General features: G+C 36.4%; 1 long non-coding RNA gene across 1 annotated transcript; it reads left to right on the plus strand.

The window, feature by feature from the left end:
* LOC110394685 lies at positions 50,451–58,028 on the plus strand. The gene is made up of 3 exons (XR_002435803.1): positions 50,451–50,572; positions 51,621–51,717; positions 57,549–58,028. It is a non-coding gene; the product is annotated as an uncharacterized LOC110394685 (long non-coding RNA).

Genomic DNA, 72,089 nt, shown 5'->3' on the forward strand with positions numbered 1-72,089 from the left:
AATCCTAAAATTTCATAGTATTTTTTGAAACTCTCAAGATAAGCACTATTCAGAGTTAGTGAAAATGACAAATTGATGCCCTAATATGAGGAGTCTACCTTAGTGGCATTTTTGGACATAATGTTGTTCTGGATCACAATTAAATATGACCAACTCAGTGCTTGCTTGTTTTCAATGGCTTTATGTGGAGTGTTTTATTGTTGGTCTGCTCCAGAGATAGTATAGGGACGGAACTGCATGCGTGGCTAACAGATCTCATAATTCACCTTTCTCACCCTCCCCCATGTAAGAAACCATGTTCAAGAGGTTTTATATCAGTATAGTGATACCTGCATGGTCAATCTTTTATTATGGCACAGGCAAAGCAGCCTCTTTTTAGATTCCATCTCTTTACTTTCTTCTCCAAGGGTACACAAGGATACAGTATCCAAGCATACAGTATCTTCCCACACTTTCATCACCAGGTTGATGTTGTGCAACCCATCCACCACCCCTGCAGGTTAACTACTTAAATAGGCACCAGATAGTCCAAGGATGATTTGTGTTTGCCCAGTATTAGATTTCAGCTGTAAAAATCTCTACTTTCACAGTCATTATGACTTTACTTGGAGGTCCAAATGTACTTTTTGCCTCAGCAAAACAGTTAATTGACATTACAGAGTATATTAAAGATCTCTGAGTTGTGCTTATATATGAGAGGAAATTTATATGAATGTATTAGGCTTGTGTATGATAGAAGGAGAATAATACTAGATTAGAGAATATTCAGAACAATGCAAAAAATACCTGGTTGGAAAATTTATCTCTGATTCTTGATGAGTGATGTGTAGAAGTCCAGTCTGCCCTTAAAACCCTGAAACATCAAATGATTCATAAAATTCAAGCAAATATAAATTTTAGCTTAATTTATTAATACTAGGTGTAAAATAGTTAGGGGAAAAATATTTTATTCACTCTCTTTTTTATATTCCAGGGAGCAGCAAGAGCTCAGTTGGTCCATCAAAGAGGATGGGGCAAGAGTTGAGAATATGTTTAGGACAGGCAGAGAAGTTCCTTCCCCAGCAATGGCACAGCCCAACTGCATCAGAAGCACAGAGTCCATCTGCAGACCTAGGCAAGGTCATGAGTCAAGTCTAGTGTGAGTCCAAGGAGTCCCCTCATGAACTGTGGGAGTCAGGACTGGAGACAAGGCTATCTGCAGCCCGGGTGCAAGGTCTGTCCTGGAAGCCCACAAATCAGGACAGCAGGAGACAGATCTAGGCCAGATCTAGGCTCACGGTCAGCTACAGCATAACTCAGGGCAGGTCTGAGTGTCTAGGAATGAGCCTAAATGAGACTGCCATGCCCATAGACAGAGAAGGTGAGTGAAGGTCCAAATGAGGCCGCTTGGGGTAGATCAAGCCTGTTAGTGCACTCAGGGCCCAACAGTGTAAATCCAAAGTAATCCCATTCACTTCAAAATATAAGCAGTGGAATTTACAATAATCAGTCTCTCTCAGTCAAGCTTTCAACCCCACTACATGTTAAGAAATGGTTTAGACAAATAATGAGTCATTTAATAAATATTTATGTGAGCCCTTATTGTATGAAATAAGTCTTCTTCATGGAGTCTGAATGTGAAAACAACACCAACTAGATGCTTAAAACAGATTAAACAACCAAATTATGTTAATATTAGAATTGGTATAACTTTTTAATTTGTGATATTTGTGCAGCCACATCTTACTCACATTAATCTATATTTCATAAAAATTCAGACACATCACAAAGAGGCATTCATTGATTCATGTTCCAAACTAAAAAATATAAAATATTATTCACTTTGGGTATAAAGGCCTCATTTATACACAGTATTCTCCTGGAGAAGCTGGCAGCCCGTGGCTTGGACAGGTACACTCTTTGCTGGGTAAGGAGCTGGCTGGAGGGCTGGGCCCAGAGAGTGGTGGTGAATGGAGTTAAATCCAGCTGGCAACCAGTCACAAGTGGTGTTCCCCAGGGGTCAGTGCTGGAGCCTGTCCTCTACAATATCTTTATTGATGACCTGGATGAGGGCATTGAGAGCACCCTCAGTAAGTCTGCAGATGACATCAAGCTGGCAGGAAATGTCAACCTGCCTGGGGGTAGCAGGGCCCTGCAGAGAGATCTGGACAGGCTGGATCTCTGGGCTGAAGCCAATGGGATGGGGTTCAACAAGACTAAGTACTGGGTCCTGCACTTTGGCCACAACAACCCCAGGCAACGCTACAGGCTTGGGGCAGAGTGGCTGGGTGGTTGTGTGGAAGAAACGGACCTGGGGGTATCGGTCAATGCTCGGCTGAGCATGAGCCAGCAGTGTGCCCAGGTGGCCAAGAAGGCCAATGGCATCCTGGCTTGTATCAGAAATAGTGATGCCAGTAGGAGTAGGGAAGTCACTGTCCCTCTGTACTCAGCCCTAGTGAGGCCCCACCTCGAGTACTGTGTTCAGTTTTGGGCCCCTCACTGCAAGAGAGACATTGAGGCCCTGGAGCGTGTTCAGAGGAGGGTGACAAAGCTGGTAAGGGGTCTGGAGCACAGGCCTTATGAGGAGCGGCTGAGGGAGCTGGGATTGTTCAGTCTGGAGAAGAGGAGGCTCAGGGGAGACCTCATCACTCTCTATAACTACCTGAAGGGAGGTGGTAGTGAGCTGGGGGTCGGCCTCTTCTCTCTTGTAACTAGTGACAGGACGAGGGGGAATGGCCTCAAGCTGCACCAGGGGAGATTTAGGCTGGACATTAGGAAACACTACTTTTCTGAAAGAGTGTTCAGGTGCTGGAATGGGCTGCCCAGGGAGGTGGTGGAGTCACCGTCCCTGGGGGTGTTCAAGAAACATTTAGATGTTGTGTTGAGGGACATGGTTTAGTGGGGTTATATTGGTGGTAGGTGGATGGTTGGACTGGATGATCTTGTAGGTCTTTTCCAACCTAGCTAATTCTATGATTCTATGATTCTATTTGAGGGGGCCTACCTCTACAGATTGATGCTCAGTGCAATTCTTAATGACAAATGAGGTTTATTAAACTATGCTCTTAGAAGACAGTGAGTTAAGTATTTACTCTAGTGGGTTCTTTTTAAAGTCTGTCTGCTTATTAGCTCACCTTAACTATCCTTATTAGAACAGTCCATTAAATGTTAGTCTTTATACTGTGATTTAAAAAAGTGTTGTATTTTTTGCATGCTTTCCTGATGATTCTGTAATCTACTTCTGACAATATTTTCTTTTTGCTTACCCTTAGTTTGGATTGCTGTGTGCCCCCAACAGAAGCCATACAATTTTGACATGCTGCCAATTTTCAGAAATTTAACAAGCCATTGGTACTACAATAAAACATGAATAAAAGCTGGGAATGATTAAGACTGATTAGTACACATACTGCATAGTGACCCACTCAGCCTGATTATATGGTCTGGGCCTTCTAAAATAGCATCACTTTCTTGACTGATGCCATTGCTAGGCATATTTTGAACTTTGTTTCAATAGATTTTATTCATTGTTTAACGCAATAGAAAAAGTGTATAAGTGTAAAAAGTGTAAAAAGTGTAAAAGTGTAAATATAATTTACACTTTATAATCCCTTACACATAACTACCAAAAACTAATTCAAGCAATATTTTTCAATTAAATGATATTTTCTATTTCTGTGTTACTGAGCACATGTTTTTCAAATTGTATTCAAGATTATTTATACAACTGCAAATAAATATATCCACTAGAGGGCAATAACATTGCTAACCTAACTGAAATGACAATATTCCAGTTGATTGAAATATTTAAGTGAATAAGGAAGGACATAGGAAGTCATGTAAGTGACTGGGTATTTCTACTTACTCTAGGCTGGGAAGAAGGCTCATCAAGAGTTAGGGAACTCCAGAGAGCATTTTTCTTGCCCATATGACTATATTTTCTTCTCTACAAAAAGCAAATTCTTAAAAAAGAAATCTTAACTCTTTTCACCTTAATCTCTTCATAGGTACTTTGTGGACCTTCCTGATTCAGAAACTCCCATTTGACAACTCTGTTGCAGATTTAATTCCAAACAGAGCATTTTGTTATGGATAACAAAATACTGCTAGCCCCTTTGAAAACAGTTTGAACACGTTTAATAGAGGCAAACAGAACTAAATCTGGATAATAAATAGAGATTATACATCATTTAGTCCAACTGCTATTCTGCTCAGTATTGTTACAAAATTACTCCCATAGTGTGCTTTGCTACAAAGGAAAAAATTACCCACTACATTTGTATTCTGGGAACAGCTGCTGAGAAAAGTTAGGAAATATTACTCAGCAAAATTGTGTCATTAGGTACGTCTCTCAGAGGTCCTGGCCTCTCACTCAGAGGAACTGCGTATAGAAAATAAGCATGAAGAAAATAAGACAACATTAATAACATGTACATGTTATGATATTCTTCTGAAAAAAAATCATGTGCAATTATTAGGAAACAAAAGAAATTTGGTTACCTAACATTTAGTTGTAAAGCTAAATTTGCATAGTTATTTGAACAGTTAGAGTAGAAATAAAGGTCTCTCTTTAAATTTAATCCCAATATTAATGATGTTTTTAATGATATCAGAACATATCCCCTCTATCCATCTGAAGCAACAGCTACAATTTTCTAGTTTTCAGTTTCCTGTGTGAATTCCTCCTGGAGCATATATCAATGCTACTTTACCTTCAGGATTAATTCAATGCTACTACTAAACCTTATTTACTCATCATCTTTGACGTCACATCCCAGGCATTTTACCAGAATCTCCTTTGGCATCTGGAACATATTTCCATTTAAACTGATTTACCTATAATTTCATATCTATGTTTATTATTTCCTTAATCCATTTCATACTTTGGATGTAAGTGTATGTGTATATTAGTAGTAGCATTGAATTAATCCTGAAGGTAAAGTAGCATTGATATATGCTCCAGGAGGAATTCACACAGGAAACTGAAAACTAGAAAATTGTAGCTGTTGCTTCAGATGGATAGAGGGGATATGTTCTGCTTGAGCCTTCTCTCTGGCACAACACAAGTGCCCTGCCATGCCATGGATGCTGAATTCTTGATATATTCTGATATATATCTGATATCCAAACTCCTCTCCTTTCCCTTTCCTCCCGAGTGCAGAGGGAATGAGGAATGACCAGTTAAAGCCTGTCCACCACAGTTCCTCTCTGCCTTCTTGTGATATATGTCTGCTCTCTGAGATGTATCACAGACAGCTGACCAAATTGCTTGAGTAAGTGCCTTCTTGATCATTAATAGATCTCCGTGTATGCATATGCCCAGTTGCAGACAGTAGACCAAACCCTTATATGGACTTCCAAAAAAAAAAAAAGAAAAAAAAAAGAGTTATTCAGAGTGGGGGGAGAAAAAACAGGAATTTTTTTGCCAGATCAGACAGGTGGTAGCCTGTGTAATGGCATTATTTCTGACCCAGAAATGTAGCAATCTAGCAATTTTTTATATACCAGTGCAGGAAAGTATGTCAATTTCTGTAACAAGAGCAGTGTTTTGTGTCAATTAGCTCCTTGGGAGATTAGAGGAAAGCTGTTGGGATTGTGGAGTTGGAGCTAGAATGGAACAGAAAATAATTACACTCCTCTGGAGGAAGAGGCTTAAACTGTACATGAAGGTGTTCTGTATGTCATTGAAGTGTAAAGCACAGAGCAGCCACTGTAGTTACACTTTACACTATCTGTCCTGAATTTTTTGTTCAAGAATTCAAAACCCGTTGAGGAAAGAGCAACAGGAATTATGTGACAAAAATGGGCCCTGACCCTTAGTCAGTAGGCATGCACTATTTCAAGATCCAGACTGGGGTTAGCTGAGTTTATTAGTCGGTAATCCAGTAAATCAATACTGTGAGGAAAGCAAATTTCTCAGGCTGTTGAATTCCCAGCATATGATGAAATACGTGCTGAAAACAAACAATAGAATTTGTTTGCGGATAGATCATGTTAAATTACAACAGGAATCTGGAGGTGGTGAGCTGCTGGTTGGAATCCCTCCACAGGAGAAGCTGCCACCTACAAAGGGACTGGAGGCTCTAATCAGTTTTCAAAAGTAACGATCTTGAAAATAGTCTTGGAACATGTTCAGAACCATCAGTGGCCCCAGTATGTGTATATGCAGACTCCTAGAGAGTGGCTAACGCAATGTGAAAATGGCTTGAAGAGTGGAATCATGTTAATTGGCAGAAACGAACAGTTGAGACTAGGAAAGTGGGAGGAAAGTGTAAGGAATACATTTAATGGTGTATGGTTTTTTTTTGTTTGTTTGCTTCTGTTTTATTTTCTAATAGTACTTGAATTGTTAGTTGGCAATAAAAGTTAAGTAAAATTCCTCAAACTGAAAATCTTTTACCTCTGAGAACAGTTGGCAAGAGGGCACAAGGAAGAGAATTTCTAAAGGCTAGCTTTAAAAAGTAAAAGATTGATTACATCTGCTTGCTACCATACCCTTACTTTGTGAAAGTAAGGAAAAGCATAGGTGGATGGATTTTAAGGAACAAGTATGATCAGTTTCTGAGGTGACTGTACAGGAAACCCCTACAGATTTAGGAGACATAAGAAAAATCTATATTTTACATAGGAGATAAGAAGAGTATTAGCTGAGAAAAGAGGTAATACAAAAGAGGATATAAGGATACAAAACTAACCCAGAAAAAAATGGATCAGGATTTAGAAAATATGTGGATGACAGGTTAATTTTCAGATTTCTGAAAGTCGGTCTTAAGGGCAAAAAATGTGATGAGAAAACTTAAGATAGGTTTTACAAGTTCTGACCTATCTGACATTGACTCAGGAAATGAGCAACATATCATAGGAGAATTCAAGTGATTCAGTGGCATCTGGGAATCTGAAAACATAATGGATAACAGTAGGTATGCCTAATGCCCTGAAAAGACATCCAAGAAACTGTTGGCAAGGGCAAACAAACAGAAAAGGATCTTTACCTGCTGGTGTTAGATCCAGCAAAACATCTTCACAGGTAACAAAGCACATTCTGATGAATTAGAAAAGTACTTTTATCTCCTGAAGTCATCTGGACCTAACTAGAGACATGACAGATCATACCACAGTTATGATAATGCCAAGAGCAGTTGGCAGCCTTCTGTAGCAAAGCAGTCAGTGGCCTGAGTTGAGGATGTACAGCTGAACATGGTTGGGTCCAGCCATTAAATCAACCACACAGTACAGTGGCAAAAGTCAGTAATCCATGTTGCCTTGGAAAACAGTGCAATGTTAGGTAAACACAGACTGGGAGAGCAGTAGAAAGAAGACCATGGATAATTGCGTAGAACTGGCAGGAAGAATGTGACCTAGAAAAATGTTCCATCCTACGTGAAATGAGTTTTCCTAATATGACAAGGTTTACATGATCCAACAAAACCTCTTAGGAACAACAAATACTTCCAAATGCAGACATTCTAAGATCAATTAGGTTTTAGCATATATGTTATTGATAGGAATTTTGGAAAGACTGGTTCCTATTATGATACAGAAAAATATTCAAAACTTACATAAAAGGTGTATTTAATGAACTGCACATCAAATCTGTTTTAAACTGATGGCAAGATCTTTCACTATTCCACTACATCTCAGCTATGATTCTTTTTTAATATCTTAACTGTTATAATGTTTATTTTTTTGTGAAAAGAAATGAATTTCTAAAATCCAAAATATGAGTAGTTAAATATAATTTAGTGTAATTTATTTAAACAGTTAATGCATACACACAGGGATGATAAACTGTTTTGTTAAATGCAGAATAAACTGTCATTACTACAGTCTCAGATTTTCCTCTGATTTGATTTTTAGGTGAGAAATACTGCATTTAGCCTGCATAATCCTGTTTTAAGAATACATATGGAATATTCTTCAATATATTAATAGCACACTTTGTCCTAAATAGATTATCTTTGTTGGGTGTTCTAGTTTTAGTCTAGGTTAGATCTAATCAACCGTATAAGTCACGTATGAACTTCTATCTTTGTGAAATTTTAAAAAGTTTATCTTCACAATATCAGGGAAGAATTCACTAATTAATAATGCCTTTAGATTTCAGTTTATACTAAATTTCTGTGGAACTGAAAGCAGATTCTTAATTTTATCTCCACAACACTAGCAACAACAGAAGAACTTCAGTAGTATAAATGGAAATTATAACAGGCATGTGAAAATGTAAAGTCAAACAGTGAGAATGCATTTAGAAGGGCAGTATCTTCTCTAACTTTCTCTCAGTGAGGTTAGAAGAGGGTTGGCAATGTGGCAGTGCTTATTTCACAGTTTATCCTTACTTTTCAGGAAGCCTTACTGAATGGAATACTGTCACCTGAATAAAAAGCGTAATTAATTCATTGTAAACCTGCAGGATGGATGAAAGTAGAGGTGCCAAGTACTTTAGGAATAGACCAAATACATATTTTAGTGTTAAGTATGGGATGTGCTAAATATGAAATATGAAACAATTTTGCAGCATTTTCAAGTGCAATCCCAGAGAATAATAATACTTAGGCTTCAGACCAAATATGCCTTAGCTAGCTGTAAAGTATCTATAGTAAAACAGAGATCACACTTTTTGGCAAATTTGGGCATGAAATATCTTGAGTTTTGTTTTATTTTGCATTGAAAATTCAGTGTTCCTGAAGCTGAACTCTACATATATTGATTATTTTATATTTTAAAAGAATGCAAATATTTTCAAATTTATTATCTATTATTTATTTATTTATTCAATTTATTTTATTTCCAGATATTCATTCAAAAGTTAAATCAATTAATATAAATATGCAGTTTTATTCTATTTGTAGGAAGATATGAGATTAAAATTTGATCCCAAATGCGTTTAGAAATATTTTTTTGAAATAGTTCACAAATGATCATTTAATATAATTTCCACACTTCACATGTAATATTGAAACTGAAGGCAGGAAGATAAACTAATGAGATAGTTCAGAGCAACCCCAAATTTTTGCTTACATCATAATTCAAAATAAGGCAGTCGATGAAGGCAGTTGAACACTGTGGTAGACTTTTTATCACACTGAACTGAAAACTGAACTTCTTCCTAAAAGAAGAATACTCGAATTAATAAATGAATTCAAGGTCATCATGTAAAGATTTTCTATTCCTTTGATATTTGGAAGAGGTAATTATGATGATACTTCTCACCTTAAGTACTCTGAAAGGAATGTTTGCCTAATGACATACCTGTGACATCTCATCACAATGGGAATGAACATACCTCCATCCTAAGGGAGTGCATTTCCTAGTACAACTTTTGGATCGTAATAAAAATTTGAAGTATACAGAAAAGTGTCCTCTAATTTGGGATATGAAATCTTACTTTCTAGAAAACAGTTTTAGATTTCATGAAAAAAAAAGGAAGTTTTATCTTAAATGTATGTAAACTTAGATATGCTCATACATTCACAGATGTAATATAATGTGAAGTAAGGAAGGAAGATTTAACAACTTTGCAGTCTGATTCTACCACCATGTTTTTATTGATTTGAGCTAGCCGTTTCACTGTTTCATTGTAGTGTTGATTTAAAGCCATAAAAATAATACATGACCATTTCCCAAGGGGAAAAAAATAAGTGAAAGTTATCTGCCAGGGTACAAGAGGGTTGGAAAGAAGTTATAATATGTGGTTAGGTTTTTGTAATGCAAATTTTAAAATGTTAGAAATAATTTTAATTGCCCTGATAATTATTGGATTAATCATTAATTCAAGCTGGCAGCAGGTTTTTTCCAGCTTTGCAGAGTGGGTAAACAGCTCATTGTAATGAATATTAGAGCCTCAAGATGCATGTAATACTGAAAAGCTTAAATGTAAAACTGGCAGAACTACAATGACTTCATAATTTAATTCAAAACTGTCTCAATGCAACTAATGTCATTTAAAGACCCCTCACAGAAGACAGGTCTAGCTTACAGAATGGCAGCAATGAAGAGTTTGGTCCCATTTGTACTTTGTCTTCTCTGCTTTCCTTATGTCCAGTTTTAAGGTTAGAGTTTGAGAGTGGTACATGCAGAAATTTGCTGTTTCCATCCTGTAGGGTTTTCACTTCATTAATACAATAGTTAATTGGTCTGATGAATAGCTTGGAATCTAAGTAATTGCTAAATAATTCTAAGTAAATTGATTCCCAGTGACTAGTGTTTTTCTGTTAAATATTGAACTAACCACAGACTGAGTCACAGAAAGAAGTAATGAACTTCTCTGAGGAACAGATAAAAGGCTAGATCTAGTGAGAGATTTAGGTACAAAGAAGTGCTTTGATGGCATCTAAATCATAAATTTTTCAGATTTTCACCTTTCCATGCAGATTCCCCAACTGCCTCAAAAAGAGCTGATACGTCCATAGAACTATACCAGATTGCTCACCCAGATTCTGGTAAGGTGAAGGTTTTTTAGCCAAGAGCCAAGAGATCAAAATACCTGGGAAAGCGTAGCACCATGCATGAATGCACAACTGTATCCTGGGATATCAGAGGATACGCACAAAAAATCCTTACCAGCCACAAGCATCTTGAAAACTTGCACAGTACAGTATTTTTTACAGATTTTTTGACTAATAAATCCACGAACATCTCAGCATTTATCTAAAAATTGAAAAAAAAAGCAATTAAATGAACAATGTTTTTACCTTTAATTATTCTGGGCAGTTCTTACTGGAGTTCCATCCTAACACCCATTAAGGCAATAAAAAAGTCCTTTTACAATGTTTCAACACTAAAAACCATCAATAAACCTTTCAAACCCACAGGAAAAAGATAACAAACAGTCAAAGGACATGAAACAGATAACCAGTGAGGAAGAGTAAACAAGATGTTACTAAAATTCTGTTATTGACTTTTTTTTTTCATTTAATTGTACAGATACTTACACAGGAAAGGATGCTCTTGACAGCATTTGAAAAACATTAGTGAATGTGTTAAATAGGATTTTGTGGCAAGAGATACAAACTAGGGTGGTTTATCTTGGTAATTATTGTTGCTGCGGAAATTCAGACATTTTTCTTTTAATATGCACAAAGGCAGGAAAAAGATAAAAAGTTGGTGAGACTGCATATCAATAGTGACTTAAAAATAAGGAAATTACAAGTATAGTGTGCAGTCTTATCTGTCACTTCCAGTCTTGATAAACTTCTTCCAAAGCTTGTGAGTAAAGGAAGAGTCAGATGTAAGAAAATTTAAGTTTCCTGGCTTATACAAGTTCGTAGAAGAAAGCTGTGTGTTTAAAATAATCAATCTCAGGTATTTCAGTCTGTCTTAAAATATTTTGTGTTTATTCTGTATCTGAGCCTATCCTGGCCCAAGTCTAATTAGCTGGAGAAATAACACTCTTCACCAGCCTCCACTTGGACACTGAGCTGCTGAGTCCTAAACTCTTACAGTGCTTCATGATACCATCTATTCCTTCAGTCCATAAATATGAAAAGGAAATCCAAGTAGAATTCTGGATTGCTGAAGCTGCATAAATGAAAATGGTTTTGAAATGCTTCTGTTCCTAGCTTTGTTCTTCATTTGCTATTGGATAGTTTAAGAAGATAAAAAGAAGATCCGGGGAACTACAGGCCAGTCAGTCTCACCTCTGTGCCTGGAAAGATCATGGAGCAGATCCTCCTGAAGTCTCTACTAAGGCACATCAAAAATAAAGACGAGGTGACTGGCTGTATCCAACATGGCTTAACCAAGGGCAAGTCTTGCCTGACAAACTTGGTGGCCTTTTATGATGGAGTTACAGAGTCAGTGGATAAAGGAAGAGCAACTGACATCATCTAACTGGACTTGTGCAAAGCGTTTCACACTTTCCCACATGACATCCTGGTCTTCAAATTGGAGAAAAATGGATTTGATGGATGGACCACTAGCTGGATAAGGAATTGGCTGGATGGTCACACTCAGAGAGTTGCTGTCAGCGGCTCAGTGTCCAAGTGGAGACTGATGAAGAGTGATGTTCCTCAAGGATCAGTGTTGGGACCGGTGTTATTTAACATCTTTGCAGGCAACATGGACAGTGGGATCAAGTGCACCCTCAGCAAGTTTCCAGGTGACACCAAGCTGAGTGGTGCAGTTGACACACTAGAGGGAAGGGGTGCTATCCAAAGGGACCGGGACAGGCTTAAGAGGTAGGCCCATGCCAGTCTCATGAAGTTCAGCAAGGCCAAGTGCAAGGTCCTGTGCCTGGGTTGGGGCAATCCCAAGCACAGATAGAGGCTGGGCAGAGAATGGCTTGAGAGCAGCCCTGTGGAGAAGAACTTGGGAGTGTCGGTTGATGAAAGATTCAACACGAGCCAACAGTGTGTATTTGCAGCCCAGAAGGCCAATTGTATCCTGGGTTGCATCAAGAGAAGCACGACCGGCAGGTCAAGGGAGGTGATTCTGCCCCTCTACTCTGCTCTTGTAAGACTCCACCTGGAATACTGCATCCAGTTTTGGGGCTCCCAACACAAGAAGGACATGGAGGTGTTGGACTGGGTCCAGAGAAAGGCCACAAAGATGATCAGAGGGCTGGAGCTGGGGCTCTTCAGCCTGGAGAAAAGAAGGTTCCAAGGAGACCTTATAGCGGCCTTCCAGTACCTGAAGGGGGCCTACAGGAAAGCTGGGGAAGGACTTGTTTTTAGGGCAGGTAGCAACAGGATGAGAGGAAATGGCTTTAAACTAGAAGAAGGTAGATTTAAACTAGATATCAGGAAGAAATTCTTTACTGTGAGGGTGGTGAGACACTGGAACAGGTTGCCCAGCCCAGTGGGGCTGTGAATGCCCCTCCCTGGAAGCATTCAAGGCCAGGCCGGTTGGGACTGTGAGCAACCTGGTCTAGAGGGAAGTGTCCCTGCCTATAGCAGGGGGTTGGAACTAGATAATCTTAAGGGTCTCTTCCAACCCAAATCAGTCTATGATTCTATGATTCTCACTCAACAATGTCATTTCAGGATTGCTTATTATAACATGTATGCTGTGAAGAATCGAAGCTCTTAATTCTGTGGTTTAGGTTCTAGTCTAGTAGGTTTAATGTACCAAATCCATATGCTCCTAGGGACTAATCCAGTTCATTTAACTTAGGTAACTGACTTAGAACTTCATCTTAGGTTTCAATGAACTAGTTTATCTCTGGGAAAAAGATGTATTTGTCCGAGGTTAAAAACCTAAATTAGGCAGATATTATCTAATTCATGAAGACTTCAAAGTCACTTACTTCTCTTCACTGACCAGATAGGAGATGTAGGCCTTACCTTTAGAAGACTGCTTTTATATGACTAAATGGAAAGTAAACGTATTATGCCCTACTCTAAGAATACTTTTGGATCTAGCCTGCAAGGTCTGGTCTTTCATTTTGAATTTTCAATTTTGTGCCATTTATTTTTGTCCAGTCCTAAGAGTCATCCTCACATGATATTCTGTATTTGAGAGATGCTTTCTGATTCTGTATCATTAATAAATTTCCTTGTCACATTGACACTAGTGCCAAGTCCCTAATGAAATATCTAAATAACCTCAGTCCTAAAGTTAGCCTTTTAGAGCTCCACGACTAACCTTCCTCTCTGAAGACAAATCTCATTCTGTTCCTTTCTACATTTCATTGGTCGTTTTCTTACCTATCACACAGTTTCTCTACTAGTTCCCATTTTTTACAGTTTAATGAATATCCCATGTGACACTGCATCAATTTCTTTTAGTGAAGAACAGATTAAATCTGCTGCATTTCTCTAAATGGCTTAGGAACAAAAGAAACATGATCCATTATGTTAGATCAGCTCAAAAATTACATCTCAGCAAAGTCTACTGTGGAGAGAGAATAATTTTAAGATATTAATCAAAAAAGAGAAGTAATACTCTCAGAATTCACCCAGAGCCCAAACTGAAAGTCTCCTTATTAAAACAGGTGAAGAGAAATAATAAAAATAAAACACTATCTAGAAAAAATTGCACTAAAAAATAATATTTTAAAATGACAGTTATTATCTGTACTATTTTTAATGATCCTGTGTTTAGGCAGCAATCAGCTGGTGATACTCTGTTCCCCTAGAAACAGCAAATACTAGTTCTACAATGTAACATGATGTTTTATTTCCCTCCATTTTGGTTCTTTCTTTCTGACAACATGATGAATGATATTGGTGTTGAAAGTTATTGGGTCACTAAAGTTAGAGCACAAACTCATTTCTGTGGCAGCACTAAGATATTACTCTTCCCTATTCCTTGAAAATAAAGAGTCTTTTTGAAGTTGCAACTTTTTCTACATGCACCAAAAATGATTTCTGTGGTCTCTTTAAAGAGAAATTACTTTGCAATACGCATCACATCTATGTGTCACATCTGACAACAATAAACCCTGATATGTTTCTTGCAAGGTGTTAACTCCAGTGCCTGAAATACAGCAGTGCTCTGGAGAAAAGGAATAACCTGAAAAATAGAGATGCACTGAGGGCTGTTGATGCTCACTAGCATCAAAATGTCTTATTAGATGAAGTTATGAATATATTATATATACTACTTCCCAGCCAAGACAGACTATATTTTTTCTTCTTTAAACAGAAAAGCATGAAAGATCATTCCAGTGACATGTGATAATAATATCAGGCAGTAAAACCAGAAGTGGACAAGATAAAGGGTAAATTATTATTCACAAAATACAGGATTGCAATTTAGAGTTGATTTCTGAGAATGATTGTTTTAGAAATAGCAGGTGAAATCTTGGCTGTAAGTGAAATCAGTGAAATTTTGCTCTCAATTTGAACGGAGGTGAAATTCCAGTTTCTTGTTCTGTTATGTTTACATATGTCTCAATTTTTTGGTTCTCTTGATTCTTTATATTCAATATGCATTGCAATTTGTTTCGTCTGGATACTTTATATTCAATATGCATTGCAATTTGTTTCATCTTTCAGCTTGGGCCAGGGGAAAAATTGTATATCTGTATTTCCAAACATTTCTCATCTAATTTTTTGATGGATTGCTTATGTATGTAAATTTATTCTTGAATATATGTATTGAATTATATCTGTAGGAAGGATTGGCATGTCTGTGGCAAAGGTGAATAGTTGACTTGAAATTACATAGATTTCACGCAAGTTCATTAGGAAGCAAATATGTCTTACTGTCAGTAATTGTGTGTCTATTTCTAAAGAAAACTGGTATTCTTAACACAATGAAGGATGTCTACGAGGATGCTGAGAGCACACAGCCTGCATGAAGAGGTTGAGTGAGCTTGTTTGAACAGTCAGAGAGAAGATTAAGGGACAATAATGTATTTGAAGTGTAGTTACAATACGTAGTTACAAACATAGTGGAGCAGAAATTTTCTCAGCAGGTGATAAAACAAGAAGTAAAAGGATAATTCAGGTTGAGAGGGATCTCAAGGGGTCTCTAGGCCAAACTGCTACTCAAAGTGTAGTCATCTGTCAGGTTGGACAAGCATTTCATAACCATTCTAATGGTTTAGAATCATAGAATGGTTTGGCCTGGAAGGGACCTTAAAGACCATCTAGTTCCAATAAGCAGGTTCACATTCCACTTGACCAGACATGGATCTGGACTGTTCCATGCATTCATAGCTTCTCTGAGCAACCTGTTCCAGTGCATCACCACTCTCATAGTGAATAATTTCTTTCTAATATCTAATCGACCATTTTTTAATTTAAAACTGTTAGCCCTTGTCCCTTCACTGCACTCTCTGATAATGAGTCCCTGATAAAAATTCTGATAAAGAGAAGACTGCAGGGAGACCCGATAACAGCTTTTCCATATCTAAATGGAGGCTATAAGAAAGAAGGGGGCTTTTTTGGCAGGATCTGTTATGGTAAGACAAGAGGAAATGTCTTCAAACTAAAACAGACTGGATATAAGGAAATTCTTTTTACAGTAAGAATGGTGAGGCACTGGAACAGGCTACCCAGAGAGGTAGTGGATGCCCTGTCCTTGGAGACATTCAAGGTCAGGCTGGGCAGGGCAGCCCAGCAACCTGATCTAGCTGTAGATGTCTCTGTTCATTGCAGGGGAGTTGGACTAGATGATCTTAGAGGATCCCTTCCAACTGAAATGATTCTGTGATTTCTATGACTTCTATGATCTTGGGTGTAAGTCCTCTTTAAATATTGGAAGGCTGTTATAAGGTCTCCTTAGAGCCCTCTCTTCTCTAGGCTAAATGAATCCAACTTTCTCAGTCTTTTTATTTATAGAAGAAGTGTTTCAGCCCTCTGATCATCTTTGTAAACCCTTTGGACCTCCTCTAACAGGCCTATGTCCTTCTTATACTGGAAGTCCCAGAGCTGAACACAATTCTCCAGCTGGGGTCTCAAGAGAACAGAGTAGAGGGGCAATCACCTCCTTCAACCTGCTTACTGCATTTCTTTTCATGCAGCCCAGGATGTGATTGGCGTTTGGGACTGCAAGTGCACATTGCTGGCTTGTGTCAAGCTTTTAATACACCACTAAGTTCTTCTTTGCAGGGATGCTCTCAGTCAACTAATTTACTTATATCAGGAATGGTGTGGTGAGCAGGACCAGGGAAGTAATCCTGCCCCTGTACTCAGCACTGGTGAGGCCTCACCTCGAGTACTGTGTTCAGTTTTGGGCACCTCAATACAGAAAGGACATTGAAGTGCTGGAGCAGGTCCAAAGAAGGGCAACAAGGCTTGTGAAGGGCTTGGAGAATATGCCGAGGAGCAACAAAAGTGTTTAGTCTGGGGAAGAGGAGGCTGAGGGGAGACCTTATTGCTCTCTTCAAATACCTGAAAGGTGATTGCAATGAGAGCAGGGTTGGTCTCTTCTCACTGGTGACAGGTGACAGGACAAGGGGAAATGGTCTCAAGTTGTGCAGGGGAGGTTTACGTTGGATATCAGGAAAAACTTTACAGAAAGGGTTGTTAAGCACTGGAATAGGCTCCCCAGGGAGGTGGTTGAGTCACCATCCCTAAATATGTTTAAAAATCGTATGGATGTGGTGCTCAGGGACATGATTTAGTGGTGGGTTGTTAGAGTTAGGGTAGTATGGTTAGGTTACGGTTGGACTTGATGATCTTGAAGGTCCAACCTGAGCAATTCTATGATTCTGTGATTCTGTTGCCCAGCCTGTATTCATGTTTGGGATTACCCTGACGGAGAATCTTGTCCTTGTTGAACCACACGTTGTGAGCCACAACATGGCTCACCTTTTAAGCCTTTCAAGGTCCCTCTGGATGGCATCTCTTCCCTCCAGCATGTCATCTGCACCACTTAACTTGAGTCATCCACAAACTTGCTGACTCAATCCCACTGTCCATGTTAGCAACAAAGATGTTTAATAGTACAAGTCCCAATATCAACTTCTGAGGAACGTTACTCATCACCAGTTTTCACTTGTACATCAAACTATTGACTGCAACTTCTTGAGTGTGACCATCCAGACAATTTCTTATCCACTGAGTGATCTATCCATCAAATCTTTCTCTCTCCGGTTTGGAGAAGTAATGGGAGACAGTATCAAATGATTTGCACAAGTCCAGGTCTGTTCTGAAAAACCTTCAAGGATGGAAACTGCATAAACTCTCTGGACAACCTATTCACTGCTGATTGCCCTCATTTTATAAAGTTTTCTCCTTATATTAAGTCTGAGACTCTCTTGCTTGGATTTATGTGTGCTGTATTTCATCTACCTTCCACGCAGGACTGCGAAGGAGGCTAACAGCACCTTCTTGATGATGACGTTGGTACTTCTTTACATCCAAGGCAGATCTAAGTACCTTAGAAAAGGTACTGTTGAATTATATCAGACATATCATATATATGGAGCAATTAAGGAAAAAATCATTGAAGTCTGTATTTCCAGAGGAACATTTACTTCTAGTGGTGTTACGAGCACTCAGCATTTTGCAGAATTGTGCTGAAGAAGTTCCACTGAAGAAAACTGTGTTGAACTCTCTTTGTGAGGTGGTGATAAGCAGGATGCTGCTTCTAACAAAACTCTATTCTCCATCTTCTTGAGTTATCATAATGTTCAGTAAGGCCTGGGTACAAATGATTTTTCTTTTTAAAATGTCAGTAAAGGATTTCATATTTAGACACTATTTTTTTTTAGCAGCAGGTAATTGCAAAGCTTTTAGATCCATTCAGATCTGATATTAATGGAGGATTACACTGCTTTTCCTTGAAGAAGTGCTCAATGAAGGCTTGGTTTGTCACATTTTAAACCTGCTCATTACCCCATGTTTTTTGTCATTATCAAGAGACAGGCGGTAAACCAAACAATGAGCAACAGCCCTGCATTAAGAAACACTGGTAGAAGTTGTCACTTCTTTTTATTACCAACCGTGTCTTTACACACAGGTCAGAAAGGACCTGTAAGGGAGCTGTTCTTCTGGCTCATACCCAAAGCATTTTCTCTGACTGTTTCTCACCTGCTGCTGGGTGCCAGACAATGGCAGGTGCTGACCCTGCCATCCCTCAGGAGAGGCCAAAGGGAGACAGATGTAGATGGCTGCCAGTCTCAGCGGGGCTGTGCTGAAAGCTGAGTCATCTATCTCTCTAGACCACAGTCCTAATGAGTGGGTTATCAGGCCAATCCCCACTGCTGTAATAGTTATCTCTAAGCAAAGGATTTCCACAAAATTGACTTAAAACAGCTTTTGAAAGATCTAAGCTTTCTATATCGTCTGCTTACCTGCTATGAGATGAGATGTATAAACACCCTTCAGTCCCTAGGTAAAGACAGATTAGTGGCCCTTGAAATAGAGAAGTATCGTGCAACAGAAAATAAACATTTTCTCATGTGAAATCTGCATTGTGAAAGCAGCCTATAGCTTGTTGTACAAAAATAAACAGATTAGTGCCCCATGCAACTGATGTTTTGTACAGTCTGGGCATTGACATGGCAAGCTTATGAAGTTGGGGCCAGGCCAGTTCTGATTCCAGGAACACAGCAAGAGATTGATTAAAGTGAGCTTTATACCATCTGTGGTCAGGTTATGTTTGGGACAGTTCATATATCTGCAGGAGCAGCAATAAATATGCCAGTACAGACAACAGCTTTTCATGAACTGAGAAAAGAAGTAGGAGACAACCAGAGTGATGATTTCTGCTTATCAGTAAGGATTCCAGGAGAATGAGTGGTTTCCTGTCACCTCTGAGAAAAGATCACCTGCAATGAAAGCTGATACTGGAAGATGCAACTTCAGAGGTGAATTTATGATTTAAACTCAAATTCATTCCAATATTTGTTCAATTAAATTTAGTATAGGCATTTTGGCAGAAATTCAAAGTCTACATTAGTGAGACAGTAACAAAATATATATCTGGTTAGGAATAACTGGCTCTCAACTGCTTTACTCTATTAATGAGATTGAAAGTAAAGGCCAAATTATAGCCAGGGCATAAACAGGCACAATTTAATTCACTTCAGTGGTATGGTACACATTTATGCCAGATATATGTTTTGCCATAAAAGGGTGAGGGAGAGCAAAGTAGACCTTTCTTCTCCACACCTTCAGCTAACACTAAGTAGCTGTCATCCCCACCACAAGAATTACTGACACCATATATACACCATTTCTGATCCATCCACAGCTTAGGCCTTCTGCCAGCTCCTGTGGGTGGCTTGGCAGGGAGCTCCATTAAGATCTGAATTACCAGCATACATAATCACCAATGTCAGTCATTAAACATGAGGCAGTTATGTCAAAGGATAAAGCACAGAATATATTTTGTGATTAATCTCTTGCTTAATGTTTTGTTATTTTAAGCATCTAATTGGACCCAGAAAAGATTTGCTAGTACCTATAAGCATTTTAGCACTGATCTCAGAAAAAACTGGAGAACTACAGGAAACACTTTCCATTTTTAAGGAAAGGCAAGATGTAAGTAGCTGAAAACTGTAAAGCATACGATTTAAACAGAAAAGTAATGCTTTGTTCTCAGATTCATTTGCATTGGAGTCATTCAGATAGAGTGTTGCTACTTTTGCTTTTTTTTTTTTTTTTAATATGTATATATAGGTTTCCACAGTGGCTAATGACTTTAAGTAGTAAGAACATAAGGCATATTTCTGATAGTAGTATATTTTCATGAGTTTCCCAAACATGCACAATGACTACTGAATCTATTCTGGATTAATATTTTCTTTTTAAAGAGTACCAAATCTTTTTGATGCTATTAATTAATGCTATATTTTCAAACTTTTATTAGTGCAAGTATCCTGTGCTGGAGTTTGGTGGGGCAGACCCTCCTGCTTTTCTTTGAATTACAATGTTCTCATTAAACCCTGTAATAATATGGTATTAGGCAGTAATGTTGACAGACTAAGCACCTGTCTTGCACTGCTATGATCATCTTTTGTCACTGTCACTTTAAAACCATTTGATGATAAAGTAAATATAATAATAATAATCTCACTTTTCTTAGAAACACTTTTTTCTTACTTAGCCTTCTGATGGAATATTTTTCAAAGTGTGTAATACTAGAGGCAATCTTTCGATGTAGGCCTACTTCTCAGAAGAATGCTTAGCCTTCATATGGTCAGATATTCAACTATTTGTTACTTAATAATTTTAAGCATTATTCATTTTTTTTAACTTTTTAATGTAATTTTTGATGACCTGAATAGCTCTGCAAATATTAGTTATTCATCTGTTATTTAGGCACTAATATTCACAGTCACAGGTTCCCACTAGCTTTGCTGATGCATTACTTTTCAGGTGAGCTTTTCGTATTGACCAGTCCCTTCTTTTTCTCTGGATTTTGTGGCTGAACTTGTCACCCTTTTTAGGTATAAACAAAGCTGTAAGCCTGATCAAGGATTATGTATCTTTTTTGAAGGCTTAATACCACAAAATCTTCCTGAGAACTCTAGGCAAAAAGAAGTCTAGAAAGCAATTTTTTACAAGTTATGTAGCTCTCATCTTCTTGGTCTTGCACAGATACATGTTTTGCTATTATTTTATTCATTTAGAAGTGTATAACACTTGCATTTTTAAGCATTCAATTTTCCTTTGCCACATCTTAATGCCTTTGCTTTACCTCTTCTGTTTCAGACCCCAAAATTACCATGTCCCTATGAACCCATATTTTGAACTCTGTGTAAAGCAACAGCTCTCCAAGACAAGATAGAAATGCCTACATCTGAAATAAAATCAGGGTAAGAAGCCAAGTTCACAAGAAAGAGCCATTTGTGACTTAACATAAAAGACTGATTCTGTTCTTACCATGGAGACTCCCAAATGCATGTTCAAGCTTTGTTAATCACTTGCCAGTATCTTTATCCAAGATTAGCAGTACTGAAGGGTATTCTGAGTATCTTGGTCATGAGCTCCAGGTGCACAACCGACAATTTCACTCAGTGCACCAAATGTCTTGAAAATATTCTTGGGAAGAATTATGTGCCAAACAGTGGATTTTAGAGTAGTCAGCAGAGTCAATGGGAAGCTGCTAAAGCCCCAGTGCAGCAAAAGTGACTGAAGAGGCAGAGAAACTGCAATTTCTGCCTTTTGAGTTTCCAGTAATTATATTTTTCTTTAAGGGAATGGAACCTTTTAAACATGATGGAAGTTGAAAGCACAGCAAATTTTAAATAGCAGTTAAGTACATACAAAGCATCCCATGGAAGTGGGAGTCATTAGTTTAGTGCTCTTTTCAGCCTAAGGGAGTAAAAAAAACCATCTTCATAGAAGTGGCCATCAGAACTATTCCTCTGTATAGAGTCTTAGGTAAAAGAACTTGGGCAGCGTCACACAGAAGTGTGCATAATATATGCATAACTTTTCAGCAAATGTCTAAATAATTGTCTGATAATATGTGACCTATGAGTTTCTAAAGGGCTTGCAGTCCTGCCAAGTGTGGATTTATTTTCACTGGGGACACAAAGGAATGTGCTTCACATAACAAACAAACAAACAAACAAAAAAACCGCCAGCAAAAAGTCAGTTCTTGCTCAAATGTTTGGTGTGCTCCTGAGACTGTGAGAAATAGCCACCAGATCACTTCCAAACATAGATAAAACAGGTCTTTCCCTCACTTCAGTTTAAGGTAGGGCTGAACTACTTTGTTGCAATTTTCTCAAGTTTAGATCAAGGCACAAAGTTGGTAAGGAAAATCTTAACTCAGTTGCTGAAATTTATGAAAATGAATTTCAAATGGAGATCGAAATATGTGAAAGAATAGCAGCATCTTATTTCTAAATGAGTCTTCTGGGAATTGTGTTTTTACTGTAAATAGATCTTGAAAATGCAGTTACATAAACACGATTGCTTAGTAATATCTAATTACATTACCATGATACACTTCTCACTGAGATTATATGCTGCAGTTAATGCAGTAAAAAAATAATAATATCATTTTATTATTTTATAATAAATAATATCAGAAAAGGATTTGCTGAAGAAATTCCAAAGGCTGAATCATCATTTTTCTTAAAATAATTGCATTGGGAAGAGTTTCAAAATTAGGAGAAGAGCCATTCACTTTACCATGTAAAAAGGATTAAACAGTGGTGGTAGTAGATTGAGATAGTCTTTGGCTCATCCTCAACACAGTTGAGAGGGTGTGAGTACTCACAAAAATCTTAGCTCAGCGGGAATTTTCTACATTAAGTTTTGATGTTGTTCTATTTAATTCCTTCCTTAAGTAACATCTATTGGGGCACATTTTTCCAGTCAGACAGTTGATGGATTTTCGTTCTTTATTATTACATGACCAAATGCTGCTAAAATTCAGAAATGAAAACCTAGACCTTAACTAAATGGGAAAAAAGAGAACATAGGCTGCCTATGTGAAGGAATATGTAAGGGGACAAAAATCTCTTTGGCACCAGACCTGACATGAAATCTCCCTTCACTGGAGTAGCTCATGACATTTAAAGCCATGGGATTGTGCATGGTATTTGTCCATCTTATTGACAACAAATCCAAACCTAGAGGATGTCATTTTACTCTCATGTAGAAGGCATTACCTTTTGTTGATGTAAATAGAACTGGTCAGTTTTATTCCTGAAAGAGAAGAAAAATAGGGCAAATAAATTTTCATTTTTTAATTTCTACCTTTCTGGAATTTGCATGTGAGGAGGCATCATTAAGCATGTATCGTGCAAGAGGCTAATAATAAAAATCCATTATCTATAGACTATTATAATCTTCCATGAAAAAAACGCTTGTTCTTTAAGGCAGCTTTTTTAGATCCCAGATTAGAAGGGGAAGTCCTCTAGTGTCCTATTTATTTATGCCACAGACAGAGACACGCACACCAGTGCACTGTAGTGCCTATGGAAGAAGTCCTAAAAGATTAATCAGGAAGCTGTAATTCCCTGCAGAATACCATATGTGAGTTAGGAGGGAAACTGGATTAAGATGCTCAGAAAACTGTACTTATACTGCTCCCCTGGGGAATAACTAAGATGCTGAATTTATTAGGCTTGAATCTGGAAAGAAATTCTCACAGCTAAAAGAATTATTTTGGGATAAGAGCTCTGGCTGTACTTATGACTTTCTTGTGGTAAACATACAGAAATCAGAGAAGACAAAATGTGCATTTATGCTGGACTGCGTCCCATCTGCAGCTAGCTGCTCATTTTAATTTGGAAATCCTGCTTCTGTTCTATCTCCACTTAATGAAACACATTTTATTTCTAATTTCTAAAAGTCCAATCTCAGAATATTCTAGTACCTTTGGCTCAAAAATGTCTGAAATAAAACTAAGCAATTGGAAAGGAGACGTGGTGGAAATCTTCCATTCTTGTCTTAATTTAGTTGAAAAACTAAATTTAAACTGTGAAGAAGTTCTTATTATGTATTTCAATCCATAAGATTGCTTATTGCTATTCTGATTTTTTTAATGGTGTTTGATCCCAGCTTTAGGCTTTGTTATAACTGTGAAAGTTGGTTAAAAAACAACAAAGTTTGTTAACAAAGATATTTCCAAAAGTGTTTGAAATACATTTCAAATGTGGAAATATATTTTACATAAATAACCATGTCACCACTGAGGCCTAATGAAGTGAGATCCTAAGGTAAAGATCATCATAAGTGATATAGTATCTCCTCTGGACTTAAATGTTCTTAATATACTGCCTTCCTGAAGCTCAAATACTAAAAGATAATCAGTTTAATCAGTTCTATTACTGTAAATGGAAATAGAAAAAGCTTAATTATCCATGTGAAGGATCATTGTTATTTTGAAAACACACACTAAGTGTTGATTGAACTGAAGAATGAAGACTGTAAACAAAATAAAGATAAAAATGAATTTCCCTTTATGCTTCCTTTGATGCAAGGAATGTATAAAATATAGATCAGAGGAGAAAACTATAAAGCCCGTCTGCACTTTTTGTCTAATATTTTTCTGCAGAGTACATTAAACATAACAAAAACAGTTTTTCTTAAGAGATTCATCAATTAGAAGGAAAACAGATTAATTTCATAACTCTTTTTTTAAGGAAAATAATTGTCAGCCAAAATTTGCAAGCTATGTGCCATAGAAACATCTGTAACTACTTCAGAAGAGATTTTGAAATATCCAAAAAAGAATTATATTCCACAACTGATGATTTAGTGAAAAACACAAAGGTCAGAAAATTTAGAAGGATAAAGGCTCTTGGGTCACATTATGTGGGACACTAAAAATCAATTAAACTTTCAGAGTAAAGATTGAGCAATTGAATTAACCTGACGCATCCACTACTTTGCTGGTCATATTCCAAAATTAGTTAATTTGACAAATACGTTGGATTTTCAAAAGGCATATTACCTAATACTGCTTTTACATTTTCCAAAAAAAAAAAAAATGTGTTATATGCAGAATTCACTAATTCTAGTCTATGGCTGACCATCAGGCAGTAAAACATCAGACCAGAAAGACTTATAGGGAGTCAGAAATGTAGATGGCTTGGGTAAATACAGACAACACATTACATCTCTCATATTATTTCAACAGGAAGGCTGTTGCAAAGCTATAAAAATATATATCAGAAAAATGACTGCTGAAGCCTCTTTTCAAATTTCTGCTTTTCCTATAAAACTTTAGCATTACATTAAAATACCATCACCTCACCCATCTGAAAGTATAAAATACTTCATGTGCTAGAGGATAGCAGATGGTCTGGCTAGTTCTAGAAAAAAGGCCAAGGAACTTTGATTTGGGTGTCCCAGCACTGTGTTCAGTGTAAGCTGAAAGAGCAATAAAAGTTCCTTTAGTCAAGTGATGCTTCTTTAAGGGTCACTGAAACTGTTGTGCAATGTAAGCAGCTAGAGTTTGGTAAACTTTTGGAGATCCGTAGATGGAAAATGTTATTTAAGTTTAAAGTATTATATCTATGTATTTATTCATGAGACAAGCTGAGGTGGGATTGGCTTTCTGTCAAAAACTGTCAAACAAAAATAGGATTCCTTCTGGATAGTTGTCTTGAGGATTCCTCCTGCTGCCTCAGAAATTTATGTGGAAAGATTTACAATGATATTACAGTCCTGTGTAGAGTACAGGGCTAGAAATAGGAAGTATTATATTCTGCTAACACCTCTGACCTTAATTATTTTGTGACCTTTGATGTGTTATTCTACCCTACATTCTTTTCATTCCCTATCCTTAGTCAAACTGGACTTCGGCAAATTTGCATGTGCAAAGAGAGTAAAAGGGGACTTAGGTGACCTAATAACCCAGTAGCACATTTTCCAGTGGTGTTCCAAGAACACCTTCATAGCTTTATAGTCTCCTTCAACTCGCATCTAACCTCTTGTCAGTTGTCTCCTAGTGAGATTAATTAAAAAATGAAATCTGATGATTCTGTCGATGCTACTGTAATATTATTGCTGGTTTCAACATTTATGGTATTAAAAATTATAGTAATGTTTTTGAACATATATATAAACACTTCCTAGCTGTGCATTAGTAGTTTCAATCACAAGTTCATTTGAGTGTATGGGGTATAGATATATCAAAACAGCTGTCTTATTTTAGTTAAAGAAAGAAAGGCTATGCAAGGGATGTAATGCATTCTTACAGGTCTCTGGTCTGAACAACGGGGTGACCAAGAACTCAGCAATTCTAAGTGGGTAGTAGGTTAATTCTGTTCTATACATACACAAGTCATAAACATTTTTTGTTCTTGAGAAGAACAGAGAAATAGAGATACAGGAAAACTGCGCAGGTTCTCTTTCAGTAAGCAGTAAGTGCCTGTAAAATTGTCATATTGCAAACAATCAGATTAAAAGATTGACTTGTCCATGAAAAATTCATGCTTTGACTTTTCTTTTAAACATCATACTTTATTGATTTTTAAATGTCACAAACAGGACATATAGTTATTTAGCACAGAAAAAAATAGAAGAAAACAGAAAATTCATATTAAGAAATGATGCTTAGCAGACTTATTTCCTAAGTAATGAAAAATGAAAAAGAAAATAAAAATAACTCAGTGAATATAAATCAGATCAAGGAAGATAATGCAAAATAATTTTTGCACACTTTTTTTTTGAGATTTCTATCAATCATATTTTTTGATTTTATTTCTATTAAAGCCAGTACAAATTAACTTTTCATGCCAAAATATTTTCAGAGGGAACACTAAAGTCACATGTGTGCAAAGTACCTGAAATGTAAATGTATGTTTGCATGTGTGATGATTTGCACAAGAGTTGCTTAGATGTTTATCCAGTCAGCAAATAAGAACACTACGATGTGCCTTTGCCGATCAAGACATCAAACATATGAATGGTAAGAACAACTCATATTCAGTCCATATAAATAACAAGAAACTTCTTTAAGAAGCTATTTTAATTCTGAATGTTGATTAAATCTGAAGGAACTGCAATCTGCTTGCAGATATGCCATAAGAAAAGGATTTAGATAAATTATTCATAACAAGCTATTCACCCATCTATGTTCTAAACAACATCCATCAGTGTTCCTGGAGGTGTTTATATAATAGCAAAAAATGTAAATACAGATAGGAGAGTGGACAGCTATGTATTATGCTTGAGAAAATTAAAGGAATGAGAGCTTGTTTCTTTAACCTATAATTCCCACAAAAAAAAAAAAAAAAAAAAAAAAAGAAGAAGTATTTAGGAAAGCAGCTTTTACAGCGAAATTTCTGTATTTTACTGGCATCATATCACACAGACCACAAATCAGTTGCATTGGTAGCAATTTGGCAACTGGGCCCCAGTTTGACAGTAGTGTCATTACACTTAATATATTTAAAATAGACCAACCAAAAAGTCAAGATGAATGAATGTTTGCTCAAAGGAACTGAAGGAACTCTGATCTACTGAAGCTGCTGTAATATTATTGTACAGGAAACAAATAAACTGTACTAATAGGCTTTTGCATAAGAACAGACATATTTTCTTTAAATATCCAGAAATTAGTAATTTGACAGAAGATATTATAAGACAATAATATGCTCACAATTCTGTAAAAAAATGTAGAAATATAAGTCAAAATGTAAGGAAATGGGAAATAGGACTGAGACCTGTACTGCATGTGTGTGTCTAGGTCTTGAATTCATAGCTGACTGTAGGAGCGGAGAGGAATATGGAGATCTCCAGTGGAAATGATTCAGTGATCAGTGCCTACAATAACAATTTGTGTTTTCTTTTAAAGTAACAAAGCCAAAATTTAAGTCCTAAAATGGCACATGACTACATGCTCAGACACATCTAGCTCTTTTTTCCCCCACACACCAACCTGTGCCTGTGACTGAATAGATGCAGCAACGCAGAAACAAATTCAGTGGCATCTGCTCTCTGCTGTACAATTAGGTCTGGTTTTTAGCCCTTGTTTTCTGAAAAGTGGAGAGCCAATGGTCCAGTATTCTGCATAGAAAAAACATACTGTACCTATGGAAGAAAAGGAAAATATAGAAACAATTTTATGCTGTTATGTTTGCAAAATGATATTTTTACTTGAAAACTTCCAAACTATTTCCAGGAAGTTTTTCTCAAAAATAAGTTGTCCTCTGCCAATACTACGACAGGGACTCTGCTATCAGTTCCACAATATACGTTGGTTGCTCCAAAAATAATGCCTTCTATTTATTTCCATGGAAACTACAACAGAGCACAATAACACAAGTTGATAGAGAAATTCTCAGCCAGAAAAAAATATTTTTCAACATAGTCACCACGATTAGCTATGCATTTTCACCAGTGATGAACAAGAGCCTCCATGTTGTGCTTGTAAAAATCTGCATTACAGCCCAGAACATGGCTTGTCTTTCACATCACTGTCACCACTGTTGAAACGCACCACCCACCACCTCACTGTGTTCACATCCACTGTTTGTTCTTCATGAACACTGAGCAAACTTTGATGAATGTCAATGGGTACAATATTTTCTGCATGGAGGAATTCAGTTACTCACCTTTGCTTTATAAGCACTTCCATGTCAGACACCATTCTGTCAGCCTGCTCCTCTGCTGCCATCTGTGACACGGCAACAACATGTAACAGAATACTGGCAGGAAGGTTCCACCTCTACTGCCGTACCACCACCATCTGCCTCTGGCATCATGGGCCAATGTAATATAAATAGGAGGCATTACTTTTGTAGCAGACTTCACAAATGATTGCATTTCAGTGCTTGAAAATGCTGGACAGAAACAAACCTGAAGCCTAGCTCTGAACTATAGAGAGAAATTCTGACCATTTCAAGACTATCTTTTCTCTGAATTTATGTCACTGTTCTGGTGAGTAATGAACAGGTATGTCCTCAGCAGGGCTTCTATCTTTAAAATGTGCAAAGCCTCAAAGCATTTCATGAAAAATATGATAATCAGGGTTTTGCATACCATGAAAGTACATTCAGAAGTTTTCTGGACAACTGGCTTTCTCTCAAGAGTCTTGCCTGACACAAAGGTATTCTATATCCTTTTCCTTTTACAATTCAAAGACTCTGATATACTTCACAGTCTCTTATGCTTTCAGGCTATAATTAGCTACTACATCCCAAAAAAAAGCTTTATTGTCAAGCATGTCTATTTGTGTTTCATTAATTCAACGCAGCATCCCTGCAAACACAGGCAGGTTTCATTTCCAGTAGAGCATTTTTCATTGTTTAAATATTTGTGAGCAAAATCACCATTTTATTGGTAGAGGAACTCTGTTATTAAAAAAATAATACTAAAAAAAATAATAGATGAATCATATCATAAGTGATGTTCAAGGAGTACTAAACCCAAAGAGACCATCCTTGAGAGATATGGGAACAGAACCAGCCCTTTCTGTGTAACACCAGGAAACAACCATGTACAGCAACAAAATCTCAGAGTGGCTGAAAATTAAAGGGAAAGTACCTGTGCTTCACCATGAAGTTTAATATTTTGGTTTTATTACATTTAGTAAATTATCTTACTAAATTGACAAGGTAGGGCTTTTTGTTTGGTTGGTTGGTTTTTTTGTATAGCATTCTTGTTGTCTTATAATTACTCAAAAGAGTATGGATTCCTGAAACTTGTCAGATAAGTGATATTTTTCTGACTTCAGTGGTTCTAGGAAATCCCTGAAGGAGTGAAAGGTACTTGTATAGACTATTCTGTCAACTGATATACATAGAACATGCATATAATCACATATGGTATGAACTTTGAATTATAGATAAAACTAAGGCCATTACCAAAGCTGTTTAGATATGACTGGATGGGTAACACAAATACAATTACTTAAAAGCATTAAATTTTTGTAGTATAGTATTGGTTAGAAATGTATCATGGGAAACCAATCTGATTTCTAGCTTTTAGAAACACTGAAGATTTTCAAAAAAGATTATATTATCTAAAATGTTTATTACCTATTTTTAAATTAATCAGCAGGAAGTTTATGGCCTTCTAAACAAAACAGACAAAGTACCTTGTCACTGCTACCTGTTCTTAAATTTACTGGGAAGGATTCTGAAAGCTTGTACAAAATCTATCAGTTCCTTCTGCTTTAGATTTTTTGTCAGAGAGAGCTAACTTCACCAGGTGAATGTGTGCTAAACAAATGTATCATGTCTGAATTTCTCAGTGTTCTGTTCCTAAGTCCATTTCATTCTGTCTTGGATAACACTCCTATTTCACCTTTTCCTCTATTTCTTTGCAGAGGAAGAAAAATATCCATCAGTCTATTTGTTTTGAAGTCAAAATATGATCAAGCTTAACTGTATTTTTTTGCTATTAGTTCCAGTGATATTAGTGTCTCTGTTATCATCTGTATTTTGTTCAACAGAGAGAGAAACCTTCACTGTGGACTGCTGAAGATTTCTCCTTTACATAGTCACAGATGTAGACAGAAGTTTATACACAAAGGAGGAGCTCCAGCAGAGAATGCTGTAAAAAAGCAATGTCCGCAACAGAATAAACTTAAATCGCATGATCAAAGAGGCTTCATTCAAATCTGTACTGCAAATCAAGCAATTAAAAAATTCTGGGGGGAAAAAAAAAAAAAAAAGATCTGGAAACTGAGTCATATATGCATGTTGACTTATCTTCCAGGAAATCCTTGCACTGTTTGCTTGTTCAGTAGTCACACTGTAATGTATGGCCCACTAGAGAAGGCTGGGTAGAATCAGGGTAAGAAAAGTCTGTTCTGGAAAAAGATCTTAGTTAATAATAACTATAGACCTTGATTTTCAGGGACTTAAAGGCTTTAGAAGCCAGAATGTACGAAACTGACTTTTCCTGGGGCCTCCAGCCACTTCCAGCTCCTTCCTGAGAGTTACAGGTTTTGGATGTGAGGGTGATCTGGCTGCAACATCTGTCACTCCATTGATTTCCAGGGTTGATTCAGCTGATCTGGCTGGTTAGGTGGATATCCCCTTCCTGCCTCATCGCTGCTCCATGTGCATCCCTCCCAAATCTGCATGCTCAGTCAAAGAGGACGACCTTCCCCAATAGAGATGTACCGTTCATTGGTCAGGGGTATATGGTAGCTGCATTTACCTGCTAGAACCTCCAAACAAGCTCAAGGTTCATCTGTAAGAGAACATAGGGTAGTCAAGCTTCTCAGACTGCAGACACATCCCAGTGAGGTGCTGCATGGGGCAGTCTGTCATTGTAAATGCAACGAAATTCAACAAGACCAAGTGCCAGGTCCTGCACTTTAACCACAACAACCCCAGGCAATGGTACAGGCTTGGACAGACTGGCTGGAAGACTGCATTAAGGAAATGGACCTGGGGGTGTTAGTCAGCACTTGGCTGAACATGAACCAGCAGGTAGTCAAGGAGGCCAATGGCATCCTGACTTGTATCAGAAATAGTGTTGCCAGCAGGAGCAGGGAGGTGATCATCCCTTTGTACTCAGCTCTGGTGAGGATGCACAGGCCCCTCAGTACAAGAAAGAGATTGAGGCCCTGGAGCACGTCCAGAGAAGGGCAACAAAGCTAGTGAGGCATCTGGAGCACAAGTCTTATGAGGAGCGGCTGAGGGAGCTGTGATTGTTCAGTCTGGAGAAGAGGAGGCTCAGGGGAGACTTTATTGCTCTCTACAACTACCTGAAGGGAGGCTGTGGCGAGGCAGGGGTTGACCTCCCGTGTAACTAGCAATAGGACTAGAGGGCCTCATGTTGTGCCAGGGGAGGTTCAGGTTGGATATTAAGAAAAATTTCTTCTCCAAAAGAGTAGTCAGGCTCTAGAATGGGCTGCCCAGGGAGGTGGTGGAGTCACCATCCCTGGAGATGTTCAAGAAACCTTTAGATGTTGTACAGAAGGACATAGTTTAATTGGTGGTAGGTGAACATTTAGACTGGATGATCTTGGAAGCCTTTTCTAATCTTAGTGAATTAGAATCATAGAATATGTCTATGATTCTATGATTCTATGATCTGTCAGAGAAAGTTGCAACTGTGAACAAAATATGCTGAACTTTAATTTATTGCTGTCACCCAACATATGCATGATTTCTTTATAGCAGGCAACTGTCAGGAGTTTGCACAAATACCTAGCTATGTTATCCCACATTGTTTGAATTTCCTAATTCAGTGAATGAGAAGCTATTCATAGCAGTGGTTTCATATAGGCTTCACATCTGCTCTTCTGACATTCATTCTCCCTTTCGTCACAAGGGTCAAGCAATATACTCCTGGAAAACAGGATCCTTGCTCGGAAAGAGAAGTCAGGATATAAAAAAGCTCAATATTCCCAAAATGACTTTCACCTATCCAGCTGCTCTTTGGCCGTCCTGGAAGAAACTCTGGAAGCAACCAGTATTGCTTGTAAATAGTTCTGTAATGCCAGTTCTCGTAAAAAATAGTAGAATGTGTAATATCAGTCTGAATTAATATTAGCTATCTGTAGATATACAATAGATAAACCAGTAACCTGAAGATGCCCAGTAATCTTCTCTGACTTGAGGCTACCTGGCATAGGGTGTGCTAGGAGACTCCTATTAAACTCTTGGAATTCAGAGGAACCTGCTGGAAATATTGCACAGCTTGCACTGAGTCCCAAACTGAAACTCAGTCAGATACAGTTGTAATAATTTAACAGTAAGAAAGTGAAATTTGAGAAACGTTCCTTGTAACAGTTGCATGTATCCTTTATATTACAGCTTGTTCTCCTGACGTCAACCAGGGAAGAATTAGGGAAGATATGGACATCATGAACTAGTTGCTAAACCATCCATAAATGACTGAAGCAAATACTGGCAATGATTTGCAGCTCCTGGAACAACTGAATAACATTGTTGATAAATTATGGAACCTGACAAGAAAACAGAGGGAAAGAGGTAAAAGAAGAGAGAACAGGATAGTATATATGCATATGCAATCCAGCGGTAGCACAAACATAGCTCATCATGAAGGAACACTCTGCTGTGATCTCTTGTGTGACTATCAACTGGAAGTAACATGGAACCAAATTCCTCCAAATGGGAAATATCACCTCCAGAATTGCATTATGGAGATCTCATTTTTCATCATAAATTGATACAGAGATGTACAAGTTGGTATTGCCAGCTTCTAAATCTCTCTTCTGTTCATTGATGCTCTGTCATCAGTTATCATCTGCACTAACTGAGGTGTAACCTCAGTACAAAGCTCCAGGAATGTGAATTCTTCTTCCATTGGCTCTCTGCCCACATTTGTAGCAAGATCTTCCACCATTTGTTATTTTTTCTTCTCAGAAATTGAGATAATTTTTGAGAAAATCCTGGAATGGGAAGACATTCATCACCATACTTAAGGTCACTGTAGCCTACTATAAATTAATTTATTGGTGTGCTTTCTCAGTCTGTATCTGGTCTATGGGAAACATGACAGCTTACTCTCATATGTTAGCATGACCATGGCTGGGCAGAGATCAAGTCTTTTGCAACAGCTACTTTATGTTTGTCTTCTTGGAATGGGCCACAGATAAACATAAACATTTAAATATTCTATTCCACAGTGCAGACACTCAGCTGGAATGATGTATGGTATTGATGCTTCTCTAAAGGAACATGTTTCTCAGTCATTGTCTGGCTTTGAAACCAAAAGAAAACCACATGGGAGGGTTGACATTTCAGACTGTGCACAGTTCCCAGAGGGAGAGTTGAATGCACAGAAGTTTAAGATGCACTGTTGGTTTAAGACTGATGTAAGATTGAGGCTAAGAGGTGTAAGGTCTGAAAATCTCAGCTACTTACTCTTGCTAAGTTGGTATTATCATTTAAAGTATGATAGTGAGACTGAACTCACTTAACTCTACCAGCAGATGACTGAGCAGTGTCAGCATTAACTTCTTAGTGCAACTTGTCTTCTTCCTTTGCTGTTATCTGTTTTGTGTATATTAACATTATCTATTGCTTTATGATTATGCACCATAATATTGCATATTATTGTTATTTTCCCAGTTAAGACCTAATCAAGGGCAGTGTAACTACCCACCGTTGGATTTTTTTTTTTCTGCTTCTTTGTAGGCTTGATATAGGTTTTGTAGGCCTAGAGTGTTTTCCAGCTTTCTGACATTGTCTAATAAAGACATTCCTTCTCCTCTCAGGCTTTATGTCTGTCAGTACTTGGGACTACATACAGAATCACGGAATGGTTGAGGTTGGAAGGAGATGATCTAGTTCAACCTTCCGCTCATTGTCAGGTAGAGCAAGTTGCCCAGGATTGTATTTATCCATGCTAGTGTTTGACCCTCAATGTAACAAAATTGTTTTCTAGCACTGAGATGGAATTTCATGTCCTTTAATTTGTTGCTGTTACTGGGCCCCACTGATAAGAAAATGTCTCCCTCTTCTTCATTGACTCCCATCAGGCATTTATACACATGGAAAAGTTCCCTGACAAACCTTTTTCTTCCCTGTCTGAATCTCTCTATATAAAGAAGTAATTAAGAAGATCTAAAAGTGAAATGAAACACTATTTCCCAATTGAAAGCAAGCCTTTATCTAGAGGGACTGAAATATTACAAAGTTGATTGTGTTGCTTTTTCTTTTTTTTTTTTTTTAATTTAGTTTTATGGCACTAACTGTATCATTTTATTTATTTTTTTTCTGGGACTTTCTTACTCAGATTTTTCATTTGAATTACTGATGCTTATTTCATTTGTTTTGTCAACATTGCATTGCATCTCTAACTTGAGGAGTAAGATTTTACGCCTTCTTTTACAACCTCACCAATGCTCACATCCTGAGTTTTATAAATATCACCTTTAGAAGGAAGATCTGATGTTTTCCTTGTAGAATTTCAATAATGTGGCTACTGTTAGAAATAACTCTTGCAAAGTATAAATAAAAAACTGTTTTCAGTATTTTTATTTCTAAATGCTAATAGCATGGCAGTAGCTCATAAATCCTTAATGATTAGCTTCTAATTATGTGCAAGCATCACAGTGGAATCCAATCAAATACCAAAATTTACAAATTCGTGAATTCATCCATACTTATGCATGACAAGGCATAGTAGAACAGAAATCATATAATAGCTCTAGTATTCCAAAATGTTATTTGGGTGAATTTCTTCCTAACACCCCTCTTCCAGGTATGTGCCTATGATATGTACTCTAATTTCAAACAGTTTTCTTTGGACTTAGATTTTAGACTGGAGATACCTTTAGCTTGTCCAGAGTCTGCAATGTTAGGAGTAATGAATATCTCTTACAATTAGCGTTCACTTCATTTCTACTTGCTGACATGAATTTTGAATTTAAAGTATAGCTGGCATGTGGTTAGCCACATTAATGAGCTTTTACCTAATTTTTCTCCAATGTAACTTGGCATAAATGTTTAAAAAAAACTGTCTTTTTTTCTGGTGGATATTTACAATTGCCTGGAACTTGCAAAGTGTATTTTGGACAGTGTAAGTACTTCAGCTACAAGAGATTATTTGTAAATGCAAGCAGTAAGGATTGGAGAGAAAAGGATAGGATTTCTTTGTTAACTTTGTACTCAGCACGCTTTCTAGGGCTGTGTTTTGCAGGACCTAGAAAACATCAGCTTACTATTGTAAAAACAACTAGCCTTTTTTCTCATCCCTGAAAGAATCTAGCACAAGTTTGTTTTGTGACATAGTTTTATTCTTCGTAATAAAACAAGTTAGACATCAAAACACGCTCATGTCTTCTGTAGAGTTCCATCCCTGAAGACTGTGAGGGTTTTCTTCCTTATGTCTCCTTGAGTCTGATACTCTCTTCTTCATCCCGCTCAGTCTTTGGATCCAATGTGGCAGTTCACCTGCAGATCTCTTTCAAATGAAGCACTTTCTACCTCTGTTATCATTTCCACTTTTCTCACTGGATCCATAAATTGAAAAAGATACACTGTCTCCTGGCACTCAGTCCCTTAAAGAGAAGCAGGCTACCTCAGTAGAAGACATAGTCTCTGCTTAGTGCTCATTGGCACTGCTATAATTAAGACACCAGTGATAGTTATTTTAATTGAATATTGTCATGCTTTTATGATTTTCGGTTATTGGTATTCCACGTCATAACATCATGTAGTGAATGTACCTGGTTCCCAGAAGAGAAGGACTACTACATTCCCCAAGGTACTTTGCTCCTCTGTTACCATTTCCGGCCAGAGGGAAAAGATAAAAACTTTTTCCACCCGTCTCTTGTCCTGGCAGCACCTCGCTCTCCAGCCGTCTTATCGTTGGTAGTAGAGTAAGGCCTACCTTGATTTTGGGACATTCTCTCTCTCTCTGTATTGGATTTATCAGCTTAAATTGTAATTATATTGTATTATAGTATGTCGTTTTGCATTCCGATATCTTATTTAGTAAATTAGTTTGTTTCTCCTCAGATTGTTGTCTCTGTTCTTTGCTCTCAGGGCCATCTCCTTACCCTTTTCCCCTTTTTCCCTTTTCCCAGGGCATGGGACCGTGGGTCCCCCGTCCCATTTGTAACGGAACTGGGCCGAACGCCCGTAAACTGTTGACAAATGTATCTATGACTAATTAAGTGTATTTTCAGAAACTGTTATTAAAGGATCACTACTCATTTTTGAAAATAAGAATTTTTGAGATTTATATCAAATCTTCACAGTATATAATGATGATAAGAAAATCACTGTATTGAACTGAACAATCTTTCTGTTGTAGAATGCAAAATCTGTTAAAAAATAACTCACATTTCTTATTCTCTTCCTTGTCCTTCACCCCTCCCTTAGCATAGACCTGTATCCCACACATGTGCAGCACAGTGACATGAACACATTCCTGCTCCATTATCCAGATGCTGTTGGTCAGGGAACAGAAAAGTCCCTCCTGATAGAACACCTCCTCCTGTCATCTTCTGTGTCACATAACAAGAGGATCTCCTAACACAAGACTCAGCATCATCCCAGGTGATGAGTCTGCTGAGAAATGAAGTGAAAGCTCAGTGTCCGAGTGAAACTGGATAGTGAATTTTTGGAATCATACAATGTATGGCAGTGGGAAAATTGTCAAGTTGATCTGCAGAGGTGGTTTGTTTTCTTCTATTTTCTGTCGCTGACAGTGAACAGTGCTGGATGCTTTCAAGCAATATTCTGTAAATAAAGTAGATATAGGGTAAGGAATAATAAATCTTTCTTATGGAAAGAGTTGTAAAAATATCACCAATATTTCTTTAGAACAAAATATATTTCAACTGAAAAGACTTAATTTTAGTTTAAACCTTTTGAGTAATTCCACTGGTATTGGAGGCCAAGCATTAATCGACTTAAAGTTTTGTCATTTTTGCTAATTCTAGTTATTGTTGTTATTTAATAAACTAGATAAACTGACAAGAATCCTAGCATGCACATCCTAGTGAAAGACAAAAAAATTATAATAATTATCATTTTACAATACTATTATATTGAAACTTTATGGTCATATAAGGTTACACATTTTAAAATATTTTTAAGTTCATTTTTGATGTTACTAAATCCAAACATCTGACTGAGGACAGATAATTTGATAATATATTCTCCAGGTTACAGAAACAAATAGGTACTTACTCATGTTATATATAACTGCACTTGCAAGAAATGTGTTTTCTCATGTACATGATATTGCCTGTGAGATAAATCAGACATTAAGACTAAGAACATATGATGAGACAGGATTGTAATACACCAGGCTTACCTACATTTTTTCCTTGTTTATGCTGTTTGTGGCTTATGTAAATTAGAGCACTTTCATAGACTACTTTTCCTAAACCCACTTTTATTAGAACAGTCTCCTCTTCTATGTTGGGTTAATACATAAATTCAGTATTTAGAAAACCTATTTTGGAAATAGTACCAATGCAGAAGTTTTTGAAGAATTCAGTTTTAAAAAAAAACCTCTCTTTATCCTTTCAACTTATCCAAATATATTTTCTCATGCCTGCTTCTGTCCTAGCTATATCCCTGTGGCTTTTAATCCCTCATACTGCTATTTATCACTGCTTTCCCTACAACCAGGGAAACCTTTTAATGTACAGAAATTTCCAGCAGTGGGATATGAAAACTGAACACTGCAAGCTCATTTTAAGTGTTTTCTCACCTGATTTCTTATTTCCCCAGAGGAAATTATTTTGCAGAATAATCTTTTTTTCCTTGGTTCAAAAACGTTAAGAAATTTGTCGTATATCAAAATGGGATTATTATTATTAATATTATTATTTTACATAGCCAGGAGGGCTGGAAGTCAAATAGTGCTCACAAAGTACGAGATACTCCAAACTAGATTGAGATATGGGATAACGGTTGAAAGACATATTTCCAAAATAGCACATAGAAATCTATTGTTTAAGACACCTACCCCTAATGCACTGTCCATTCTCTCACTGGTTTCTCCTCTGTTTCTGGACTGGGCCCTTCATTATTTCAAATACAGCGGTCAAACTTTACACAGGCAAAATGTACCTCTTCCAGTGGAGCTCTGCCAGTTGACAAATTTATACAGTGTAACTTTCATGAGCTTCCTTATTTTTAAAACTTTTGCTGATTTTTAGGTGTGTTTTCTATAAACAAGAGCCAGCGGCAACCCCTTACATGCTTAGATCACATCTACATTTTTCTCTTGTAATATTTTTTGCCTGCTGGAACAATGTGATACTGCTTTGGCCACACACCTCCAATGGCATTTGTGGAGATAGTTAATATCAGAAAAGATCTCAAAATGAATATATCTTACCTACAAATAAATGAAGGAAGCATTTGAATATTTCCACCACAGTTGCCTTGGTTTGATTTGATGCTCCTAATCTCAAAGTCATGCTGTGTGGTTTAATTTAAAAATACTAAGAAAAGCGGCTAAACTTTTGAAATTATGAAAGACAATTCAATATTTGTGTTTTATTAAATATAGACACTACTTGCACTGGAATAAGTACAGTAATTAAAATAATAATTAAAAAAAGTAAATTGGTGTCCTACTGAAAGTAAGGATAAATTCAAAGTCAGAATCTCTATCCCTGGAGTAAATCAAAGCCCAGCTGGAAAATCATAGAATGATAGAATGGCTTGGGTTGGAAGGGACCCCAAGGATTATCAAGTTCCAACCCACCTGCCACAGGCAGGGCCACCAACCTCCAGATCTGATACCAGATCAGGTTGCCCAGGGCCCCGTCCAGCCTGGTCCTAAACACCTCCAGGTACAGAGGATCCACAGTCTGTTGACATTCCTCTGAATGGCATCCCTTCCTTCTAATTTGTTAACCGCACCACTCAGCTTGGTGTCATTGGCAAACTTGCTGAGGGTGCAGTCGAGCCCATCATCAATGTCATCGATGAAGATTTTGAAGAGCGCCAGTCCCAAGACAGACCCATGGGGGACACTGCTAGTCACTGTCTTCCACCTGGATGTAGTTGCATTCATCACAACCCTTTGTCTACAACCTTCCAACCAATTCCTTATCCACCAAAGCGTCCACCCCTCAAATCCATATCTCTCCAATTTAGAGATAAACATTTCAAAGGCCTTGCACAAGTCCAGGTAGATGACATAAGTCGCCTTCCCTTTGGCCACCAATGTTGTCACTCCATCATAGAAGGCCACCAGATTGTTCAGGCATGACCTTTCTTTGGTAAAGCCATGCTGGCTGTCTTGGATCACCTGCTCATCCCTCATGTGCCTTAACATGTCTTCTAGGAGGATCTGTTCCAAGAACTTCCCAGGCACAGAAGTGAGGCTCACAGGCCTGTAGTTCCCTGGGTCCTCCTTCCTCCCTTTCTTGTAAATGGGAGTGACATTTCCTTTTTTCCAGTTCCTGGGAACTTTGCCCATCAGCTACGACTTTTCAAATATGATGGAGAGTGGCTCAGCAATCACATCAGCCAGCTCCTTGAGGATCCTGGGGTGCATGTCATCCAGCCCCATAGACTTGTATACGTTCAGTCTAATGAGGCAGTCATCATCAGCCCAATCTAAGTTCTCTCTAGGTTGTTACATTCCCATGTAAGAGTATTAACTATCTGTAGGAGCCTTAGAGATTCGTAATGATCTGCACTATGTATTTTGCATATAGTTTTAGAAGTACATATCTAATACGTTTATAATCCAATGAATCCCTCTGACATTCAGGTCTATGAATTTTCTATTCTTCATATTTTAAGATGTCCCTAAAAATCAATTATGTATACACTGTTTTCTGCTAGTAAGATAGGCAATAAATACTTCATAAAATCTTGGCCCCCCAGAAGCTAATGACAAAGTTCCCGTAAGTTATAGTGGGATCAAGGTACTAGTGAGGATATACACAAAACATTGCCTTGTTCTGATTGCTATAAATATGCAAATATCTTGGACAATATTAAAAAAACCTGATATTTTCCATACGGCAGTATTTATTGCAGTATTTGTACTATTTCCTACACTTTGTGAAGGAAATTCCTCAAACACTCCATAAATTTAAGAAATGGTTCTTGTGAATGTCCAGTTCTTACTGGCTCCTAATGTAAGATGAAACCTAGGACATAATACCTCACAGTGCTGTCCTAAAAAATAAATCTATTTATTCCTTGGACATCTTTTGCTTCTGAAAACATATTTAAGTCAAGGTATCACAGCTAGGGTATAATTTCAGGCAATGTTTTCTAGGTCAGTGGCAAAGCAGTCTGTCTTGAGTTTTAAAGAGGTTTTTAGTAAATTTTCTGGAGCTTGCACTTGGTTGAGATTTAAATGAAGCACATTAGAGACTCGAGGAACATGGAATAGGACTGGAGGGAGTGACTGATTAATATCACCCCTGAAAAAGAAGATTCTGTATGGAAAGAGTAGAGAAGAAAATTGGAAGAAATCTTATCCGTAGAAACAACAAAAATGTGATACAATTTATACCCATTTTTAATGACTCATTTTGTCTACACTTAAACTGATAATATGGTTTTGACATGCTTTTTTTGCTCAGGCCAGGCAGTATGCTTGCAAACAATTTATCACAGCACTTCAGAAGTTAGTGTAGGGCAGGACTTGTGAACAATTCAAGTGTTATTGTCCTGTTTGAGGGGATAATATTCTGTACAGTGGTTGTTAGGGTGTATATGGGAGCTGGAGCATATTTAGGATACTTCTTCTTTTGCATCATATTTTCATTTTTATGTCATCTCATGACTTGGGGGCAGCATACAGTTTCTGAATACCTTTCAGCTTAATCAATACTTGAACTTGCTCTATATCTATATAAAGGCTTCCAGTGTGGTGACCTTTTCAGATCACTTCTTTCCCTCTGCATCACTGGGGTCCCTAGCTCTTTGCTTTTTAATGTAGTCAGAGAAGAAGCTAAGCCAAAAAAAGGCACTTTATTCCTAACATGTCTGAGAGACATTTGCTTACTCCAATAACATCATTGCAAATGTCCTTGAACAACCTAAATTCTGGATATTCCTGTAATAGATGAGCAGATTTAAACTATAAGGGGGGGCAGAGAGAATTTCTCCAGTGAGCACCTAGTTTTTATGAAGTGCAGAATACCTATCGAAACTAAAAATGTTAGTGGATGTGTGAAATTCACATTGTGTAGGAGAACAAACTATTGTTTGATAGATAGAGACACAGAGATTATGTTTGTATTTATCAATTTTCTAGTTTTCAAATCTAAAAATATTTTAATGACATCTATTTATTTAATACATATTTCCTATCCTGAAATTAAAGATCACATGTGCCAATTTTATTGGATTCAACAGCAGAGTAGGGATACAGAATTTAACATGGATTAGCTCACAGCAGCTGGCATTATTAATGCCATATTGGTCCTTCTGTAGTGATTCACCGAAGCTCCAATTATTCTTAGTTGAAATGCTCATTCATGATAATTTAGCGATTGCTCAGATTAAGATTACATTTTCTGTACATTTAGCTCCTCTGATTACATGTAATTGTGGGGCTGTTTTCAGTCATTCCAAAGCTCTCAGAACTTTTGCATGACTTTTGGGAAGAGCAAGTGTCGTTGGAGCAAATCAGATTCCATTAGTAATTGGCTGTTTCTGTTCCAAAGCATTCCTCAGAGGAGTAGCATTCTCCTAGAAAGAGTGTTGTTTCAGTCAGTGACCCACCTTTGGCTACTCTTGAGGAAAACAAAAACAAAAATTATACCAACCAAACACCACCACCAAAACAAACAAACAAACAAACAAACAAACAAAAAAAACCAAAACAAACAAACAAAAAAAAATGAAATAGTGGACTGCAGATATTCAATTAATTTGCAAACTATAAAAATAGTATCCAGAGCACAGATTGATGTATTTTGGCAGGGCCATATAGAGAAATACTCTCACTATCCCTGCCTAGGCATGTATATTTTCCAAGTGATTTTCAGTGTCTTCGGTGTGGCAATTGATAATGTACAGTAATATAACATTCAGAAGAAAGATGAATAAGTATTCTTCCATTAACTTCCTTAGTTATTAGAACCTCTATGTGTCCTTTACATTTTTTTGATATGTTGAGACTTTTCTAATCAGTAGAATCTAATCTTCCTATGATGTCTGACATCCCTGTTTGACATGCAGGAAGCCAAAAATCTTCTGAATATGAGGAAGTCTGTGACAGAGCTCTGAGCACTGGAGCTACAGCAAAAAGGAAATTGTCTTACTGTAAGTAAAGCAAATACTGGCCTTTATGAGAGCTATTCTTAATTCGTCTTGATATAAATAAAAGCAAATTCTGTCTTTGTAAGAAAAATGAATTTTGGAAATGTTATTCTGTTTTTGCTGGTGGTTTCTCAGTCTTCAGGAAAGTGGAATTATGATATATATGGACTCACTATTTGATTACCACTTCCTCACTCTGCCTCGGATAGCAAAAACTGAAAAACACAAGGCAACAGCTTAGTCCCTTATGATACAGCCTTTTGAAATGACTTTCAAAAATGTGCACCCCTGCAGACTGGCTTTTAACTTGTATATTTTCTTAAGCACATAATAGTATAGACATCTCAGTGTAAGACTAGCACCATTCATAAGCCGAGGGAATGAAAATTCAGTTTGTTTTTATTAATTCTTGTAGGAGTAGCCTATGTCTGGTATGCATAACCTACATTCACCAGTTTGTATTTAAACACTGAAAAAGAAACACATTCCTTCTTTATTGCTACAGTTGCTTTAAATTAAAATTGTGAAGAAATACAATGTTAGGTAACACAAAACTTCTTTGATTTCTGTTAAAAAAAAAAAAAGCTTTATGAACATGCTGATGTATTTTGTAAACATAATAAATTTTATCTAGCGAATCAGTGGGAAAACATAGCCCCAAGGCTCAACTCTGTGGTGTCTCTCTGAAATGATACTAGTAAAATTATGCTAAAACTATTGAAAAGTAAGGAAAATAGCACTTTAGTGAGTGCTTGCAACATTTTAATACTAATGGAATCTTATTTGCTCCAATGAAAACATTTTGGTACAAGCTTACAGAGCAAACGACACTGCTTTGTCTTTATACAAATTAAAGATAGAGCATTAAAGGTCAGATATAAAATCTTGCCAGATAGTTCTCTCTCCATTAATTTTACTGTGTGTTAAGAGGAAAGGATGTAGCTTGCTTATGACATGGAGAAAGAACGGTTTCTGGTTTCACTGTCAAGAAACTCTAAAGGACCAATGAAGCAAACTGTTGAGGGCAAAGAGGCAAATCCTACAAGATTTGGGCAAATCTTTGAGGACCAAGTGACAAAGAAACAGTATCCCTGGAAGTTCACTGGAGGAAATACCAAGTTCCAGCCTCCACTGAATTTCCATCCTGAGCTTTTCCAGCTGTAGATACAGTGTCTGACAAATGCTGAGGCTCTGTAAGGACAGACTGTGGTGCAGGCTGCTCCCAAGGCTGCTGGTCTCACAAGGAAGTTTATTTGAAAATCTGGAGGAGGAGGCGTCAAAGGCAGTGGGAAACTATTTTTCTAATTTCTCTTATTAGTGAACAGCAATAGTCTCAGTCACCTGTGATAGTGAAGATTTTGTTACTACTTGAATGACTCATAGTTCATGAAGATGAGAGTTAGCCGTGAAATGCGTAGTGCCTTTGAAACAAGCACACGGTCATCTGCAGGGAAAAGATGAGGTCAGTACTCCTGAACCTCTTCTAGCTGGTTTCTGTCAACATATCTTCTGCATTACTTGGTATGAAGCTCAAAAGTTGGTTAGTAAAAACGTCTTAGAAACCTTATTACAATAAAGACTGATCTAGGAGTACAGGTATGTTCATTTCATCTCAATTTTGCAGGAAAAGAAAGATTTCTTCGTGAGTACTTCCTGAGAAAGACAACATTTCCAGCATTTTATTTAGAAATATAAAAGAATATTTAAAAAACAAAAACATATTTTCCAGACTGTTTAGGGAAAGCTGATTTTTTTTTTTTTGTTGTCTTTAAAACTTTAAAAAAGTTTGCTGCTAAGAATTGCTTCTGTCAACCACAGAGAAACCTTGAAGGGGGGTTTTGAATGGTGGCAGCTGAAGGCATTCTGAAATGTGCACTAAATAAGTCAGGGCTGAATAATAGCACTAGTGTTTGTGTTGCTAGAGTTAGGTTATATTTACCTTCCATTAAAAAAAAAACTGTTAGCTATAAAGCAATACTCTGAGCTCAATCTTGCCAGATAAAGTTCAAGCACAAGAAAGTTGCTCTTTTTGTGTTTTTTCTTTTGTTTTTTTCTTTTTGTAGTTTGAAAGATAAGCACTGTTTTGATTTTGCTTTGCCTCAAAGTAATTGTAAAATACATCATAAGATACATTTTATCCTGTTTCAAAATCAACAGATAATACCAACCTGTTTTACTCGTATGAGTAGTCTAGTTCAATAAGACTAAATTTTATACAGAATTTCTTGGCATGACAATGTTTTCTTCAGCTAGGACAATGCTATTGCGTATTTTTGTCTCTCTAAAGCCTTTTAGTCGGTTTGCATTTTATCCCCAATTCACTTTTAACTAGCGTTTGATATCTGAATTAACCAACCATAGGATTTCAGGTATGGTTCCAGAGCAATAAAAGCATGAAAACTGCAATATATAATGTTATATATTTGTGCAAAATTACAAATGGGGTGGGATAAGGAATGTCTATAAATAGTCAAAAGAAAAAATCACCAGGCATCAGAGAAACTATTCATTCTGAAGAAAGTAAGTTTAAAGAGAGGAAAAAAAAAGAAAGAGGAATATGAAGTGACTATGGAAGGGAAAATATCCTGACAAGTACCACTGTTAGGTTATGCAATAGTTTTTAAAGAGAAACAGTTGAAGTCGTTTCACTTGAGACAGAAAATTTCAACTGACAGAAAACTAAAAATTTGAATGTAGAGAACAGTAATGTATTGGTAGAGAGATGGAGAATAATTATCTTGGCTAGGAAAGGAAAAATTTTATTTCCCATTTTCTATGATGTTATGAAAAGATGCCTTTAATATTAGAGCATCTTTCTGTGGAAAAGAATAACAGCAAAAAAAGCTGTCCCCTTTTTCCTGTGAAAAGTATAGGAGCTGGCAGAGCCGTAGGGAACTGGAAAATGTAAAATGGAGAATTGGATAGAGTATTTACAGATACAAAAATAGTAGTCAGATTTGAATCTGCATATATTATAGTGACAGGCACCACTCACAAAAGAGGCACATTGCAGTGCTACATCAGGAAGCAATCCTACTCTTACCACTGAAGAATAATAATCTCAGAACTGCTCTTATATTTCTTAGCCAAACTCCCTCCTGCTAAGAGCACAAGCAGAGAGAAAATGAAAAGAAGTTATGAACAAAATACATGATAAATAAACAAGAGAAAATAGGTTTAGTGGAATAAGAAGAGTATCTTGCATTTTTTTCAATTCAAATTCCTCCCAAAATATAGTGCAGAAAATTACTGGTTGTATGTGTTTCCAGAAGGGTGAAATCTGCAAGAAATTAGAGTAGGAGAACTCTACTATAGGAGGTCTTGTTGAATTGTAACTCAAACAGTTCTCACTCAGGTCTGTGTAGGAGCCATTTGCATGTCATTTTCTTGTCTGTCAAATCTTTTTGAACATCTTTGTAAAGCCCAAAAGGAGTAGAGTATCTGTCTTCTTATGTCACTATAGTCTTCTCTTATTCTACGGAACACTAAAGTCTCTGAGTGCAACAGCATGAGGTGTCAGAGTCACCATCAACAGAGTTATGACTATCAGAGATGATGTTAGGGTAGTGGGAATCTGAAGGCTTGAGTCCCTGGTGTAAGCAGGAGGCAAGAAACCATTCCAAAATTTATGTTAATAATTTCCTTCATACAGTGCTCCAGTGGAAAGCTCCAACTTACTACATTTCTAATGCATATCTAGCCAATGTCATGTATAGCATTAAATTATTGGGATTAGCTGTGTGCTATGTGCTTATATTTTATATTTCATTTGAATAGAGAGATAATAATTTTAAAAGCATTATGCTGGAAAAGCATAATTGTTCTGATATATCAAAATATCTTAACCTAGGTTTGTAAGTGATAAGATTTTTGTGTTACAGGTAAAGAGATCAAGGAAAAAATGGAGTAACTGAAAAGACTATGCACACATCTAAAGTGCTGATGTATGTAAAGTTTCAAAAGCATTTAAGCGTCTCATTTCACTGAGTACCTAATTCAATTAAAAATTTGAGTCAAAAAAAAAAAAAAAGAGTACCTTGCATCCAATCACTTAACCATATATTTTTAGTCACTAGTAGAAATGAGAAAAGCACTCATCAAATTCATTGTATAATCTCGCAGCAAGACACTGGCTTCTCTGAAATCCAGTATAAAACACCCATTGGTTTCTGCTTTATTCATAAGGAGTTCTAACATTTTATTCAGCTGAGCTGAGTCAGTTAATTCAGATTTTTAAATGTTAAGCAAGCATCTTTCAAAGAAAATAGATGGCAGTGCTTACTAAATGACTTGCACAAAGGAGCAGAAGGGCTCTAAGGTTCTAAATGCAGTCAGACTGATTTAGAAAAGCTTGAGGAATAGCTGGTTTCACCTGGCCAGTTTTAGAAAGAGATTTCAGAATATCACTGAAAATCAGGAAGGAAGCCAATGGGACAGAATAAAAGAGATGTCAAGAATGGCAGTTGTGATTGCTGGGCAAGTGTCAAGAGGAAAGATGGAGGCTCACATTGGAACCACTGCGTTTGAAATTGCATTTAATAATAAGTTTATGGTTTGGCTTGTTTAAATTCACATTTGGCTTCAACTTGAAACACAAGCTGTTAGCCGGATTGCAAATGTTTCATGTTAAAAATGGCTGATCCTAAGTTAATTTTAAAACCCAGAATAATCATTTCTGTATTTAAATAAATTAAAAAAAAATCAATTGGAAAGTAAAGAAAAATATAACATTAAAATGAAGAGCAGATTGTAGATATTTCTGTTAACACATGTTCTTTATTTGCTGCTGTCACTGACAGTATTTGCGTCGTAGTTGAGTAATTTGCCTGTTGAAAAATATCTACTGCATCTGCATGTTGGTCACTGCCACAGACTGGATGGTGGAGACCCACTGTAGCCACTGACACAATGTCTCAGTGTCTTCTTGCATGAGAGAAATACACTCTTTTATATTGTTGCAATAGCAGTAATAAATTAATTGTTCTAATGCCAAGCCCAGAGTTTTCAAAAAGTCTCTTAGTCCATGCTTTTATGCACTGAATATTTGCATGAAGAAGAAAATAGAAAGAATCTTTAAAATTACATGAAATAAAAGGTAATAAAGCATTCTGTTGTTATTTCGACCTTCAGGGGGGAAAAGTAGAATGAACATAAATTCCAAATACATTCATCCTACAAAGAAGTGTGAAGATAGAGCGGATTGTATTGCCAATCTTTTAGAGTTCAGGTTAGGGGGACTGGAGCTGACTCTTAAAGTAGACGTGGACAGGACACCTAGAAATTATATGTAATGTATGGAAGTCCTACTATCATGCTCTATCTTACTTACAGCCATTAGAGGGATTAATTTTATTCCATTGGTAGTCTTTATCCTTTTCAATAGGGCTATAGTCCGTAATAGTTATAAATGATGTGTCTTAAAAGTACAGTTTCTCCAGAAAGACTTTTCTCAGTCCTTCCAGTACACCTGTATGCTGTTGATGGCTAACTTTGTTTCCATTGTACCATAGAGTAAAGCTGACTATAGGGAGAACATGTTAAGGCCAAAAATCAGAGCTGGAGAAAGTCACACACTCCATGTTGACATGGTAAATACCATCAGCCAGGAAATCCTAATAATGTATATAATGAAAAACTAATCACAGAATCTCAGATTGTCAGGGATTGGAAAGGATCTCGAGAGATCATCTAGTCCAGTCTCCCTGCCAGAGCAGGAAATGTCTATACTGAATTGTGTTTAAGACTGAAAAGTTGTGGATTTAATCTCATGACAGAGAAACATATTCAGAATTACACATAAAGGTTAACAGAGCTCATTAATCAGATGATAGCTGAAATTATTTAATTTAATGTGAACACAAACTTTAAATAATAGGGGAAGATGATGAAAATGCAGCGTCCTATACACCATAATTTTGAAGATAGATTTCTCCTCACTTTCTTGATAGTGCCAATGTAGTTACTATGCAATGAGATTAAGATAAGAGCCTTCTGCTGATTTCTATCTGTCATGTCATTAATCAAGGTCTTAACTTAAAAAAAAAAATGCATGTATGTTTAATGAGCTCAGTCATTTGTTCAAACTCAAAAAAAAAGTTTCAGTTACTTCACAGAAAATTATAATGATAAAGTCATTTTACTTAAGGAAGAAAAAAAAACATCTCCTGAGGAGTGTAAGAACTCAGAGGAATTCAATGAATAATTTAAAGATCAATTAGCTCTCATCTGTTAGGAACTTTTGCTAATTCTTCACTGACAGCATGTTTCTTCTTCTGTGCAAACAGCAATAATTTCTATATTATTTATGAAAGACAACAAGTGATGTAGCTTTTAAGACATGGGCTGTTATCATTAATCACTTGTGGCTGCAAAATTGTTAAGGGCTTGGCTATTCAGCTTGTTTTATATGGATTAATTTACCCAGAAAAATAAGATTTATGAAAAAATTCTGCAGGTGAATGTATGTATATATATGAAATGCATGGATGATATCTTGCCCACTAATATGTTTCTGTCTCAGAGACAGAAGGGTGCAAGGCTGTATTCTACCCTCAAGTAGTCAACAAGTAAGTATGCCCCCAAAAATGCTATTAAGAACAGGTATATGTGATATGACAGAGTGGAACTGAACTATCATCGGGGGGCTGAACTGCCCTTTTGACAGATGTGTGAACACCATTTCTGTTTACATGCTCAGGTTCTATAACTCAAATAATGAAAGGAGGATTTTTTCTTGCTCAGACTAGCATGAACTGACTTGCTTTACTGTAAGAGTTTAGAAAAAATATATGTAGTCAGAATAACCAAATGACCTCTCCAGGTAGTTCATTTTCATGAGGAATAAGATTTTAATGGTGAAGGAGTCCACAGAGAAGCATAATTTAGGATTAGGGTGTCCAACTAGCCACAGAGGGATAGCTCTTTGAAGTCCTTCCACCTACTCCATCATGAAACATCCAAATCCAAAGGCATTTGAAAACCAGACAGTATGGGTTAAATACAAACACTTTATTATTACATAGATTATATATCTTCATTTTTTTTTAAGAGCAGTCTCTGAATTTAGTCCCCACAGATGTTTAAGTGAGAGCTCCCGGACTGCCTGCAGACTGCCTGCGAACACTCTGCCCAGTGCTTTGACAGCTGTGCTCTCTCTGAAAGATCCCAGGTGCAATCTGCATTCTGGCCACGCAAAGCTTGCAGGCATATTGGCTGCATGTAAGTCTTGAGGATGGCCTCAGGGCTTCCTTCAGCAGACAGTACACACTGATACAGGAGCCTGGACAATTATATTTTCAACATTTGTCTGACATTTGAGGCCTACAATTGATTTTGCCAACCCATACAGATAGAACTTATTTTGTAGGTGGGATTCACGTTTATTTTCTATTATATGGCTGATATGTTATAAAATGCATTCTGGGGCTGATAACAGCATTGCAAACTAAAGCCTTTAAAAGGTGAAGAATCTCTTATTCAGCAACAAGGTTAAGACTTCAGACTGAGAACAACCAAACAACTTTGAAATGCTTACAGCAGGACAGAATTAAGAGCAGTTTTAGGAATCGGCATAACATTTTATTTACATATATAGACATATGGCTCCATATATGACATTGCCTAGTAGAAGTATGGAAAAGATGGCATAGCAAATTGTAGCCCTGTAATCATAGCTTTAAGTAGAATTTCGACTGAAGTCCTAAAAAGTATAATTAAATGTTTCCTAGGTCATTTTTTGCTTTTAACTAGCTATTGGTGAATATCTGTATAGCGAGGTGGTCTTTTTGTTCTGAATCTAAGACATCCAAGCCCATTTATGATTCAGCTGTATTTTCTGGGGCCTGCTATGACAAGCACAAAATACTTAACTCCACACCATCAACCTTAACATTTCTCAGTTTTCCTGAAACTGATCTGTAGGGGAACTGTTAGATCACATCCTGAACAGGTGAATGAGGATCTGGTGAAGGGGTGTGGCTGTCCCAGGGAGCACAGCCTAATTGTTTGTACCTGCACTCCCCAGGAAGCCAGAAGGGGTGGAGCCACCCTGGGCTCACATAGGGGTCAGCCATTGAGGGGAAGCTTCCCTTGCACTTCAGCTGCTTCCCTGGGAGGAGTTCTGTACAGCCAGAAAGCCCCTTCACTAGTTGGGTGAGTTCAGATCTTTTTTTTCCTATGTATAACTACAGGCCTACCTGGAAACACTTTGCCTGGTGTCACCAAGAACCTGTCAGAAGCAGTTTTGCTTCCTCATGAGCAGAGTGTGTCCCCTAGCTCTTTTTTCTGTTGACTTTTCAGAGGAAAAAAAAATAAAAAAGAGCTTTTATCTTATGGCCAAATGAAAAGCATTTAATTTGAAAGTCTTGGTGTTCATCAGCTCTAGTATCCATTAACAATTGTCACATTCTCTTATCACAGGACATCAGTAGTGCTTTATTTTTTCTCAGGGGAGGCATATGCTCAAAAATGTGCTCAAGCATGGTACAACAGAGAGTTTAGGTGACTTCTTACATGAGTAAAAATGTGTAGAAATAGTCTGCAGATATGAAAAGCATCTGCTAATTTATCTAGTAGTCTGGAATTTTGTGAGTACTGATCAATATAGAATATGCAGTCTTCAATCACATTCGTGGAATTTAAGGATAAGCAAAATACTTAAAAGTACAGTACAGTCCAAACAGTTTTTATCCCTTAATTAAAGGGAAAAAATCAGGTAAAACTATTTGGAGGATGCATTAGTCTCATGTTTCTCTGGATATTTCTTCTTATGAAAGAAATATGAATTGAATCTTCACCTAGAAGACTAGTTTGTCCCCGAAGATCACCCTAAAAGTGACATTTAAATTGTATTACAAGGGAAGATCATCATTTCTTTGCTTGTGAAGATGAATGATTTATACTAAGCATAAAGAGGAAGTCTAACTAAATGTGTCTTTTCTTGAATATTTCCTAGTTAAAATTGCTCACATTTTACTGAAGATAATTTAACTTTTTATACTGTTTGTACATGAAAAATAGCTATTCTGTTTCTCAGCTATACGTCTAATATTTTCATCTAGTTCTATAATAGTACCTTTACTTTTAAGAGTACCTGTGTCCAAATCTGTAGTGTCCTTTATGTGCGTGCCTCAGGGAAAAAGAAAAATTATGAACCTGTATCTTGCATTTCTGAAGCAAGACTTTGTTCCTTCTATTTCAGATGCTGAATATGTGTTCAGAGAGTACTCAGAAGTTGATGTTTGCTGTGAGGACATCTTCCTTAAGAAAATAATGAGTTACAACTTGCGAAAATCAAAGTAGGTACTAATTACTTATCTCCAGCTAATAATCTGGAATTCAGTTACGTCAAGTATTGTATAAGCTACGAAGACCAGTAAGCCAATACAAATTAAAATGTTTTTATGAGCAGAAAGCTGCTGTCACTGGAAAAACTGAGGTCTTATTTTTTTGCCTTATATCTAAAGGAAAAATGTATAGTTTCAAATTTTGAATAGTGAAGAAAGAAAAAATAAAATTCAAATTTAATAATACTCAAGATGATAGGCTATAAGAGAAATTACTGAAATGTTTAGTTTCTCATGGATATAGGAAGAGATGCTTTCCCTATGAACACTTCATTATGTCATGCAGTTGATACGACAGAAGGAAGGGATGCTGTACAGAGGAACCTGGACATGTTTGAAAAGTGGCCCATGTGAACCTAATGAGGTTTAACAAGGCCAAGTGCAAGGTGCTGCACTTGCACTGGGACTATCCCAGATTTGTGTATGGAAAAGAACTCATTGAGAGCAGCCATATGGAGAAGTGCTTGGTGGTTCTGGTGGATAAAAAGCTGGACACAAGCCAGCAGTGTGCTCTTGCAGCGTGGAAGACCAACTGTAGCCTGGTCTGTACCAACAGAGTGGTGGCCAGAAGGGAGAAAGAGATGACTCTCCCTCTCTGCTCTGCTTTTTTGAGGCCCCAACTGGAGTACTGTGTCCAGGACTGGAACCCAAGCACAGGATAGGTGCAGACCTGTTTGAGTGGGTCCAGAAGAAGTCATGAAGGTGATCGGAGGGTTGGAGCACCTCTCCTGTGAAAAAGGCTGAGGGAGCTGGGCCTGTTCAGTCTGGAGAAGAGGATTTAAGTGTATTGAAAAGGAGCTTATAAACAGGTGGGAGGCCAACTTTTTTATATGTTCTGGTAGTGATAAGTCGAAAGGGAATGGTTTTAAACTAAAGGAGAGGAGATCTAGTTTAGATATCAGAAGGAAATACTTCACTCAGAAAATGGTGAGGCACTGATACAAACTGCCCAGAGAAGTTGTGGATGCCATGTCTCTGGAGGTGCTCAAGAGCAGATTAGATGGGGCCCTGCATGGCCTGATCAAGTGGGTGGTAACCCTGCCCAAGGTTTGACCTTGGAACTAGATGATTTTTAGTGTCCCTTCTGACCCAAGCAATTTTATGATTCTGTAATTCATGCAAGTATTCATTGGCTATATCCAACAAATTTGAGACCTATTAAAACATTTACCAACCTGGAAGCAAAAATAATAAACTTGTTTGTAGTTAATCAAGTGATCACATAAAATTCACAAATACTTCACTTTCTCTCTTTAAAATGTATTCCCATTTACATTTGATGTGAGGAAATTTTACTCTCTATAACTAGAAAATAGCTGTGATTGAAAGAAAAATCGGGGTCCGTTTATGTATTAAAATCACTTTGATTAAAAAATATGGTAAAGCCAAAATTATGATTATGAAGCAGCATTTACAGTGGTTTGGTCATGATATAAATGAAAGGGAAACCACATCCTTGGAATTCTTATTCAAGTACAATATTTGGAAAGAGAACCTTTTGATTTCTGTATTTTAATGCTCAAAAATTTGTTATGCTACCTTCATTTGAATTACATTAGTTTGAACCTTAAAACTGAAATACTTCTTAGATAAGAAAAGATATATAAGTGAATTCTTTCTATGAAACTGTTCTTGGTCATTATGACTTCTTTTAAAATAACAAATGTCTTCTGTGTTATTACTTGTAGAGCTTAAATTTTATTGCACATTTAATACCTAGCATTGTAACTTGATCTGAAGTTGTTAAAATCTGACTCTATTTGTAGAGTGAGTCATCAACTGAAAAACCTAAAATTTTTTTGCTGTGAAATGTTACTGGAATAGTTCAGAGGCTTCAACAACAACCTAAAAATTTTTGTGTAGTACTGAATTACCTCACCCTGAGCAAGATCTGACTGGAATTACAAGGATCAACAACAGAAGAAAGATCAATGTTTCCTTAAAACAAATGTTAATACTAAAAATGCAAATCATTGACATGGACGTTTGCACATGTCATTGATAATTCAAGTAAAATCATTCATTTTTGTTAAAGCATCATTTTGCATCAAAATGTATGTGTCCAGTCTTGCATCTTTTACAGACAGTCTTTCAATGAATATATTTATTAGTTTTATTGTTTAAAATTGCATTATATTTCACTTATTTTTTGCTTCTTGAGGCAGTTTATTATACCCTTGGTCAGCATTTCTGGGCAGGAAGAACACCTATGAATAAACTAAGTACAATGGCATCCAAGGGATGTTGTACTTCTACAAGAGAAAACGTTATTTGAATATCAGCTTAACTGTCTCAGAAGAGCTGTTTTACTAATTAAATTTTAGGTTAGTACTATTATGTCATGAAAATGAAAACAAGGCAGGTGATATTAATAGTTTGCTTGTTTCCTTTAACTTTTGTGTTGCAGTTCTTGTTTACGGTGGGAGAAAAATCTATTTTTTTTTTGTTTCAGCTTTTGTCAAAATAGTTATTGAGATTTTCTATAACAATTTTTCAAGAAACCCCTAAATAGTTAGAACTTGGGAGATTTTAAGACTGCAACTTTGACACAATTGCAACAAGATAGAAGGATGACAGAGACAATTATTAACCTCCCCAAAAGAGTAAGAAGATAAACAGAATTATTTGATACCCCACCTGGTAACTTTTAAGGCAGTAGTCCAAATTTTTAGTAAGAACAATAATAAAATAGTGAGATGTGGTCTAGAAGGAGCAGTTTTCCCTTCTTCCCAGAAGATCCACATGTGGCTTCAAGTTCTTGTTCCTTTGCTTCCTGCAATGGAACAGACTTGAATAGTGCCATAACCTTCAGTACTAATGCTGTCCTAAGTGAAAGCAGCATAACTTTTCACACAGTCTCTGACAGAAACACCATTAAGTCTTTAGAGTGTGATGGGCAAGTGTGCCTTGAATTTAATTAGTTCTGGAAAACTTAACAGCCACCTTATGGCTGATTAAGGAACAGCATCATTCATTTCTTTGCTGAAAGATACTAGCACTGACAAAAATCCTTGAGGTAGGTTTAAATCAGGCATTTCAGGCTTCCATTAAGTATATATATACTATTTCCTGAAAAGAAAATAAGACCACTGAGCTAGTAAACATGAAATATTGAGAAACTGCCTTTGACAGAAGAGCTCAAGGACAGCGAGTCAGAAAGCACAGCAGTCTGTTCCATCTGAAACACCGTTTCACTGAACAGAGTAATGGAATTATCAAAACTTTTTCCCTGGCAAAGGATCACACTGTGCTGAAAAGAAATGCCACGGGAACAGAAGTGTGGACAATAAATTATGACAATGTAGTTTTGAATAGGATGAAAGAGCAAAATAACCTCCAAGTGAGACTGTCAGAATCATGAACAAGATGGACCTTCAGTCTGACCCCGAGCAGTGGCTCCTGTGTTCTTGTGAAAGAGAAGAAATTAAAAAAAGGAATTCTGGAGAAGGAAAATACAGAAAGGTGCTTACGGACCTGGTTTATGCATCTGGTGCTGGAATGGGCCCACCCAGGGAAGTCAGCTTCCCCACGTTTGTGTGTGACCTTTCTCATTCCTTTCCACACTACACAGAGCTGCTGATTTTTGCAACAAGGATTTCTTATCACTTTTATACACATCATAATGGAACTGCGTGCTGCTTTTCTTCCCACAGAGTAGAAAACTGTCCTCTCAGGACAACAAAAAGCTCAGGGAGGAAAAAAAAAAACAACGCAGTATTTAAGTTATTTTCATTCCTGAGGTGAAACAACTTTATTTTCTTTTCTTGTTAAACTTTTCTAATTTTAACAGATATTTTTCCTTACTGAAAGTGAGTCTTTCCACTCAAACTGTCTGCTTTCCAGTGCACAGACCTTAGGTTAATGGAAAATCTCGTGAACAACAGTGTATTTCTTTAAAGTCAATAAATTGTCCACTAAATGCTCTGTTTTTGATAGAAAAGTAATTGTTTGAGGTTTCCCTGTGCTGTTTAGGAGGGCATATACTTCTATCAGATTTTCACCTTCACAACAGTCTTCTAGTAACATGGTAGTGATGCAGCCCTCCGGTTTTAATTCACTTTATGAGCAGGCAGCATCTGAGATTCCCTTTATCATAAAGTTGTCCTTAGTGTATATGAGGCCTAAACATCCCTTCCTGAAAGAGATAAAAGTGTAATTAAAGTCTGATATGATCCACTGTCGGAGATGGAGCATTAAACTAAACAGCTATTAGATTTAAGTCTGATGTTGCCAAGTCTTGTGTAAATCTCATTATTTAACAACCTCAAAACTATCTTTCTTTTCATTTTATTTTATTCAAAGAGCTAAATGTTAATCTTCTTATTTATCTCCTGTGTTCATGTCTTTATTGGTCTCTAGGTTCACACTTTTAACGTTTGGCTATGAGAAGGAAGGTTTTTTTTCAAATGATAACTGAGTTTCTCTTAATGTAGCATGACTCTAGAAGCTGTGAATTTAGGAATATTATAAATTACAACCTTATTGATCTGACAATAACTGCTATAACAATTGCCATTTACTAGCCTTGATTTATCAAGACCCTCTGATTATAAAACTTATGCCACAATTCTAATAAAATATCTTACAAGTCTATGGATTTCCAGAGCAGTATTTGATAACACTAGTGAAGATAATGGTTGTTTGTGCGATAACAGTCCCTTATGACTTCCCTTGTGGATGAGGAAACAAAAGATGAATCCCAGAGGAAGGTAGAACACTTCTGATAAAACAAATTTCACTTGAAAATGTGAATAATCATGGAAATAATGGAGAAAAAAATGAGCTGTTTTGATTTTTTTCTCACTTTAGGGAAAAATATTTGAGATAAAACATCTTCTATCTATCTTGAAAAATTATGAATGCATTCCATTAACATAGACTCTAACAGATTATATATCAATACTCAGATGTAATTGCTTAAATACAAACTTTTACATGTGAGCTTGGTGTTTCTTAGCTTACTCCTGCTACTGGAGATATAGGGCTTGATTTTGTTGCTGATTGTCATTTGAGATTTCTGTGGAAGTCTTGCCTGGATCCATCTTTTGCTGTTGGGCATAGCTCCTGTATCATCTCTTGGCAGCCCTGTGAGGATAGCTGACATACCATAAGACATTTCAAATGACACCAGATCCATATGCTTAGACACTATTTTTCTGTAGCAACGCAACTGAGAGGACAAAAGGAAGAAACTTTAAAACCAGATGTTTAAATTTTTTTTTTTCTCCTTGTTTTCTCTGCTTTTTTCTTTCCCGTGACATTTTTTTTTTCCACTGTCACCTCATACAGTTGAAAAATCTAGTGGCGCACAGTGGCTCAGAATATACATCCAGTAAGCAGTTGTCATCAAACTATAGCCCTGTGGAACATTGCTACGTATTTCAAAACTGACATGTTACTTATCACTGTATGAAACGGTGGCCTTTCTGTCACCTCAGGAAAGTTGAAAAAGAATAGCAAGATCAAGGAGAAGAAGAGAATAGGTAGTGGAAATGCTTTGATTATCCTTTGTCAAAACACCTTTTTTTTTTTTTTTTCCAGATTCTTTGCAAAGATTTTGCCAGTAAGTGATTTCCTAGATCAAGTTTCCCTTATTGTCCTGGAAGTGAGCACTCAACAGTACTCTCAATCTCTTGTCAATGGCATTTATCAATATCTTGCCCATAATAGTTACATGGATATTTCTCTTCTTCTTTTCACTAATCATCCTCTTTGTTTCTATAGAATGCTGTGATATTTAGAATTATTAATGACTAGTTTTGACCCTCTTTTTCTTTTTGCAGACAAGAGAAAAGGAACCATGTTTCCAGTTTGAGCATTTCAGTTCGTGTTTCTGTGTCCTGCTGATAACTCTCTGCTTCTTTCCCATGCTACCGAGTGACCACATCTTCAGGGTCACGTGTAGATGGTTTTGCAGGAGGATTTGTACTGGCTAAAGAATTTAGCCTAAAGCTAAATTCTACTAATGCTGTCCAAGAAACAGTACATTCATATGAATAGCATTTGTGATAGTGAATACTCAGCAGTGGATCTGTTACCATTTAATAGGGATTGTATCTTGTTTTAGAGAAAAATATTTGGAGTCTTACTGAAAAAATTCTTGTTTCTGTTACATAATCATCCTAAAACTCAGTTCTTAAAGGATGTTTGTTGTTTTTCCTTTGCAAAGATCAAGTCAATAATTTTTAACTCCTTCAGGTGAGCTCTTGCTTGATTTGCGATGTATGTGTCACATTTCAGTAATGTCAACCTGAACTTTTCACTCAAATTAGGATAGTATAATATATTTTTATTATTATGTGCCTTATTTTTCTTGCAACGAAGCACATTTGACACTGAGCATAACAACATGAAAGAAACTGGTATTAAATTACAAAAAAATAAAATATAGTAAGACAAGTTCATATAATCAAAGTAAAATCATGTTCTAAATTAAATTGTATAGTACTTTAGCTTATGTATAATGTTCTAATATAATATGACATACCAGTAGTGTTAGTTCCTAAAATGAAATGACGTGATGTCTAATACAGAAGAAAAACAAGTTTTGAAACGCTGGAATTTCCTGTGCACCAGAAAATGTGACTGTCTGGCTGTAAAGATAGAAGAATGGTGAGGGAAGGAAGAAAAACCTGAAAAGTAGAGGCAGGGGAAAGTTTGAAAGAAGAAAAGAATAGAAAAGAAAAAAAAGCTGTGTGTCTCATACTATGGGATTAGGGATAGTCCTTCTCTCCAGAAATTCATAACGCTTAGTAAAACCTTTTTGTGTTTGTTTCTCTGAGGTACTAAGCTCTAAACACTAAACCCAGCAGCACCAGCTTGCTGCTGTAACATGCAGGGACATCCATTGGCCCAGGAGCATGCCTTGTCTGCGCACTGTAAATACGCCAGGGTAGCCTTCCCTGAGGAAAATACTTCCGCAACCGTGGCCAGGAAGCATTTGGACAATGCTTTCAGACGTAGGGTTTGATTTTCAGATGGTTCTGTGTGCAGTCAAGAGTTGGACTTGATGATCCTTATGGGTCCCCTCCAATCCACAATATTGTATGCGCCTATGGTTTCTCTGGAAATAAATTGTGTAAGGTCTAGACTGCAAATAAGCCAAACTTGGAGAGAAAAAAAAAATAAAAATTCACTTTTACTGTCTTAACTGTCAGATATATTTAGTCCATTTATTTTTTTTTATTCACTTGCATTAAATTGAGTTTGCCTGCCAATTCTACAATATGTAACCAAATATAAGAAAGCAAAATTAAAATGGATCCCTCAGTTTTAGGATTGAATTAATATTTCTTCCGGCATCTTTAATTGTTGTGTGCGTAATATTGACCCATCATTCAGCAGCAGAAAGTGGAGCCCTTTGCTGCGGCAGATCAAGAATATTTTGAACCATACTACATTTTCCCACAAAAATTGACATGCTCATGTTTGGGAATTCTGAATTTACTCTGGAGAATTTGAGAATTATAAATGTATTTTATATGTTGGACTAAATTTTAGAGATCAGTGCAATCAGAAAGAAGATGACTTCTTGTGTCTCAAAAGAAATGAATAAGAAATTTGTCCCTTAGGTCTGTTCAGTGTGTATTCATATGTTCTTTTTGTTTTATGCATAAATGATACCTCAAAAATTTTAGTTAGTTGTTTTTTTTCCTTCAGGAAACAAAATCTGTTTGCAAGTCATGTCAACAATTTCAACATGATCTTTAAGCACAAATTTAGATTTGATGTAAGCACCTGATGTTCAGGTGAAAGTAATGAGATTATGTAAAGGCTGAATGCCACCTTATAGTACCTTCTTTAACAGTTGTATTTTTTTGATGTGTTCCTTCTTTTCTTTTTTTTTTTTTGAACTTAATTAGAAACCATCTGATTAGAGTCTTAATTATGGTTGTCATACTTAAAGCTATGAAATAAGAGCATTATTATGTATATTGCTTTTCAAATAGGGGTGCATAAATTCTTAAAAAAAACCCAGAGTTCTAAGGTTAAACTAACTGTATCATGGAATTAAAGATTGTGAATAGAATCACAGTAGAAAGATTTTAACTATATTTTTGTATTAGTATTATAACCCATTACGTCCTTAATTTGTGAAGCAGTGCTTGTTTAATGATTATTAGGTTCTGCAGATTTTTTTAAATATCATCAGAATAGAAATGATTTATAATAATAATAGTGATAACAATAGTGATAATAACAATAATGTGAGAAATAATATAATGTAATTTTTGGAGGTATACATTTCTCATGCAGCAAAGCTCGCTTAGGTAGTGACCCATTAAATAATTCTAATTTACTAGTGTTCATTGTAACTAGTTTGGCTCAAAGAGGCAGGAAATCTCCAACTCAGAGAACAGGAACATATATATATGGTTGACATTATTTAATACCCTATTTTCTGCACAGGGTTTCAATTACTGGAAGATATGGGCAGTATTACAAGTTATGATGCCCACAGAGTATAATTCAGAGAAAGATAATTCTCTGCTTTTGCATTTCGTCCAATTGATCCTATACATTTTTTATTTTATTCCCAAGCAGGTGAAGATTTATAACACATTCAGGCTTCAGGATAATTACTACCTGTCTCTGCATACCATTTGATTAAGCAAGTCTTTCCAGGCTTATCATTAAATAGAATTCGTGCTTTAATTAATTCTAGTTTTTCTGATTTGGTTACTCTTAGAGATTCTATATGCATGCTAATTTTCCGTGGCTTTTTGAAGAATCCATTGTAATCTAAATTTGATTCTAAAAAAATATCCATTTAAACTTTGTTACTGGCACTCTTTAGTCAAAAATACTTTGAAAAAAGAGAATTAGTGCTTTTGCTTACTGTTCTTTTTACTTCCTAGCTTTCAAGTAGGGGTAAATAGAATTGTCTGAAGTGTTTCTTTCTTTAAAAAAATAAATAAATAGATTAGAAACCTTTAGATTAGAGGAAGTGTAGGTTGTATGTCAATTAATAGCACATGCTTTCTAAACAATTTAGAACACTGCTTATTTTGGTTCATATTTCCTCAGATTATTTCAATCTTATGTGAATACAAAATGATTCTGCCTCTTCAAATTCTGTTCCTCCTACCCTGTGTACTTTTTAAGCATTATCTAATGCTACATTTAGTGATAATCAGTTTTATGGCCTGAATATACAGATTTTCAAAATCTGTATTCGCCAAATTTTAGTAAACCAGAAAATTTCCACTGAGTATTTTGATCCATATCACTGAAATTTTCTTGCCTGCTTTTTGTATTCCAAATAGCTTTCATTTTGATATCACTTCTGAAATTTTGATAATGATTCCCTACTGTAAAACACAACTTTTTGAAAACACTTAACTTGACATTTTTATGGGGTTTACTTCTCATAGTAGTGACTGAAATTAAGTAAGAGTGTAGCACCATATTTATTCATTACAACCTTTTTTTTTTAATATCTTCTTGAGCTGTGTCACTCTTCTGGCGCATGACTTCATGTTTTTTCAACTTTCTATTGAGATCTGTTTTTTTTTTTTTTTTTTTTCTAATATACCCCTGTAGTGTCAACATTACCTGGAAATTCTGTAGAAAAAAAAAACATTAAACTTTAGTTCTATTCTTTCATACACATCCGTCTTCATGCTTTTCTATATAGGACTTTAATAAATACAAATTAGTTAAAAATACATTCTCTATGATTACATGATTTATAAAAAACAAAAATAATTTCCTAGGGAAAACGTTGCTTACATTACATTTCAGAGCATCCTTTATTCAGCTTTAATAGGTTCAAAAAAGTTTAGATAGAGGCTCTATTAAATTGGTGTATTTTCAATTATGTTCTAAGATAGGTGGATTTTTAAAAGAGGGTGGTAAAAAACAGGAATACTATGCCTTTGTGTAAATATTTCACCTTCACAAATATTTTTGGGGAAGAATTTTCCTCAGCATAGTATGATGTTTCTCTAAAACAAGGATTCATTAATCTCTGGGGAGAATTATGTGCTGAAATTCTTTTGCTGATATGGTCCATGGAGACATCAAGTGAGGGAAAGACAGAGCATTCAGTAGATTGTCAGTCTGTACAGAGTAACTAAATTCTCTTTCAGTAGGCATCTGGTATATGAAAAATCTCAGGTTGTTCTAAAGACATGAGAGAACATTTCAAAAAAACCTAAGAAGAGCAATGCATAAAGACTTAGCTATTCAATGGAAGATTTTGGATGGAAGTATTTGGGTGGAATTTAACTAGTCAGAATATGTCAAAAAAAGAAAAAACCTGACCTGCTGAAAATAAAGGCTAAAAAATATTTAATTTCATTCCAGTGCTAGTCTGTCAGCACTACATGCTTCATTGCATGTCATTCTGGGGTTCATTTCCTCTTACCAAAATTTATTGGTATTAACTGGTTTTAGTTATTAAAATAATTGTGTATGGGGAGATACTTTCACAGATCAGAAGCAGACTATATTGCAATAAAAATATATGGTTTGGAATGTAAATATGGAGCATTTAATATGCAGATAGCTAGCAGTATTATTTCTCTCAACCATTTTAAAAATACTGTGAACACATAAGGCTGTAAACCCTCTGACTGCAGCATCATTTATCCAGTTTCTTCAGGAAACTAAGCTATCTGCTTATGCTGTGTTCAAGGGCACACCATGTCTCCATGCTTCTTTCTGTCTACCTGTATTTTTAGATTTTGGAATATTTATAGACTGACAAATATTAGAAATAAATTTACCCTCCATTTCTCATGAAAATTTGTGTTTTCTGTGCAATACTGTATAAATGCTTGTAAGTTAATTGTAGAAGGATTTTCCTACGGAATTTTTTTCAGTGCTATAGTAATTTCAATCTACCATTCTGTTTTCATCTCATTTCTTTGTGTATTTAATACTAATGTTGTGTGGTTTTCTTTTTGTTTGCTTTGTTTGTTTGTTTATTTTTAATTACTCATAATATTTATTTTGATCTAAATAATGGCTCTGGGACCCTGGGATGAGTTCAGCTAATTTCAAAATTTGATTGCATATGTAACACTTGAATGATATTTCTTTGTACCCTTTTGGAGGTCCAGTCATATTTCCTATGTGTTTACATCTTTTACTGTTGTATGAGGGGAAAAAAAGAGACAGGGAGAAAATAATCATCCGTAAAATCGAATTTTGTTTCCATAGCGTGTTTTGTAACTTGCATTTTACAACATTAAAATTGAAGAAGTATAATATCCTCCATCATTGCTTTGGATGACAGAAAATCTGTATTCTGATACTTTGCAATTGGTAATTATTAGCAATCATTTTCATTATAGCAAGATGCACGTAGAAGTTATTTGCAGATGAAATGCACCAGCAAATGCTGCTGTGGGGGGGTAAAAAAAAAAAGTAAAAATGCAGTGACTGTGCCTGTGGAAATGAGTTTGGGAGGAAACAGCAGGGAATGTGAGTGAGTGGGTAATTTAGTAGATGAGGAAGACAAAAAATAGGATACTCCAAGGCAAGAATATGAGAGTGTCCACTGGAAGAAGAAAGAAAAATTTAAAATATAATAACAAAATAATAATCAGAAAAGAAACAACACGCTCTGCTCATGCTTCCATGGATAATACAAGCCTAGTGCTCTTTGCCACATTCATTGCATCTACATTCAGAACTCTCAACCAAAAAGTCACATACAAGCCCTCCCATCTGTGTTTGTTTTTCAGTGCATCCTGCTTCCTTGTCTACCCTGCATATTCTCACAAACCAAGAGACCCCTTGAGGATCTCTGCACTCTGTGTGATGTATGGGAAACAAATGGTCTGACTCAAAGCAGTCCTTGTCACCATTGCAAGCACAATACACTTCTTGATACTTTAGTTTCAAATGATGCAAATGATCATCAGTCATTGCTAGTTTGAAGGTAGAGGTGTTTGGACTGAAGACCTGTTGAAAACATGTCTAGGTGATATGGCTCAAAGTCAACTTCAGAAATGGCTTTCATTCTTCTGTACAGTGTTCCTTAATCATTTCCTTCTTCCTTACAAGGTTCTTTCTTTTTGGCAGCTGTTACTGAGAACAGAAATCCCAAAGAAAACTGTTTCCCTGTTTCCACTGTAATGTTTTAATTTTAAAGATCACTAGTTGTGTTGAGAACAGGATGTTTTTCTTTCCATATCAACTTCCCACAGCAGATTGCATATAGACTTACATACCCTTCTCAGAACTTTCATGCTCGTGTGTTACTTAAAGGTGTACATTTAGGGGTTAGTTGTCAAGTGTCACAGAAATTTTTCACTTAAGTCATGGATACTAATGCTGAAGCAGGTCATGAAGAAATACTGTCCTGAACTTTTCCAGCACAAATGCATGTTGATAAATATAATAAACTGATATTACTTAGTTTATAAAAGCCAGAATTAAATAAAAGAGGATTATCAATAATAATGAATTAATAATCAAGTCTTTTGTATGTGAAATAAATGCATTAGTAATATTCAAAAAAGTATATCAGTGGCCTATATTATAGGCCTGTCTTTCAGGACAAATATGAGAGAGGTAGTGAATGGAGTTAAATCCATCTGGCGACTGGTCATGAATGATGTTCCTCAGGGGTCAGTATTCGGGCCAGCCCTGTTTAATATCTCTATTTGATAACATGGATGAGGGAATTGAGTGCACCCTCAAAAAAATTTGCGCATGACAGCAAGTTGGAAAGAAATTTTGATCTGCTTTGAGAGCAGGAAGGCATTTCAGAAGGATCTGAATAGGTTGAAGCTAATTGTATGAAGTTCAAGAAATGCCAGCTTCAGGTCTTAGGTTGTAAGAACCCCATGCAATGCTGCAGGTTTTGGGCAGAGTGACTGGAAATCTCTGTGGCAGAAAAGAATTTGGGGATGTTAGTTGACAGACGGCTGAATGTGAGCAAGTAGTGTACCCAAGTGGCCAAGAAGGCTGATGGCATCCTGGCTTGGATCAGAAACAGGGTAGCCAGCAGGAGCAGGGAGGTGATCATCCCTCTGTACTCAACACTGATGAAGCTGCACCTCAAATACTATGTTCAGTTTTGGGCCCCTCAATACAAGAAATTATTGAGGAGCTGGAACATGTCCAAAGCAACAAATCTGAAGAAGAATCTGGAACACAAGTCTTATGAGGAGTGGCTGAGGGAAGTGGGACTTTTCAGTGTGGAGGAGTTTCAGATGAGACTTTATCACTCTCTTACAAATACCTGAAAGGAGGTTATGGTAGGATGGGAGTTAGCCTCTTTTCCCAGCTAACTAGTAATAGGATGAGAGAGAATGGCCTCAAGTTGTGGCAGGGGAGGTTCAAGTTGGAAATTAGGAAAAAATTCTTATCTGCAAGACTGGTCAAGTGTTGGAACAGGCTTCCTGGGGAGGTGGTGGAGTCACCATCCTTGGAAGTGTTCAAGAAATGTGTAGATGTGGCACTGAGGGACATGATTTAGTGGATGTGGTGGTGATAGGCTGACAGCTGGACTAGACAATCTTAGTGGTCTTTTCCAGCGTTAATGATTCTATGAATCTATGACTGCCACAGTCTCTCGACAGAGTTCTTTGTCCCTAGCATCTTGCCTGGGTTCGTGTTGTTCCAAAATACATGATAGAGTTTACCAGTCTGGAAGATCTGAAATGAAACAATTCCCTTTCTATCCACTATGAGATTTAAGAATTGATTATCTCCTTTCTCCTTTTTAAAACATCAATATGAAGACTTAGCATTTGTCTCTTTGTAATCTTTAGTCCTAACTAACATAGTTCTTTCTTTTTTGTTGTGGTTTCTAGCTTTTTCTTCATTATCACAATTATCCTTTGGACTCTTTCGTCATACTTGTCAATTTTTTTATTTAATAAAATATTCAAGTGTTTCTCTCATAGGGAGAAAAGAAGGATGCAACATGTTTGGAAGACAGCATTCCTTTTTATATATCTAGGTTTTTACCATTTGCCAGATCATAATGATACCTTGCCATCTACCTCCTTACGTACCTATGTTCAGTCCTTCTTACAGATTGCTGCCAACGTTTTTAATTCTCAATTTTTTTCCTGATACTGTTAATTTCTAGATAATTTCAGAACCTTTACACTTGCCAGTGCTGAACTGAAAGCTCTCATTTTTGTTTTTAAGATCTTTTCTGCACTTTGTGAAGACATTTCTGAATTCTGAGCTAGATCTCTGTTGACAACTTCAGCTTTACAAAAAATGGATGCAGAAGGAATTTAAATCAGAAAAAGTTGTTTGATATAAACAAAAATTCGAAAGAGTTGTATGCTGAAACTACTCATCTCCTGGAAAGGGTTTATCAGTGATTCACTCTTTCTCATTAGTTAAAAGGGAAAAATAAGTTATGTTACATTAGTTTTTAGCTGGTTGTGTTGATTACCAGAATTGTTTTCAGGTAACAAAAAGGAAAGAAAAAAAGTAAATAATTATGTAAATGTGGTGATAAAAAATTAACGCAGAGCAGTTTACACATCTGCATAACCTTTTTGACTTAGATACATTAATATATATTAAATATTGACAGCTTTGGAAAAAAAATGAAAATACACACAACTGTTTTCTCTTTGGAGCTTATCCTAGGTCAATGCTTACATCCAGCAACAATAAAGAAGACAGTGGTCATCAGAAACATAACTTATCAGCCATTTATTTGCAGCTGGTCTGAGAGACTTGACAATCCTTATTGTAATGTATATCACATTCTACCAGAACAGAGTGCATTCTACCTTCTGATAGTGACTACTGAGTTAAGAGCAGTTACTAGTTTAAACAATAACAGATGTTCTGTTGGGGGACTATGTATTTAAAATCTAACTGCAGACTCTCCTTTGCTTAGTCAACTCGAAGTCAACCTGTTCTGCATGTTTTTTATAAATATATTTAAATGTATGGGATATAGCAGATACATCTTCATCTTGATATATGCTTTCAGTCTGAGAATGATACATTGGTAATTAATACCTGAATATATTTTACAGGTTGTATTGCATTTACCTTAGTAATTCTCTTTAGACCAGATCTAGACTGTGTCCCTAACGAACCTATGCGAGTATAATGTTAGATATTTTCAAAAGCATTGCTGTAGTCAAAATACGTGAAATCTACTTCCTCTCTTTCACCTTTAAGACCCCTTTTTACTACTTTCCTTATTCTTTACCCTCCACAATTAAGTAATCATGCTTTCTGCTGTTCTTTGAGAGATCCAAATGTCTAAATATTGATCCTCAGGCAAAAGGAAGCAAACATCAGTGGAGGTATGTGTACATATATATTATTTATACGTACTGTGATGTGACATATTGACTTTTAATTCATTTGACAAGAAAGAGTATTAAATAACATGAAAAGCTATTATTAGAATCACATTCCTTATTGTGTCTTTCATATACACATTTGAATGTTTCATTGTTGAGTGTCCTGTATATCTTTATGCTAAGTAAAGGGGCAGTTGAAGTGACTCAATCTCTTGAGAAGTATTGTAAAAGTTAGAAAATGGCATCCTCCAGCTATCAATTACCCTGTAGCCACAATTGTCTTTAGTTTTGTATGCTTCTAATCTCATAGAGGGGAATTGCACAGTTGTCTTAGAATTAAGTTTTCTCAAAAAGTTAAAGAAATAGTACTAGTGAATTTTATAACACTTGTATGAGAAACAATCTATGACTAATGAAGTTATATGGAGATAATACTTTTCAAATCTAAATATAAAAACAATTTATAACTCCTATTCCATAAGTCCTGGTAGCCATGAAACACTGCAGTATTGCAGTCCTTGTCAGCTCCTTTTACTCACACAGTATCTATTTCATGAATAAACAGAAATCTGTTCCATAATCACTCATGTTGTTAGGATAAAAATTATTATTATAACATCTAGTATAATAACAGTAGTGATGTAAAAATCCAGTAAAGCGATAAAAACAGTTGTGAAATCACAGAAAAAGATTTTAACATGCTTTTATTGTGTTTTTTTTTTTTTTTTTTTGTCATGGAATCATCTCTGAAAATTCTCTATGTTGATTAGAGTGATTGATAAAATTTCTATTTTCTGTTAGGGGGCAAAAAGAAGGTTATTACTGCTATGTTATTTATTAGAATTACGATTAGAATGGTAAATAAATCAATACGTAAGCACTTAACTAAGGACATTATATGTGATAAGCAAAACAATTTCATAAAGACCAGATCATGTTAAAGCAATGACAAAATTCTGATGAAACTACTAGTTTGGTGAGGAAGTCTAATAGAGTTAATGTAATTTGTCTAGACTTTGCTGAAGGCTTTACAATAGAGTCCAGTCCAGAATCATAAAATCAGAATGATGTCTTTGTCTTGCTGAGAACACCAACAGAGGAAGTTAATCTGATTCATAAAGTGACAACAAAGAATACAATCCAATTGGGAAGAGGTTAGAACGAGGTTAAGACAGGATCTTAACACCGATAAGTAAAAAGCTATCTAACACATTCATTTGGTTATTCTATCAAACAGGTAGAAATCAAGATGTGTTCAAATAAAAACAGTAAAGTAACACCAGCATGAAAGAAGGAAAGAGAAATCAAATTTAGTTTCCTGGTCTTTTATGGTGCAAGTTGGTGATTAGAGCAACTAACAGAGGAGCTTGTTAAGGAGTTATAAACAAGTCAATAAGGATGATAATGGCTAGACCACTGAGAGAACAAAACAAAACAAAAACCTCACAGGAATTTTACTTCGGTGATTTCAGCATAATTGCACTGTAAAAATAATTCATGTAATGCAGCATCAGCTAAATCATCTCAAAAACAAAAAGCAGTTAAATGTTTGTTAATAAGAATAAAAGGTACATATAAGTGAAAGGATTCTCGAATTACTCCATAGAGTTGAAATTAGCATTTAAACATTTGAAATACTTGGGTTGTTTTCGTTTGTTGTTTTTTTTTTTTTTTCATTTTGCATGATTTAACTTGCTCTTCTTTTCTGCCATTAGTTTACCTGCCATACAACTCACTGTATTCCCTTACCTTTATTTTATAGATGAATTAAAGAATGATACAACTTGGAATTCAAACTTTTGTGATTTGGAAAGAGTAATTATTACTAGTAACAAAGAATTCCTCCCATATGTGTATGGCAGCATCCTTAGAGTGTATTTTCTGTGTTTCACTCTGCGTAGTTTGGTGAATTATTCAAGGTCCTCTGCAAAGACAAAGGAGAAATCCTGGTGAGTTTTCTTAGCAGATTTGTCTATATACTGTTTATGACAATTCTGTACGTAAGTAATCTCAACCCCAGTTTGATTCCAGCCTGCGATTTCCTATGCTTTGCTTCATCCTATTGCAGAGTGAAGCACAGGATTAACTAAACCTTTGTCTACATGTGTGATAGCAAAAGGAATTAATAACAGAGGACTCTAGGACTCTTTTTTTTTTTCCAGCTTTTCCAGAACGCAGAAAAAGCAAAATCTCTCATAACCCTAAAATAATACCTCAAACACCCTAAATATGCATATAAACTATAATACTGCACTGTTATCTGATTAAAATAGCTCCTAATAAAGATTAAAGTCCTATAACTTACAGTTTATTAGAGTAAAATGATCTTTGAGGGTATTAATATTGGTGTTTTCACTTCAGTAATTTCTCTAAATCTATTCATGTAAGGTCAGTACATTTCTCATGACATAGATATTAAAAAAGGGAGTAGTGAGGCCTAACTGAAAATGTAATGCCTCAGAGGCTTTTTTTCTGAATTCATACACCAAAATGAATTTCAATTACACAGCAGGCTTATTATTTAGAAGTAAAGGCTGTAAGCCAGGCAAATCAGATTCAGGGTTTCTGATTTATTTTCAGTTCAGAACTTATGGGGCTTAATTGTTAGAAACTGAAAAAAAGTGAAGTGTCTGCTTTTCTACTTTCATAATTATGGCTGGTAGCTGTATCACTGTCTACAGCAAGATGCACCTTGCATTTTCCATTAATTAAAAAAAATAGTCACCTAGAACATCTGGCCAGAATTTCAGTTACTATGAAATATCTGCCACATGCTGTATTTCCTCTTAAATATCAATAAAGTTCAATTTTAGAATGGTAGCAGGGGAAATAAATTTTAAATAACTATTTCAGTCCATACTTGAGAGTGAAAATTTAAATCTAGGTGACAGAATATGAATGGTGCTACACAAAAAGGTACTTATATATGGCTGAGTTTCAAGCCTCTGAAAATCTCGTAATGCTCAAATTTGAACATGCTGAGTACAGAATTCATCCTTCTATTTCTTTGGTCTACTGACTGGATACGCCTGTACTCCCTCAAAGAGAAATAGTTCTAACTTTAGAATCAATACGAAAGCACAAAGCCTAACCAAGTCCAATACAAAACAGGGATGTCATGATTTTCAGAAAACTGTTCAAAATTTTTATCAGATTTTTAAGCCCATATCCAAACTGGCTTTTTGTTTCAACAATTTCCCCCTCCTTCCCCTAAATCTCATTCACTCTCTTATCTCTAGTCCTATTATACCCATATCCATTCCATAGCTCCTCCCCTTTTCCTATTTCTTTCCATTAAATTTAGTCATCCTTGTATACTCTCACCCACAGAAACTACTTACAATAACTAAGTTTGCTGATATTACTGCATCTGCTCTATGTTAATAATAATTATTAATAACTAATATAAGGTTTAAACAGATTCTTGTCTAATTAAATTGGAATCTTTGGGGGATAGAAACTGTTGTATTTCAAAGGATAGTACCAAATGAACAAAAATTACAATATAAAAAGAAAATAGAGATTGCAAAGAAATGTTGGCAATGTTAAGACTACTTTTGCTGTTTTTCAATTTGAGGAGGACTCAAGTGCTGAAATAAGAATGCATAAAGAGTAGTTACTTTCATATCTCTGTCTCAAGAAGATATATAGAATGTGTGTTCAAGAAACATTTAGATATAGTGTTGAGAGACATGGTTTAGTGGGGTTATTGGTGGTAGGTGGATGGTTGGACTGGATGATCTTGTAGGTCTTTTCCAACCTAGCTAATTCTATGATTCTGTGATTCTATGAGGTATCCCTGTTTCTTCCATGCGTTTCCTAAGAAATGTTTATATCCTTTGTAAAATTTTTGCAGTTTTACTACTACAGACTTTGCACTTGTAAACCTGTTTAAATCTGTAAAAAATGGCCTGTAACAGGTCTTTAAGACATGTTTCATATATACAAAATATGCAAGTATATTCAATGTTATGTATCTCTTACATAGTCTACATATATTATGTATTATATGTTATGTATGTAGCTTGCTCTGAAAGTACTGTTTCCTGTTTAATTATATGGAAACTACAATACATAGAGCACAATAACACTGATAGAGAAAATTCTCAGCTATAAAAATGCTATTTTTCAAAATAGTCAGCACCATTAGCTGTGCATTTTTGCCAGCCATGAACGAAAGCCTGCATATCACACTTGTGAAAATCTGCACCAGTGGAGGTGACCCACTGTTGCTCTTAGCACAGCTGAAATGCACCACCCACCACCTCACTGTGCTCATATCCACTGTTTGGTCTCCATAAATGTTCAGCAAATAGCAGTGAATGTCAATTGTTGCCATTTTTTTCTGCATGGCAACAAAATTGGACAGAAATTGTCAGGAAGATTCAACCTCTGCTACCATACCTCCAACATCTGCCTCTGATGTGGGCCAACATAATTAAATAGGAGGCATTACTTTTAGAGCAGCCCATGTAGTATATAAGTTGTATAACCTGTCCAAAGACTGGAGGAAAGAAACTGTCACTCCTGTCTTCAAGAAGAGCAAGAAGTAAGACCTGGGAAACTACAGGCTAGTCATACTCACATTGACACCTGAGAAGGTGATGGAACAGCTAATGCTGGAGTACATTTCCAGGCACATGAAGGGAAAAAGAGTCAGCAGTAGTGAGTATGAATACATCAAGGGAAAGTCATGCTTCACTGGCTTAACTATCTTGTTTAATGAAATAACCAGCCTGATTGTGATTATCACAGCTGTTGTCTTCCTGGACTTCGCTAAGGTCTTTGACGCTGTTCCCCATCAGATCCTCGCAGATAAACTGTTAAGTATGGGTTGAGTGAGGAGACAGTGGGGTGGATCAAAAACTATCTAAATGGCCAGACTCAAAGGGTAGTTTTCAGTATCACAAAGTCTAGTGGTGTACCCCAGGGATCAATTCTGGATCCAGTCTTGTTTGACATCTTCATTATCAGTCTGGATGGTGGAGTAGAGTGCACTCTCAGTAAATTAGCAGGTGACACAGTGCTCAGGGAGTTGCTGATTTCACCAGAGAGTCATGCTGCCATCCAGATGAACCT

Source organism: Numida meleagris, chromosome 2 (genome assembly GCF_002078875.1).
Source record: "Numida meleagris isolate 19003 breed g44 Domestic line chromosome 2, NumMel1.0, whole genome shotgun sequence".
In the NCBI taxonomy this organism is placed as follows: Eukaryota; Metazoa; Chordata; class Aves; order Galliformes; family Numididae; genus Numida; species Numida meleagris.